At 33.9% G+C, this 72,089-nt stretch overlaps 2 protein-coding genes across 2 annotated transcripts; one reads left to right on the plus strand and one right to left on the minus strand.

The window, feature by feature from the left end:
- Positions 1–12,513: 12,513 nt before the first annotated feature.
- LOC110642544 (importin subunit alpha-1b) lies at positions 12,514–15,732 on the plus strand. The gene is made up of 2 exons (XM_021794636.2): positions 12,514–14,449; positions 15,288–15,732. The coding sequence occupies exon 1, from the start codon at positions 12,675–12,677 to the stop codon at positions 14,415–14,417; it is 1,743 nt and encodes a 580-aa protein (XP_021650328.2). The 5' UTR covers positions 12,514–12,674; the 3' UTR covers positions 14,418–14,449; positions 15,288–15,732.
- Positions 15,733–36,002: 20,270 nt separating this feature from the next.
- On the minus strand, positions 36,003–38,278 carry LOC110642545 (glucan endo-1,3-beta-glucosidase 12). Its single transcript, XM_021794637.2, has 3 exons — positions 38,096–38,278; positions 36,701–38,017; positions 36,003–36,275 (listed from the first exon to the last, which is right to left on the minus strand). The coding sequence occupies exons 1-3, from the start codon at positions 38,151–38,153 to the stop codon at positions 36,241–36,243; spliced, it is 1,410 nt and encodes a 469-aa protein (XP_021650329.2). The 5' UTR covers positions 38,154–38,278; the 3' UTR covers positions 36,003–36,240.
- Positions 38,279–72,089: the final 33,811 nt, after the last annotated feature.

The following is a 72,089-nucleotide window of genomic DNA, read 5'->3' on the forward strand; positions in this document are numbered from 1 at the left end:
TTAATTATTTTGGGCACAAAATAATTTTTTTAAAAAAACTGCCAATGAATTATGCTGGACACTTTTTTTTTGTTAAATTAATTATTTTATGCATTCTATTCTATTGTATACCCACAATTACTTTATATAATTTATATATGTTGATAATTTGAAAGAACTCTTAATAAATTTTAAATCCTTTATAGATAGTAGATTTAGGCAAAAATTTGTTAGATACTCCTTTTTTTTAATAATGAATATACTCAATCCACTTAATTTCTATAAAAATTATAACTCATAAAAAAAAACCTCCAAAATGGATTACAATATTTTGTGACTTGTTTAAATTTTTTACAATTTATTGTAAGTAAATTGAAAGTTGAATAATGAGATGAAAAAATAAAAAATATTTTTTGTGTAAATATCAAAATGTTACTTTTCATATTCACAATTATTTTTTAAATAAATTTAATGGTGACATCTAATCTTTTCATCAAATATATATATATATATATATATATATATATATATATATATATATATATATATATATATTGTAGATAGTTACTCTTTCGAATTTTTTTTACTGTCATCTTTCCCATCATTATTGAGATGTTGATACGAGATTTTTTTTTTTTCAAAATAATATTGATATAGATGGCTTGAACAGCTTATTAGGTTTAGTATGAAAATTAACGTGGAGTTTGTTTAAGAGCATGAGTCATGTATTTAATTAATTTAGAGTGAATATGTAATTAGATTGCTTTGTTATACTTTAAGTAAAATTTTTATTTTTAGCGTTTTTTGTCTTTAATTTCAAAAATTTTTATTTGAATCATGTCGATATATAATTGCTTGAGCAACATTTTTTATTCACTGAAAAGAAAAAAAAAAAGAAGTGATATTTTGATTATTTTATTTACTAAAATAATAATAAAAAGAATAAAAATGAACTTTATTAGTAGCAGCACTTCTATTCTTCTAGCTATGTCTTTTCATTTTGAGTTTAATTATTTTGAATTAATTTTCAATTAAAAAATATTTTTTAGAATTAGTTTATTTTAAATTAATATTTGAAAGGTACAATTAAAAAAATAAATAAATTAGAAGTTGAAATAAAATAATTAATTAGAGAGAGAAAAAGAGTAATTAATTATAAAAAATAATAATAATTTTATTATTATCTTAATAAGTAACATATTATTTAAAAATTTAATAATACTTTTTTACTAATAAAAAAGAGATTATGAGGCTATCACTTTTTCAAATTATTATAGTTAATATTCTTTAAATTTTAATTTATAACATAAAATTACATAATAATAAAAAAAAAATCTCTTTTTACTTACAACAACATATTTAAATTATAAAAAAGAAAAAGTCATAAATACCCCCCTCTTCCTGTTTCCTCTCACCATATACCTTTCTCACCGACTTAATCAATTATCAATTCCCTTCTTTCTCACCTTTGTCCCCGTCTCAAGTCCTCACAGGAACCATGTCAGCTCTTTCAAACCTCAGAGTCCACATACCTCAACCTCCTCAATGGAGGCCGAAGTTGAAGAATGGACCACTTGGGCGCGTGTCATGCCAGTATTTGAAGGAAATGCAGGAAATTTCATCACAAGTTCTCTGTTTTCGGATACTGAAATAATTGAGTTATGCAATTATTGATGAACTGTAATTGAGAGTTTGTTTTCTATACTCATGCACATAAATATTATATTTTAATGATGAAAAAAAATTTTAACAGATTAGGAGCTTGCTTGAAAATCAATGAAGTCAGGGCCATTAGGAAGATTTTATCTGATATTTTTTAATATTTCTATATGAAAAATAACTGCTCTCAGACTTAGAATTTGGGTTCGTGGCAGTGGTAATTGTGGTCCTTATTTTGAGATTTGCTTATGATATGGTTCATACACTTTCACTTTCCATCTCATCTGAGATTTTGTTTGGATGAAAGGAGATATGGAAAGAAAATAATATAAATTTTTTTTTCTTACGCTTGAAAAATTATTGCATCTCCCCCAAATTCTTGGCTTCAATAGAGATTTGCTCATAGAGAGATAAAAAAGAAAGAAACAAATGGAGATAGGAGAGAGATAAAGAGACCATTAGGCAGAGATAAGAGTGCGTGAAAGAGAGAGTGGAAGTGATAAAGAAAGTGTTTATTATTGAGAGAGATTTAGAGAGAGAGAAAATGTGTGTGAGAAGTAGGGGTGTCCATATGGTCAGTTTGATTCTGAATTAAATCGAATTAATAAAATTAAAAATTAAAAATTTTAAAAATTAAACCAAATCAATTAGTAAGAGAAAATCAAACCTAATCAAATTGATAAATATCAGTTTGATTTTAAATCAATCAAATCAAATTTTATAAAATTTTATATTTTTAAAATTAAATCTCAATAATAAAAACATAAAAAAACTTAGAAATTAAAACTAAAATATATATCTTGTCACGACCCAACCTATGGGCCGGACCGGCACTAGGACCTGGGCCAGCCTAAAGCCCCCGAGGCCCGTAGTAAGCCTAACTGTTCATTAACCCAACTCTAAGGCCCATTGGGCCCAAATTCAAGAAAACAAACGGACAGAGTCCGGCCATAAAATGGACTTTCCAACGGGGAGTTTTCGACTCACCCGACCTATAAACACAATAAACCATCCATTGGGGAGCTCAGCTCACCCTCCACATACTCATCAACATAATAATAAATGGGAGCTCAGCTCCCTCATCCAATCCATCAAAACAGACTTAAAATATTAAGTTTACAGGTCCAACATGAATATAATATTACAGACCAAATTCAAATAATTACTGCTAACACATGCGGAAATTCTAGGAGTAAATAAAATTACACAAATATCGATAAACAACTGCAAGTATAAAAGCGAGTTAACCTGAATAAATATCCTCCCGTGGCTGTAAAATTTTTGAACAGAGTGAGCGTCGACTCGAGAGTAAAATATCAATCTTAACTATAATCTCTATAACTATCTGAACTAATGCACCCTGTAGAGTGAAATGCAACATAAACAACATTTTCACATCATAACATCAAAAAGGTAATTTGGAGCACTCACACACCCTGTAGTATCAATCATAACATATGGGAGCTGATCCCCTATACAGCTCTCTTAAATCCAACCCGTGCCGAATTACTCAAGCTCGGACTTCCACTTAATAACCAAATCGAGGGTCCCGAATTACTCAAGCCGTGACTACCCTCAAGGAACGGGTCCGTGAATTACTCAAGCCGTGACTACCCCGGCCCTATCCATAGTCCACACCACATCACACGCACGCCAACGCACGCACACTGCTCCAAATTACTACAACAACATCCATGGCATATTAACAGTTATGAATGCAACATAAATCGTGCCTAGAGTTTAACTAAATAAATATATGCATATAAGTGATGCATGGGCATGCTGAACATATAATAATATCGAAATTACAATTAAAATTAATATTTTACTCACGACTTTGACGACAAATTATCGTGGCGGTGGGCGGAGGAAGAAGGTCATTCCGGCTCACTGACAATCATATTACATTTATTTAATACAATCGACTCAATACAAACAAAGAAAAGACCAATTACGCCCTAAGTCGTGCGAAAATCCGCAGAGTCTCCCTATACCTAGGACCTACCCAACCCGCAAAGGGTTCAAAACACACTTCTATACTCACAATCCATATATCAACAGTTCAATCATATCACACAGCCCCTCCCGGGCCCATCAAATCGATCATCCATCACAATAAGCAAAATTTCAATTTAGTCCTTATTATTGATCATTTTTGCAAAACCGCCCAAACAAGCTCTAAAAATTATAAAACTTTGCCCGCGGTCCTTAGCAATATTACTAAGCTATTGCAAAAGAATCGTAATTTTCTAAGCTACCACGAATATTTTATGGATTTTTAATCCTATTTAAGCACTAGAAAATTACGTAAAAAGAAAGGTTCGGTTTACCTTTGCCGATTCCGACTTGAACGCGCCGATGCCCGACAATGGTGGGGTAGCCAAAACCTCGATCCAATTCGAGACTTTTCCTAGTGGTCTGTTCGGCCGGAAATTCACGCATCCGACAACCGTCGAATTTCCGCGAATTGAGGATACCTACACGAAGCCCAATAATAATATATAAAAATCGGGGTGTTACATTCTTCCTCTTACGTAAAATTCGTCCTCGAATTTTACACAAGGCGTAATAAAGCACATGATTATACATTGAACATATGAGGTTACTTGCTACTCATGTCCCGTTCTGACTCCCAGGTGCACTCTTCCACCGATCGACTCTCCACAAAACCTTAACCATAGGGACTGCTTTTGATCTCAGCTGTCTCACTTGGTAGTCCACTATGGCTACAGGCTGCTCCTCAAATGTCAAGTTCTCTTTTAGCTCTATCACATCCGGCTGTAGTACATGAGAAGGATCGGGAATGTATTTCCTGAGCATGGAGATGTGAAACACGGGATGAACGTGAGAGAGGTTGGGTGGTAGCTCCAACCGGTAGGCAACTGCTCCAACTCTATCAGTAACCTCAAAAGGTCCAATATACCGAGGTGCCAACTTGCCCTTCTTTCCAAATCTCATGACTCCCTTCATTGGAGAAACCTTCAGGAATACATAGTCGCCCACTGCAAACTCCACATCCCTCCGTCTGGGGTCTGCATAACTTTTCTGCCATCTTGAAATTGTTTAGCTGCTCGATTAAAGGAACTATCTCTGAAGTGTACTGCACTAAGTTTACATCATGCACCTTCGCTTCCCCCATTTCTGTCCAACACATAGGAGACCTACACTTTCTTCCATATAGTGCCTCATAGGGCGCCATTCCTATGCTGGAGTGATAACTGTTGTTGTAGGCAAACTCCACCAAAGCTAGCTGATCATCCCATTGACCTCCAAAATCCAAAACACTCATGCGAAGCATGTCTTCCAGTGTTTGGATTGTCCTTTCGGACTGTCCGTCTGTCTGTCTGAGGGTGGAAAGCCGTACTAAAGTTCAACTGTGTGCCAAGTGCCTCCTGCAACTTTCTCCAAAACCGAGAAGTGAACTGGGGCCCTCTGTCAGATATTATGGAAGACGGAACTCCATGCAATCTTAGTATTTCTCGAATGTAGAGCGGACATACTGCCACGTAGTATGTAGTCTTCTGAGTAAGAAGTGAGCTGATTTGGTCAAGCGGTCTACAATTACCCATATCGAATCATATCCTCGCGTGGTACGAGGCAACCTACCACAAAATCCATAGTGATCATTTCCCACTTCCATTCTGGGATAGGGAGCTCTTGCAACTTCCCTGACGGTCTCTAGTGTTCAAACTTCACCTTCTGACAAGTCAAGCACTTGGACACAAAGTCTGCTATGTCTCTCTTCATGCCATTCCACCAATAGCTATCTTTCACATCATGGTACATCTTGGTGGAACCTGGGTGGACACTGTACAGTGTGTAGTGTGCCTCTCGCATGATTTCATTCCTGAGGTTGTCCACATCGGGCACACATATCCTAGAACCTTGCACTAGGGCGCCATCATTGGCAAATCCGAACTCACCACCTTCACCTTGCTGTACTCTTTCTATAATCTTCATCAATTGTTGGTCTCTGTGCTGGGAAACTCTAACTCTGTCCCTCAAGTTTAAATCCCTCTGTTGGAAGATGTACTTCAAACTCTTATGGTCGGTGTATATCTCGCACACTTCACCATACAGGTAGTGTCTCCAGATTTTTAGTGCAAAGACTACAGCCGCCATTTCCAAATCATGGGTGGGATAGTTCTGCTCATGCCTCTTCAGCTGCCTTGAAGCATAAGCCACTACTTTTCCATTCCGCATCAAAACACACCCTAGGCCAACTCTAGAGGCATCACAGTACACGGTGTATCCTTCACCGCTCATAGGTAGTGTTAACACAGGGGCAGTGGTTAGACACTCCTTATCCTCATCATTATAACTGACTCTATCGAGCTCTCTTCCTGTCCTTTGCATCTTATCCACTTCCCTTTTCCTATTTTTGGTATTGTTGGTATCATTTCAACCTGCTGTACTTATTCCTTAATTTTAGTCCTATCTCATCCTTACACCTTTTCCTTCAAAGATGTCTATCCCATCATCAACTTTAACTTTCTTTTTATTTCTTAGTCTTATCTTGAATACTAGTTTCATTACTTCAAGAATTCTAACCCTATGATTTACTCCTACCAGCACATTCTTCACCTTATGTAACACTTATAATTACCCATAGAAAAAAATTTTTTTTGTATCCCGTTTTTTGCAACTTAACTATCGTAACATTATCATTCCCTATCCGCCTTAGTAGGAAATTGCTTATCCTGGATGAATTTTAGCCCTATAAACTATATGTTCCTTCTTAACTAACACGACTGTAGGAAATATGTGTCATGCCTTAATTCCAAACAAGATACTTCACGTGTTCATTCTCCTTAATATAATCATATATACTGCCCATAGCTTTCTAAACTTCAACCTCAAATTACCCATCAGCAACAATTTCATCTATTGAATCTCAACCATAAATAGTACTTCCTCCAGCTCATAGTTTAAAACAGTTGCAAGCCTTAGTAGCTAACTCAATTTAACTCATGTCATTACTCTGTTCGTCCTTTCATACTTAATACTAGGTATGCACTTACTGTCATTCTCATATCAGGAAATTATGTATGAATTTGTGCCTACTAAACTCTCAATAACTAGGTCTCATTGACTCAGTTTTTGTTCCTTATATAACCTTCTAGAACCAAAAGCACAAGCTAAACTTGAAAAGAAAGAAAATATCCTCTTATATTCAACTACACTCGATTGTCATATTATAACGTTTCACCTAAGTTTCTTGGTCTTTCTCTCCAAATTTCATCATCTCCTAGCACAATTATGCTCTACCTATAAGGTATCATCTGCATGAACCCTTTACCGTACCATTTTCCTTCTTGACATAATATTTTATAATTTATTAACTTTACTTATACTCGACCTATGATTCATATCTATCATCGTTTTTATTGTGCCCTTAACTTTTGTTGATTCCTGAAAGATTTCTCTCACTAATAAATTCTTCCAACACTAATTCCACCCTTATCTATGGTCATTAATTTGATCCTTGAACTTTCTAGTGATTTATAACCACCCAAACTTGTCTTTTTTTTTTTTTCTACCCCTACTGTTGTCCTGTCGTTATTGCTTCACTACAAAGTGATTCTGTTGATCACATTAACAATGTTTGCCTGACATTCATAACGAACCTCTAACTACCTTTTCACTATCTCAAAAGTCTAAACTAAGCATATGTATCATTATCTATCATTCTTTTCCTCTCATCATACCTATTTGATCCCTTAGACTGACTTTTATTCAACTTACTGCTTACTAACTTCTCTTTCTCTACCTATTTAGGTAGTCCGCAATACCATCGCACACCTTCTAACATTTACTCATTATTATTGTATTCCATACCTCCATCACTTTTCTCACTAATGTGATCCCATTTTGGGTTTTCCATCCTTGTCATTCTCCTTGCCAAGAATAACACTTAGCCTATCCTATATCTTAACTTTGTTCCTTTTATTATGCGCTCTTTAGGTTGTCCTTTCATTTATTTCCTTTGTCTTACCCAAAATAGAACTTGACTATTCTATCCCTGGTTCCATTCTTCTTCCTAACATAATAGTGCATTTGCTAACTATATCTTTCGAGTCTCTATCGCGTTATCATATGTCCTGTATACTCGATTTGGTCCTTTGACCACTCTAGCTAGTACTTCCACTAGCATTTAGATTATATTGCATCTGCAATCAATTGCCCAAACTTTCATTCTGCACTTTCTTTATCCATTGGCCTTCTGTGATTGATCTTCGCTAATTTATTACTCTTAACACTATTATAATTAGATTATACTATTGTTTTGAATAATTTGAAATTAGAAAGGAACTCAGCAAATTACAGTCATACTTTTATTGTATGATCTCTATTCTTATCCTTTAACTTACATAATACCCTTACTACCTCGAGAACTGACTCTGCAGTAATTTTATTTATTTGTTATTATTATTATTATTATTATTATTATTATTTTCCATGTTTACTCAATTAGCCAAAACTTAAGATTCCGGGCATCCAAACCCGTCATCCAATTCAAAGGATTTACATCCATCGTGATCTGATTATATATTATTCCTATAATGAAACTTGTATCCTCTGCAGGATACCCGAGCCAACTACTCTCTACCACACTCTACAGTCCTATCTGGGGCACTATTTTATTGGTCACCATTATTAATAATAACTTTCGATCCCTTCTGAAAAGATAGGACTATACCCTAACTTGCTGCAACAAAGGTACTACATTTACCACCTTGCCCAAAACCCTGTCAAATTAATGTCTCCTTTATCATATCATAGCTCTGTAAATCATCAATTCATAGTTTCGACCTTTTCTAAGTAGTAGGGTTGTACTTTATTCCATACTGATACACACAAGGTATTCTATTCTCACTAAGTTCTAAGCAAAACGTCTATCGTTCTGCAAAAACCATCCAAAATTCCATACCGAAGACTAGATGGTCTCACTCTATAGGTATCAACTTTACTTTGCAACTAGTCCGAAACCTGCAGTCTGATGGCAACTCTTACTGTAACTCTAGCTCATGCTAGGGTAACTGAGTCACTGACTCTAGTTACCACCCAACTGTGACCTTTCGATATTCTAGCTCTAGACTCTTAACCAGGAGTTCCCAACTCCTTTGCAGATATAGAACTCTGTTCTGGTATTACTGTACCAAAATAGAGACTGCCTGCAACATCCTCATTATGGAGCACCACGGGGATGCACGCAGCTCTACACAATAATCTCATGTCGGTACTGTAATCTGCAGCTTACAGAGCAGACATCGAGAACATTGTATAGTTACTACGATACGTCCTGACAGACTAGGTCTCCTAATTTCTTATCTCTCCTGAATCTTCTATTATCACAAACTTATTCTGACTGGGTCATCTACTGATGACTGCTAGTAGTGGTATCCTCATCCTTATCTAGGGCAACTGTACTTTTAAGACTCACTTTTATGTACTCGTGTCTTACACGAAATGGGCACACCATTGACAAAAATATAACATTTCTTGGAGTACGTATCCTCATGATAGATCTCACATGTCTACTAACTCTATTTCACATTTCATGTACTCCACGAAAATCAAGACACTAAGCGAGGTAATCTTATATTTCCAGGTATAACGTAGAATCTAGAAACAAAGAATTACAGAAAAGACGAAATGTAATCCTATACTCGCATGTGACTCTAGTAGACTCTTCCCAACACTTAGATAATTTTTCCCTATGAATGCGGAACTGTGCTCGATACCACATTTGTCACGACCCAACCTATGGGCGGACCACTAGGACACAGGCCGACCTAAAGCCCCGAGTCCCTTAGTAAGCCTAACTGTTCATTAACCCAACTCTAAGGCCCATTGGGCCCAAATTCAAGAAAACAAGCGGATGAGTCAGGCCATAAAATGGACTTTCCAACGGAGTTTTCGACTCACCCGACCTGTAAACACAATAAACCATCCATTGGGGAGCTCAGCTCACCCTCCACATACTCATCAACATAATAATAAATGGGAGCTCAGCTCCCTCATCCAATCCATCAAAACAGACTTAAAATATTAAGTTTACAGGTCCAACATGAATATAATATTACAGATCAAATTCAAATAATTACTGCTAACACATGCGGAAATTCTAGGAGTAAATAAAATTACACAAATATCGATAAACAACCTGCGAAGTATAAAAGCAGGTTAACCCAGAATAAATATCCTCATGTGGCCTGTAAAAATTTTTGAACAGGAGTGAGCGTTCGACTCAGAGAGTAAAATATCAATCTTAACTATAATCTCTATAACTATCTGAACTAATGCACCCTGTAGAGTGAAATGCAACATAAACAACATTTTCACATCATAACATCAAGAAGGTAATTTGGAGCACTCACACACCCTGTAGTATCAATCATAACATATGGGAGCTGATCCCCTATACAGCTCTCTTAAATCCAACCTGGTGCCAGCGAATTACTCAAGCTCGGACTTCCACTTAATAACCAAATCGAGGGTCCCAGCGAATTACTCAAGCCGTGACTACCCCTCGAAGGAACGGGTCCCAGCGAATTACTCAAGCCGTGACTACCCCGTCCTATCCATAGTCCACACCACATCACACGCACGCCAACGCACGCACACTGCTCCAAATTACTACAACAACATCCATGGCATATTAACAGTTATGAATGCAACATAAATCGTGCCTAGAGTTTAACTAAATAAATATATGCATATAAGTGATGCATGGGCATGCTGAACATATAATAATATCGAAATTACAATTAAAATTAATATTTTACTCACAGACTTGACGACAAATTACTGTGGCAGCTGGGCGGAGGAAGAAGGCTGTCCCGGCTCACCTGACAATCATATTACATTTATTTAATACAATCTGACTCAATACAAACAAAGAAAAAGACCAATTACGTCCTAAGTCGTGCCGAAAATCCGGCAGAGTCTCCCCTATACCTAGGACCTACCCAACCTGCAAAAGGGTTTAAAACACACTTCTATACTCACAATCCATATATCAACAGTTCAATCATATCACACACCCTCCCGCCCATCAAATCGATCATCCATCACAATACGCAAAATTTCAATTTAGTCCTTATTATTGATCATTTTTGCAAAAGCCCAAACAAGCTCTAAAAATTATAAAACTTTGCCCGCATGTCCTTAGGAATATTACTAAGCTATTGCTAAATGTCTCGTAATTTTCTAATCTACCACGAATATTTTATGGATTTTTAATCCTATTTAAGCACTAGAAAATTACGTAAAAGAAAGGTTCGGGTTTACCTTTGCGATTCCGACTTGAACGCTCGGGATGCCCGACAATGGTGGGGTAGCCAAAACCTCGATCCAATTCGGAGACTTTTCCGGTAGTGATGCATGCGTAGGAAATTCACAGATCCGGACAACTGTCGAATTTCCGCGAATTGAGGATACCTACACGAAGCCCAATAATAATATATAAAAAATCAGGGGTGTTACATATCTATATTAGTAATTTCGGTTTCTTTCAGTTTTTTTAATGAAAAATAATCAAATCGAACCTATTAACTGAAATTATCAAAATTTATAAATTGAATCGAGCTGATTAAATTTTAAAATCAAACTTATTAAACTGAATTAACTCCATTGAATTCGACTTTTTGGTTTAAACAAAAATCTGCTCTCCCCTGGCGAGAAGAGAGGATGTGTGTGAGAAGAGAGATAAGTACAATGAAAGAATATGTGTGTAGAGGATATGTTATTTAATAGGTAATCAAGTCATTTTATCATACTGTAACCGGTAAATAATCCATAGTAAGTTAAAAGGGTTGTTTAATAATTAAATTAAAACTAAGGAAATTTTATGTTATAAATTAAATTTTAATTATTGTATTGTTACATTTTTTTTATATTTAGGTACCCTATATGAAATTTATTTGAAATAAAGTTTAATTTGCCTCTTATATTTATTAGGAATGTCTAATTTAACTCATTTTTATTTTTTAATTTAATTTAGTTTAAAAATTTTATTTTATATCTAAATTCACCCAAAATTAAAAAATTGTATAACTTACTCACTACTTTGGTGCGTCAATTATTTTTTTTTATTTTTTAAATATTTTTAAGTTAATTACTTTTTTAATTATTTTTATTTTTTATTAACTAATTATAATTGGTTAATTTTTTTATATTTTACTTTTTAGTATTAATTAATAATATGGAAATAAAAATTTAATATTTTTAATTTTATTTAGTTATAATTTTTCAATTTTAAATTAAAAACATGAAAGTATAAACATAAATTTTTTAATTTAAATAATTAAAATTAATTATAATATTTTTAATTTTAATTAATTATATGAAAATATAAAATATATTTTTATTAATTTTCAATTTAATTAAGTATAATTATTATAATTTTTATTTTTAATTAATTATATAAAAATATAAATAATATTTTTTATATTTTCAATTTAATTAATAATATTAAATAATTAAAAAAATATTTTTAATATTTTTATTTAATTAATTATACAATACAAAAATAACATTAACATAAAAAAATAAAAATAATTAAATATTAAAAAATAATGCATAACTCAAAATTAAAATTTATAAATTAAATTAAATAAAAATTAAAAATAAATTAAACTAAATCTTTCCAACAAATATAAAAGGCAAATTAACTTTACTTTTAAAGTCGTAATTCTAGAATTTTATCGATTTGATTTTTTTTAATTAATAATTTAAGTAATTACAATTAAAAAGAAAAAAGAACTTTTAAAAAAATCCTCAAAAAAATGACGTGGCGTAAATCCAGATTCCTGTTAGAGTGGATGAATGTTGACTAAACTGAGTCGACCCAATGAACAAGTTCCCTAAGCGCGCTCGCTCTCTCTCTCTCTCTCTCTCTCTCTCTCTCTCTACATTTTAGCTTCTCCTCCACTGCCCTCCCTCCATCTTTCCCTCCCTCCCTCCCTTTTCTGCCTTTTCCTCTTTCATGTCTTCAGCACTTGCTTCAACCCAACCTTGGCTCTAGTTCCTAAATGCATCCTTCCACGCCCACCATCACTGCCCAACCATCGCGACCACCGCCCCCTCCGTCACCGGACAAACCACCGCAAACGTTCCTTGACCTAATCACAAGCGTTCTCTCCCTCCTCCTTGTCTCCTCCCTCACCGTCAGATCCTTCATCGGACGGTGGCAAGTCATCCGTACTAAACTCACCTCTCTTCAATCCTCACTTTCTTTACTCTCTGATTCCCCTCACTGGTCTCAAAACCCTCTTCTTCATACTCTCCTCCCTTCCCTCTTATCGACCCTACAACGCCTCCAATCTCTTTCTCACCAGTGCACTCTCTCCTCCTTCCCTGGCGGTAAGCTCCTGTTTCAGAGCGACCTCGACATCGCTTCCTCTTCCCTTTCCAATCACCTCCATGACCTCGATTTACTTCTCAAGTCTGGAGTCCTCCATCAATCAAATGCTATCGTTCTCTCGCACCCTGGCCCCAGTTCGGACAAAGAGGAATTAGCCTTTTTTGTGCGGGATCTTTTTACCAGATTGCAAATCGGAGGCGTGGAGTTTAAAAAGAAAGCGTTAGATTCGCTTATTCAGATTCTAAACGACGATGAGAAATCTGCCAGTTTAGTCGCTGAAGAGGGAAGTGTTGGGTGTTTGATTAGTTTACTCGATTCTCACAATGAACGTTCGATTCAAGAGCAAGCAGTCTTGGCCGTGTCGATTCTGGCTTCTGGAAGCGATGAAGCTAGAAAAACTGTATTTGAAGAAGGAGGATTGGGGCCTTTGTTGAGAATCCTGGATACTGGGTCTATGCTTTTAAAAGAAAAGGCTGCGATTGCGATTGAGGTAATCACCGCGGAACCAGAGAATGGGTGGGCGATTTCGGCTTACGGAGGCGTTTCACTGTTGATTGAAGCGTGTCGATCTGGATCGGAGGCGACACAGACATATGCTGTGGGTGCTATTAGGAACGTCGCGGTGGTGGAGGATATCAAGATGGCACTAGCAGAGGAAGGTGCTGTGCCAGTTCTAGTTCATTTGCTTGTTTCGGGTGCCAGTGCTGCTCAAGAAAAGGCAGCTCATTGTATGGCAATACTGGCTTCTTCCGGCGAGTATTTTCGCATGCTGATAATCCAAGAAAAGGGTTTGCAGAGACTAATGGACGTGGTACAAAGTATGCCAAGTTCAGATACAATAGAACACGTTATGCGAGCAATCAGCTCTCTCTCAGTCTCGGATTCCACGGCTCTGATTCTATCATCGTCGACCTTATTCATTACCCGCCTTAGCGAATTCACCAAACAGGGCAGCCTAATCTTGCAACAAATCTCGGTATCATTGCTTGCTAGTCTCTCAATTAGCGATGGGAACAAGCGAGCAATTTCTGGCTGTGTAGCTTCACTGGTGAAGCTAATGGAGGTGCCAAAGCCTGCGGGTATACAAGAGGCAGCAACAGCTGCGCTAGTGTCGTTATTGACGGTCCGGTCGAATAGGAAAGAATTGGTGAGGGATGAAAAAAGTGTGATGAAATTAGTCCAGATGCTGGATCCAAAACGTGAACTGGTTTCCAAGAGGTTTCCGGTGATGGTGGTCGTCGCCGTATTGACTGGAGGAAGTGGCGAGTGTAGGAAGAGACTTTTGGATGCCGGAGCTTATCAGCATTTGCAAAGGCTGGAGGAGATGGAGGTAGCCGGAGCTAAGAAGGCTGTGCAGAGACTTGCCAGGAATAAGCTCAAGAATATATTCTCCAGGACTTGGAGGGAATAACCAGAAAAGAAACTAACCCCGCCAACAAAAAGGTACGGTCTTTCAATGGTAACATTGGAAATTTGATTATTTTTACAGGATGCATCTGCCAATGATGACTTGCCAAATAGCTTTGATGATGGGTTTCTGCTAACTGCGCTTAGGATGAAACAAATTGATAAGTACACACATAAGAGTAGATAATTTTGGGCACAATGAATCAGAAATTACACACTAAGACTGTGTTTGGTAGAATGTGACTGTTTGATAGAAAGTTAAAAAATCTTACATTTTGAACCTTTAAAGATGACAATCATTAATCTATAGTTTAACATTTAACCTTTGGTAAAAATATTAAAGAGTTGACCAAATAACCTCTTAAGGACAGGTAACTTGCCAAGTAGCTTTGATGATGAGAATGTTTTTTTTATTGCACCAATTCCATTTTTTTTTTTGGTGCATAGGATTTTCTTTGGTACATTGGTGGCTAGTGAAGATGATTAGTCATGTATGTTTAAGTTATTAAGCTAATAGTTCTGCATTAGAATGGTTACTATTTTTTATTAGGAGATCAAGGCTTCAAACTATTTCAGACATACCAAATGGAATACTTCCATCAGATGAACTACTTAATTTATCTCTAATTAAAAATTGGATTTGTGGTAAATAAAATTAAAATAATTATATAAACATGAAAATCTCAAGTTTCGTAATTCTTTCAGGTGCCTCAATTGTCAAGGTTAGACTTGAGACTTTTTCACGGGGGATGGAAGTGTAAACATTAGACTTTTTAGCGTGTATATTTGGTCGACTCGCCACATACATATTATAATTTTGTAGTATATTTTAGTGTTATTCATTTTTTCCTAAGGTATTGTTATTATAATGCAGGAGTCTTTGTATTTTCTAACTGTCCAAGAATGAGGAAAACACTACTTTTGTGGACAAAGCAAGCAACCAACAAACACACATCTCGTATACTCCAACCCCACTTTTTTTTTTTTTCCTTCACTTTTTATAATGTTTATTAACTCATAATATCATAATCTTATTTAATTCTAAAATATTTATATATTAAGTGGCAAAAGCATGGAGGCAGGTTTTAGGGAGTATCCTCGATTGCTTTTGGTTCTGATATGGTAATTCTTATTGATTGATTCACCCTTGAAGCTTGTAAGGGAGGTTATTATGATTGTCATGCTTTTCCCTGTAATTTTATTTTTACAAAAATTGATCAAGTTTGTTTGATATGTACATCCCAAAAAGTCTGTAATAGCTATATGGATTTTTTATACAAATTAAGCGTGCAATGGAGTGTTGATGTTTGGATTCTGTATTTTGTTTGGTGTGCATGGTGATGACTGATGAGGGATTATGGACTCTAATTATGATGATCATGGCTATGGTGGATGTTGATTGATGTGTGGACCTGGTTAGTAAATGTTTAGGGGGTACGATAATAGATTACATCCAACCCATAGCACATCCCCACCTGTGACCAAGAAGCTTTTATATTAGGAGCTAGCTAGATAGATTTTGCTTTCCTTTTTTTGGGTCTCTCTCTTTCAAAGCAGGTAATGGATATCAATGGTAATTATGGGAGTTCTCACTGTGGCAGTAAGCTGTCTTCATCAGATTTGGTGATGGTGGGTGGGGTCTTGTTGCCTCTTGCTCCTTCCACTCATTCACATAATGCTCTTTTCATCACTTGAAATAAACAAAATTATGATCAAATAGCTTATCAAACTTAGACAGCTATATTAACTTGACTGGTCATGGCATGAATATGGATGGTGATTAGGTGTTAAGCCAGTGTGCATGCCGTTGATCAGATTGATCTGTTTCTTTCAGTCAGTAGATTTAGGCAGTGGGACCTCTAGATCTTTGGGAATCTAGAAAAGGAATCCATTTGCAAGGAAAAAGATAAAAAATCTGAGGGAAGAGGAAGGCTCGGCGTAGATGTAGGGAAGAGAGGGGACTGGACTGGAGTAGAAAGAGCCAAAGGAGAGGCAAAGTTCACATGGGAATGCCATGCAATATCCACTTTAGGCAGAGTGTCTTATTATAATAAAAAAAAAAATGAAGAAGAGTGAGAGTGGTCCATTTCTTGTTCACAAGACAAGTTCACATGCTTCTATTTGGTTGTCTGTTTGTTTGGCTGCTAGTACCGTAGCCACATTGCATCACAGGCAGCTACTAGTTCTTGGTAAAGGAAAAGTGTCTCTCTCATTAAAGCCTTATACAATCTGTAAAGCTTCTTCCTCTAGCGTATCATTGGCTTTCACAGTTTTCCTTTCAACTTTTCTTCTTATTTCCCGCCAAATTTCAACGGTTGACATCATGGTTCGCTGCTACTGGCTGTTCTATTTTTTCACACTTCCCGCGCTGCTATTGGCTGTTCTATTGTTTCACAATTCACACTGCAAGCCAAAAACTACAAAAACCACTAGTTTTTTACCAAAGGTATAATAAAAAAAAAATTATATTAAAAAAGAGTGAAGTTGAATTTAATTACTAAAATGTGATGAATTATGTTGAGATTGAAGATGTAGGGGTATGATATTAATTATAATAGTGTTTGTAGAATTTAAACGCTGTTATAAATAATATCTAACATTTAAATAAAATAAAATAATTAAAATTTTAAAAGCAAAAATTGGACGCTGTGTTTGGCTTTTATATTAAAATTTTTAAATATTTTATTTAATTAAAATTTAATTTAATTTTAAATAAAAAAATATTTTTTTATAATAAAAATATTATAATATATAATATTAATTATTATAATATTATTTATTAAAATAACATTTATATTTTATTTAAAATTTAAAATAAAATAATTAAAAAATTTAAGGTAAAAGTTAAGCGTTAGCGTTCAACCTCCACTTTAAAATTTTTACTTATTTTTTTTATTAAAATAATTTAATTTGTAATAAAAAATATATTATAATATATAATATTAATTATTATAATATTATTTATTAAAATAATATTTATATTTTATTTAAACATTAGAGGCTATTCATGATACCTTAAATGCTATTATAATTAAAATATTATTCTTAAATCTTTTAATTTAGTAATTAAATTTAAACTCATCACTTTTTAGTATAATTTTTTTTTATTATATCCTTTTGGTAAAAAACTCAAAAAACAACCAACTCACGACGCCCAACTCCCCAGCTTTCTAGAGAGAATATCTCTCTTTCATCTCTTGTCTCTAAGGCTCTAGGCCTTCTCTTTCTGCCGATAATTCAATAGTTCACAATTCTGTAACATATAATAATATATTACGACAACATTAAATAAATGTAAACTATTACTTCATTTTTATTATTTAATTTTTAAATTCTGAACGTTTCCTGTTATATATATATATATATATGAGCTAGTCTAACTTGTTACTTTCATTATAAAATCTTGTCTCGTGCCCTTTTTCTTCTTCTTCTCTCTATGTATGTGCCTTGAACTAGTGCACGTTATAACACTATCTAGAGGAAGTGTAAGCCCATCAGAAACGTGTCGGTAGAGATCGAAACTTTCTTGTACAACTGCGTACAAAGAACTTCACCCCAACTTGTTTGTCTTTGCTGCACTGGTCTGGTCGCCAAGAAGAAATCTTGTGCAATAGCTCTATCAAGCAGTTTTTGCCAAAAGGATATCTTATCAAGCAACAATGAAGCTTTCATTTCACAAATTGGCCGGCTTCAATGTTGGCCATATCTCCTGTCTCTGTTAGTGAATCTTCTTTGGAGCTTCCGCTGTAAACGAACAATCTAAGCGCTTTTCAAGATAAGAGAGCAAAAATCCTGACAATGGCATTATGATCCCAGGGGCTTCATTTGGAGTCATCTTTCATTGAATGGGGAACTTCTTTAGAGAAATATTTAAGGGTCACCGTACTTGGAAAATTCGAAGAACAAGCATAAGGGATTTAAAGGGCAACGCTCCAATTCCTGGCCTTGCCAGTCCTTCTGCCGATGGATTGTGCACAAGAAGCTACAAAATATTATTTCTATTATTCATTCAGTTTGACACTCGAACTCAAAATTTCATAACCACAAATCCAGCATTATTAAGTTCATTGGTAAAGCTACATAAACTTTGCTTGAAGAAATAAGATTAAGAAGTTCTTTAACTTATCATCCACAGGAGCTCCATCATGTGTTTAGCTTTAAGAATCTCAACTTCAAGATTGGACCTTGATGTATTATTGGGATAAACGTTAGCAAGGCCAATGCTGGATTGGTCTTTCACAGCCCCAATTTCTTTCCTCAACTTGCTTGGCATATTCAATATCTGAATTCTTCCGAATCTGTTTTTGCTCCTTTGTGAGTTGAATCTTAATAATTTTTTTTTTTTTTCTCTTATTTTCTTGGACGAACATTTTGGGGTGGGGAGTTCTAAAAATAAAATTAGTGATGTAAAGAAGTTAATTTGGAATGGATGAAGAAGCTCAAAAAGGCAAGGCCTTGATAAAACAATTTTCTGACTAATTAAATTTAATCTATGTTAATTAATTTAAACTAATTAATTTAAACTAACACTTCACTAAAGAAATCTTTAATAATAATTATTGTGTAGCAAAAAGTTATAAAGTAAATATGAATATATGTATTTCTATTCTCATTATATTTAAAATTAAATATATATCATATTAAAAAGTTGAAATATAAATTATATAGCTTGCTCCTTTTTCCTTTCCATAAAGTTGTTTCTGTTGTAACATTGAGAGGTTCAATTCTCTCAAATGTATAAGGAAGTCAATATGAGTATCGCTTGGATTGCTAATTGGGCTTGTGATTTTCCCATGGCTAGATATATAATTCAATAATTGGGCTTGTGAATCACAAGTTGTGATTTCCCAGTTGGTCCGATGGTTAGTTCCTTTGGATTGCTAAAACTTGCTCATTATACTTCAATTACAGGTAGGCTGTAATTAAAAAATAATTATTACTGTATAAATAGAAATAAATTGAATTCAACCGAATCAAAGTGAATTTATTTTAGTTTAATTTTAATTTTTTATCAACGATCAAATCAAAATCAAACTGAAATCAAATAAAAAAAATCAATTTTATACATGTAATTTTTTATGTTTTTAAATATATTATATAGTTTCAATATATATATATATAACTTAATTTCTTAATTTTTCATTAATTAATTAAAATGTATATATATAAACTAGTATTAATTTTTATTATTTTTAATTATAAATACATTAAATCATTTTATAGTCATTGATTATATAATTAAATCACCTTTTAATCATGTAGCATACCTTTTAGTTAAAAATTAAATAATTGAGATATAATATACTTATTAAGATATATACTGTGAAGTAACTTAATTTGTTGATATGTTGTTTTATAGAATTAAATTATGGCCCACTCAAAATGCCAACGATGCGATTCAAATAAAGTATTTTATGAGATATGCGATGATAGTGAAGAGCATAGATAAAAATAATATTTAAGAGTAAATGTTAATAATTGAATTCATTAAATTTAGGATTACATTAGTTGTTTCATTTTGAATTTGAAAAAAATAATTATAATATGCCAAATTTTTTATAAATAACGTTTACTATATTAAAGTTAAATTTATTTTCGATACTTATTATTGTGAATCTAAACTTAAAATATTAAAAATTACATATTGTTTAACAATATTTTAACTTTAAAAAATTAAATAAAAATATAATAAATAATTTTTCTAAAACTATGTAATTTTGCGCTTTTAGCTTAATTTACATTAATCTTAACTCATATTATGCTCATTGATTTGCTGTTATGTTATAATTTAGATTAAAATATTATGACTTATTATGGATATTTGGTATTATCTTATATTTTTTTATGTGAGAATTATTAGTTTAATTTTAATATTTCTATTGAGTAAATTATTAATATTTTATTTTGATTTTGGTATTGTTATTTTAATATTAGATTTTTTTATTTATATTTTGAAGTTAAAATATAGGGATAAAATTTCAAAAAAAAAACCTATACTTTTTAAATTTTAGCAATTCTACTCCATACAATAAAAGTTACCAATTACACTAGCAAAAAAAAACCCTATACTTTTTAAATTTTACAAATTTTATCCTACTGTTAACAAAACCATTATTTCACTAACAAAGAGCAACGTCAGATATCATGTCAGCTGCCACGTCATGTCAATTATAGAGTATAATCGATAAAAGTTGAAAGTATATGGTTTAATTGATAATTTAATTAATATAAGGTATTATTGCAAAAAAAAATAAAAGTATAGAGTTTTTTTGGCAAATTCTTTTAAAATTATTAAATTTTAAAAAATAAATTATTAATTATAAATATATTTACGTAGATGATTTTTACGGGTACTTTATACATTGTCATTATTAAGACAATCTAAATACTAAAAAATAAATTCTCTTTAAATATTTACTATAATAGTTATATATGATTGATTAAAATATATATAACAACAATAACAGTTAAATCTCTAAATTAGTTAAGGTTAATTTTATGAATAATTTTTCGCCATTCAATTATATTCAAAACCATATTAATATTTAAAAGTTATAAACTTTTTGTTTTTACTTCCTTTTATATCATTTAGATATATCCTTTTTATTTTTATTTCTTTCACCACTATTTTATCACATTTAATGTTGAATCATTTTCAGGTTAAGCAAATTAATCCAAATCAAATTTTTAATCAACTCTCAATTTTAAAAGTAATTTGAAATTTTGTATAAATTAAAATGGATTGGAAAAATGCCAAAAAAACATATATTTATAAATGTTTTATAATTATACCCCATACTAAAAACATTGCAAATTAAAACATATACTTTTTAACTATTACCAATTGTACTCTATCGTAGCGTGTCGTAACATTTGATGTGGCATTTCCATGACATCTGAAGTGGCTCTCCATTTGTGAGATAACGATTTTATTAAAGGTATGGTAGAATTAGTAAAAGTTAAAAAATTAAGGATTTAATTGGTAATATTTATAGTTTGTGGTAGAATTACAAAAATTTGAAAAGTATAAGTTTTTTTTTTTTGCAGTTATCCCTAAAATATATAATTGTTTTTGTTCTTTTAAAAGGAATACAATAATGCTATAATTTTAAGTGTAAGAATCGAGAATCGAACCAAATCAGAGTTAGAACTGGAATTGAAATCACAACCAAACCTAGAACCAAACCATAATTAAAAACACTTAGAACTAAAACAAAACCGAAATTTGATTCTCTTTTGGTTCCAAAAAAATAAAGAATTGAAGTTCAGTTCTTACAAAAAACTAATCAGAACTGGAACCGCACACCCGTAATTATATGGTGCAGCTAATACATGCTTAACCTTATATGAACGAGTTTAATAGTCATTAAATTAAATATTTATGTTGTGATTTGTGCAAAAGTAGTTAAAGTATATATAATGAAAAAAATTAACCTCGATAAGAATATTTAATCTAATGGCTATTAAAGTCATCCTTATATTAGTTCAAACTCTTTATAGTTGCACTCTCTATTATATTTGCTTCAGAATAAATTATTTTAAAAAAATCAAATATAAACATATTTGATTTCTATTTCTTTTAAAATAAAATTTTTTCTAATTAAAAAAATTAAATTATTTCATTTCAAATATGAGAATTAAGAAAAAAAAAGTTGAATTGAATTTTTATAAAATTTTAATTATTAAACAGTGATAATGTTTGTATGTATTAAAATAATTAAATTAATTTTTTTCTTTCAATCTAATTTATATGTAAGAAAAATGTGTTAATAATTAACACTTGTAATTAATCACATATAAAATAATAAATTTTGAAAATTTAAATATATTTTATATATCAATCAAATATGATAACTTATATTTGTAAAATAGAATAATTTTTTTAAATCAAATTTTTACTAGAAAAAAAACTCAAAAAATGTTCCTAAAAAAATCGAAAGTAAATAAAGAGCACTATAATTACCAACAAATTACAAGTATTTTGATTATTTTAATTTATACTGACTATATATATTCACATATTTTTAAAATCTTAGGAGATGATTTTTATTTAAATTTAAACCTTAAAAATGCTTAAATATATAATAAATATAATAAAATTTTAATTATACATTATTAGCCTGATAAAAGTCTTTTTTTATAGTAGATTATTGATACAAAACGAAAATTTCAATTAAAAATTATTAATTAAAAAATAAATCATTAATAAATTAATAAAATAACGATGCAGACTTAAATTCCACATCAATTAAAAACCAAGGGGGGCACTAGCTTTCCTATAAAAGGGAAGCCCCACAAAGCTTGCGTCAATATGGCACAAACCAGCATGTAGAGCCCTAACATTAGGATTGATCATTCGATTTAAATCGTATTGAGCCGAATTAAATCATTACAATTGAATTAATCGAATTATCATATGTTAAAAATTAAATCAAATCTAAATGAATGAAAAATTAAATCGAATCATCAAAACTAAATTAACTGAATTCTATATTTAGAAATTAAATCGAACCAAAATGAATGAAAAATTGAATCGAACTGCTCTATTTTAGTTTGGTTTATTTGAATTGATTAGTTTTTTATTTTTGATGATTTTTTAATTTAGACTTGATTTTGAAGTTATTTAATCTGATTTTGACCTTGGTTTGAACCTAATAACAATTAATCAATGAAATTAAACTATATATATATATATAATTACATATAATTTATAAATTCTCTATAAAAATAAATTAATTTAAAAATAAATAAAGTAATTTAGTTCAGTTCAATCGATTTTTTCTCTCTAAAACTGAATCGAACTAAATAATTAAAATGCTTAAAATGTAAAATCAAACCAAATTGAATTATTTTAAATATTAAACTCAATTACCAAATTAAGGTGATTCGATTCAATTTAATCAGTTCAAACAGAATAGTGCTCACTCTTACCTAACATGCCTACTAATTATAATTTTTTTTATTAATTTTATAATTAATTTGAATTAAGTTTAAAATTATATTTTAATTAAAAATAATAATATTATCAAGCTTAAACTTGACTTATTTATAATAAGTTAAATTTAAACTACATTTATTTATATTATAAATGAGCTATTTAGTAAATTTAAATGAGTTAAACTTGACTTGCGATTAAAAAAAAAATGTAATAAATTGAGCCTAAACTAATCAAAATTCGCCTTCACTTGATTCGTGTACGCTTCTATCGGTGGACTTTCATAGGTTGTTAGGCTCTCCGTAGAACCTCTTATTATGGGTACTCCATGATACGATTGGCGTTTCTTATATTTATTATGAAATTTTAATTTTAGCACTCCCATTTATTTTTATACGTCACATTTAAATTTTATGTAATAATTAAAAAATTAATTATATAATCTCATTTTTATAAAAATATATTAATAATTTTATTTATTACTCTAATTTATTAATTTTAAAAAATTATGTAAATATTTATTATATTTAATAAAAATAAAAAAATAGTACTTTTTAATATTTTAAATACAATAAATAATTTTAAATAAAAGAAAAATTTTAATGCAGTATGAGTAAATAAAATTCACATATAAAAAGGAAAAATGGTGCAACTATTTAACCCATTTAATGAATTAAAAATCTATGTAGCATGCAAACAATGGCATTGGTATGTGACTCTACAGTAACACAGCTAAGAGAGTCTATTCTGCAAAATTAAAACTAACGTGCGACTCATCTTTTTCACGCATAACGATAGCACCGACATTTTGAGTGGTAAACCACATCCTCAGCCGATCTTTTTTTTTTTTTCCTTTTAAATGAAAAAATAAGAATGTCCTGATATGACCATTATAATTCTCGAGACCTCGAAGTCATAAGTTAATATTTTTTATTTAACTTAATTTAAAAAAAAGAGATTTATTATTAAATTTAAGGTGATCTCCTGTAAGATAAATCACTAAATAATTTATTATTGATTTTTATTTATACTCTTAAATAGAGATAATATTTAATTATCATACTCAATATTAATTTGAGGAGTCGAAATCAGAGTGAGACAGGTTGACCACCGCACTACCATACTTGGTGGTAGGGGTGGCCACGATTCAGGAACCGCCGGTTACGGTTCAGGAACCGCCGGTTACGGTTCTTGAACCGTCGATTTAGGTTCAATGAAATCATGAACTTAAACCAAATCACCAGGAGACGGTTTGAAAGACGGTTCCTGAACCGCCAGTTCTGATTTGATCTCTGGTTTGAAAGGCGGTTCGAAAAACAACGGTTCAAAACAGTTTGGAGGACAGTTTGGAAGCAGTTTAGAGATGGTTTAAAAATAGCTTAGACAAAAAAAATTAGAGAAAAATTTTATTGATTCAAAATTTAAGTTATATTTGTAAAAATATTTTAACTTTTTTTAGAAATCTTTTAGATCAAAATAAAATAAGAAAAAAAACAAAGAAAATAATTTGTCTTTAAGAAAAATTTAATAAATAAAGACTTGAACCTGATTAAAAAACTAGAGATGAAATTAATTTTTTTTAAAGAAATTAGCAAAAAGTGTATGAACTTAATTTTGCCTAAATATCCCTTTAGAATTTAAAGGAATAAAGATTTTTAGTTCTATTACTTACCTTTTTTAAAAAATTATATAATAACTGATAATTAAAAAGTATAAAAGAGAAAAAAAATTAAAATAGAGGGTATTGGAAATTTTATTGAAGATTTAAAGTAATAAAAAAGTAATTGAAATAATATTGAAAATTTCAGTAAGTATATAAAATAATAAAGTAGGAAAATTGAGAGAGTATTGGAAATTAAAATGAGTGTAGAAAATAATTATTTAGAGAATTTGAGAAAAATTGAAAAAATATTAAAAAGTGAAGAAAATGCAAAGAATAATTGTGTAGAGAATCAATGATATATATAAATGAATTAGGAGTGAAGTAACATATTTATTGAATTTTTTTATATTTAAATCGCCGGTTTAATCCGGTTCGAAATCGTCGATTCAATCCGGTTCGGAACCGTTGGTTCACAGTTCTTAAAAAATATGAACCTGAACCAAACCGCATAAGGACGGTTTCAGTCTGGTTCAAAATCGATTCCGATTTTGACCGGTTTTAGTCTGTTTTTGACCGAACCGATTTCTGTTCGGTTCCGGTTCAAAACCGGATCGTGGCCACCCCTACTTGATGGTATCCTCACCCTATACTTGTTGTCCCTCTCTAATTTTTAGTTTATTCTCTAAAATTTTTTCACTTATTTAAGCTTTCTCATAAAAAGATAAATTATACACCTCAATTTAGAAGTAAAAAATTTAAATTTATAATATAAAGCTCCTATTTTTTAATTTAAGTAATATAAAACTCGTTGTAATAATCAATTTATAAATTATTTATGCTAACTAATCATTTATTAAATTAAAAAATTATATTTTCATAAATTCATAGTTTCGATAAACAAATTTTAGATTATCAAAGTTTCTATTTATATAATTTGGATCATCAAAATTATGGATAAAGAGTGAACAATTAAATATTTTCTTAATAAGTGTCAAATTAATAGAACAAAAATATAATTTTTTTTTATCTAACAAGTGCCACATAAAAAAAAAAAAAACTTAGAATCTAACTAATGAAGGTCATAGAGGGTTTTATACTACTTAAATTAAAAATCAGTAAAATTTTATATTATATATTAAAATTTAGGTATCTTAAAATTACATACTCCTAAGTTGAAATATTATCTATGTAATTTATCTCTCATAAAAATATTGTCTTAATTTCATCTGTCACTCCTAATTTTTAATAGTTATTTTATCATTGTCCCTCAACTTCAATTGTTATCATAAAAATACTCAAACTTAAATTTAATACTACTCAAAGTCACTCTAACTACATTTTGTTAAATACCTTTATTCAAAGTTGATATGAACATATTTAGGTATATTAGATACAATAAAAAATACTTCTCTCTCCGTCACTTAAAAACAACCTTTCGATAAATGAAGTCGCTTATTTATTTTTTTTTTCTCTCATTATAATGTGTTTTTCAAGTGGCAAAAAGACTATTTTTTTTTTCCTTTTTCAACGGATAACTTAGAGATAAATATGTCTAATTCACTTAGACATGTTCAAATTAACTTACAGTCAAAATATTCAACGAAATATTGTGAGAAAAATTTTAAGTGATATTAAATTAAAATTTAATTTTTTTTATATATAAATTAAAATCAAAAGATGATAATAAAATAAACTTAGAGAGGATAAGTCAAATAAAACCCAAAATGGTCCCACTGTCTGCGCGTAGTTGAGACTAGCAATTACTACTGCAGGCCTGTTTTTTAGAGAGGAAACAAGAAAAACTCATAAATGAGTGCATTTGGTATGAAATAATTTGAGTAGGTAATTGATTAAATAGTGAAGAGTAAGTGGAGCTGCTGCAGCTGCACATGGGATCTACCTGTAAAGAGAAGTGGAAATTTAATTATATACTATTTTGGGTGGCAAAAGGCCATTTGTCTTACACTTTCTAATTTACCAGAGAAATAAAACGAAGACCATTTTCGTTTAGCCTGTGGAATACAATCAGATATACTGTATAACTTTCCCCTCTTGCTTCTTTTTTAGCTTTCATAATTGTTCTCAAATTTGATTTAATCCGTTCTAAATTTCATTATATATATATATATATATTTATTTTGCCTCTCGATTAATGTGAAACAAAGATAGAGAGATATTCTCTCCATCCCAAATTATTGTAATTCGTATTATATTGTAATATTTTTTTATAAAAAATTTATTTTTATATATTTAAATATTATAATTAAAAAAATAAAAATATATTATTATTTTTAATTTATAATTTATTTTTTAATAAATAAATAAATTTATATTACATAATAATAAATTAAAATAAAAAATAAAAGAAAAAGTAATTATAAGGAAATTCGCCTCACCTCACAACCCAATAAGGAAGTGCTTACCCTAACCCTGAATTATTGTGGGGCGCTCCATTGTCATTCTTAACTTCTTGCATTGATTCCTTTCTCTATTGATATGGATGTGGCAATAGAAAACCATTTATGGAAATTCTTTCATTTGATGAATCAAAATTGTAAAAAGACATATTCGAGTTTGAGAAATAATAACTTTGATGGTTCAGATTAGGTTCAGATTTTACATATTAGATATCTATTATTTAAATATATTTATATAAATAATTAATTAAATATAAAATATATTTTTATAATAATATCTATAAATTTTAATGTATTATTATTTTAAATAAATAGAATTTAAATATTTTATAGATTTATTAATTTTTGAAATATGAATTATTAATAAAAAGATTTTTTATATAAATTATTAATTAAAACATAGAAAATTAAATCGGTTATGATAATTTTTTTAGTAGTAATAATTGAGTCTAAGATAAATTTAGATAGTTAAAGATAAATTTTAATTGAATTTAAAATAAATTTAAGTTCGAACAGAGTTATTTTCACAAATACTCTACTTATTGCCATACATAGGAATAACATTTCAATTAAGCCAAGCAATATATACAACTTTGATCGACAACATATTAGACTCGTTATACATATTCAAGGTAGAGTAAGAAGAAATTGATTATTATAAAAAAAAAAAAGAAAAATGTTCTAATTCAAATTTTTTATTTACTTTTTTTAATTCAATCGGTTGAATTCGTTTTTTTTTTTTAATTATATTTAATCTGTTTACTTTGATCATTAGGGTGAAAAGACATAAATAGCCACATCGAAGATTTATCCCTATATAAATATGGTTGCTATTTTTAGAAATAGGGAATACCATTTTATAACTTCCTAACTCTCATATTAAAAACCAATCTATCACTCCAAAGTCCTAACTTTCCAAGCCTAAAATTCCTAAGTATTTTTCCCTTGTTTTGCGCCCACACTCCACAATCCACGAAAACAAAGGACAATGCCCATCCCCTCTCTCATATTTCTTTAACTCTTAGGCCAGCCTCTATTTTTGTAAGTTGGAATTTGCTTTCCTTTTCCTCGCTCCTCCTCAGCTAAACGATGCCTTCACCAGCCACCTAAAAAGTGACAGACCCATTGGGTCAAAATGGCGCATTAGGCCCTTGAAATTTTAAATTTTTTAAGGAGTATAGTGATAATTTAAAAGAAAATTCCACTACTACTCTTATAAAATTTTTTAGCGCACTAGATTACTTGGAGTATTTTAGAACCGATAGCCTTAATAGTGTTTTTATGTATTTCTTTTGTTTATAATTGCTTGGGGGCATAAGGCTTGGGATAAAATGAGCTTCTTCATTGATGGTTGGTATGAGCAGGAACTTGGCACGCAGTCCCATCTCTCTCTCATTTAGAGAGAGAAATCTTCTTTGGGTGGGTTTCCTCTGAGATTCGGAGTCTCTTCTTTCTGCTGGGTTCATCAGCTATCCCCTGCCCCTTCCGGGCGGAGGTTGGCTTTCCTCTCCCTGCCAGTTGTGGGTCTCCCTCCCCATTTTCTAGTGGGGTTGTATATAGCATTTTGGTGTAATTTTGTTTCATGCAGGTTTACTTTTGTATTGAGAGGGTCCTTTAGATACCTGATTTGGTTTTTAAGTTATGAGTGTAATAGATTTGCTTTGCTATTGTATTGAGAAGGTCCTTGTGGCTGTGATTCTTTTACTGGGCAATAGATCTGTTTTAGGATTAAGCTTTTAGTGGCTATGGAAGTCAGACATCGATGCTTCCCTTGGCTTGATGGTGTGAGGATGTACTGCTGTGAAGAGGAAGACATCTTGCTGGGTTCAGTTTGGCCTGACATGCGTGAGTGGGTTGCCAAGATTTTTGTCTCCTCCCTTCATCGACTATATGATGCTTTAATGGTGATGCTTTCCCTTGACCTGGGGTTTCTTAGACCATCGATACCTTGATGCTCCAGTGGTGAGTGATACCTCCTTTAATCCTCAGTTTGCACGTTAAGCCATTTTTGGTGTCAATTATCTGGAGATCCTCTATTTCTCTGCCATGGTTGGCTGTGGCTGGTGTTGGCATAGTTGACTACTTGCTGTAATTTCCATATTAGTTTCACAATTATGGGAGTCTGATTTGATTTCATAATTATAGGAGTTTAATTAGGTGACCACTATTGTATAGGAATGTAATTAGTAGTTTTGTTTATAAGTGTATATTTAATTTCCGAGAATAGTGTTACTTCCTTTTCTTCTATGATGTAATAGTATCTATATATTGACTCCAATCCTAGAGAAGAAAATACAACATGAATTATTTTCAGAATTCTATTTTTTACATGGTATCAGAGCAATTCAATCCTAAAAACTGCTCAACACAAATTGAATCCCATATTTGAAACCACCATCGCAATTTCCTTTGTTTACTAATTGAAATGGCAGAAATCACTCCCACTGTATCTGTTACACAGAATAGCTTAGTTCCACCTATTCATTCACCAGGATAATGCTGCGTTTCCAACTAGTATCATATTGGATGATACCAATTATCCATTATGGTCTCAACTTATGGAGATGCGTATTGGTGCTCGCAACAAGGCTGGATATCTCACTGGAGAAATCAAAAAACCCCCACCTAAAGATCCCAACTTTGGAATGTGCATTACTGAAAATCATAGAGTCAAAAGTTGGCTCATCGATTCAATGAGTCCATCACCAATGCAGCGATTTATTCGACTTTCCACAGCTAATGAAATATGGGAGGTTGTATCAAGAACCTTCTATGATGGCTCAAATGAAACTCGTCTCTTTGAATTGAATCGAAAATCTTTTTCTACCACACAAAATGGTAGACCCTTGTCAACGTACTATAATAAACTTATTGCTATTTTCCAGGAAATTGATCACAGGACTACATCTCAGGAAAAAACTGTTGAAAGGGTGGTGTAATTGCATTCTGCAATGAGTAGGCTTCTAGTTCATATTTTCCTAAGTGGACTTGATCCTGAATTTGATCAGGTTCGTGGAGAAATCTTGCGAAAAGATCCAAAACTTGACCTGGAGAACACATATGCGTATGTAAGGCGAGAGTATCAAAAAAGGCAGACAATGGGAAGCTCTCGATCAATTTCTGAAAGCTCAGTTATGTTAGCAGACAGAACTCAACAAGGAATATCTAGTTCATCAAAAAATCCTGGAAAATCTAACAATCTTAAATGTAGTCATTGTGGTCAACCAGGTCACTCAAAGCAGCACTGTTATGAACTCATAGGCTATCCCGAATGGTGGGACTTATCAAAAAAACTAAGAAAAAAATTGCTGGAAAGGCTATGGTGACATCCGTGGAGGATACCCAGCTGAATGTGGAAGATAAATTACAGCCGCAACCCATAGCAAATGTTGCTTATCCAGGTATTGTTGAAACAACAAATGTGTTCTCTACGATTTCTAAAGTAGTACTTGGATTATTGATACAGGTGCATCCGATCGTATGACTAAAGACTCTAGCCAAATACAATCTATTCGTCTATGTCACCAATCAGTTATCTCTACAGCTAATGGTAGCACTTACCCTATTACTTGAGAAGGATCTATCAAATTGTCTAGTACTCTCACACTAGATATAGTTCTTATTGTTCCATCTCTTGAATATAATCTTTTATTTGTTAGTCAAATCACCTCCGCTCTTACTTGTACTGTAACTTTTTGGCCCCTTTTTTTTTTCTGTTTTTCAGGACATTCTGGCTCAGAAGATTCTTGGTTATGGTGTTAAATGGGGCAAACTTTATTACTTGGAACTTATAAAGAATGGAGGACAGAAATTTAGTCATACGTATCAAACTAGTAGTGAAGAAAATGCTCGAGCAATTATATGGTTATGGCACCGAAGATTGGGACATCTTTCTTTTGGTTATCTCAAAAAATTAAGACCACATCTTTTTACAGATTTAAGTGTTCGAATTTTCATTGTGATATTTGTGAAATGGCTAAAAGCCATCGTGTTCCTTATTTACCAAGTTCAAATAAAAGTTCAAAACCTTTTGAGGTTATACACTCTGATGTTTGGGGTCCTGCAAAAATTCCTTCTATATCTAAAGCTCGTTATTTTGTTACATTCATTGATGAATGCAGAATGACGTGGGTATCTCTACTTCACAAAAAGAATGATGTTTGTAAAGCATTTCAGGAATTTCATAGCATGGTAGGCACTCCATATCAAAAGCAGATTCGTGTTTGGCAAATTGACAATGGGATGGAATTTGTAGATGCATCGCTTGGACGATTTCTATGTGAATGTGGGATTCGACACCAGACTTCTTGTACATATACTCCACAGCAAAATGGCTTAGCAGAGAGAAAGAATAGACAGATAATGGAGGTGGTTCATGCCTCACTTTTTGGCATGAATATGCCACGGTTCTATTGGGGAAAAGCTGTGAAATCTGCTACATACTTGATCAATCGGATACCTTCACGAGTGATAGATTTTCAAACTCCTCAACAAAAAATGCAATCATTGTGTTCTGTTACTCATCTTCCAAACCTCGAACCTAGGGTCTTTGCTTGTACAGTATATGTTCACATGCCCAAAACTTTAAGAAATAAACTTGATCCATGTGCAACAAGGTGTGTCTTTGTTGGCTATTCTGAATTTCAGAAAGGATATAAGTGCTATGATCCTCAAACTTTGAGATTACATGTGACCTTGGATGCCTCTTTTCATGAATCTGAACCATACTATTCAGGGGGAGTTGCTACACATCCTCTTCAGGAGGAGAGTTCTAGTGAAGAGAATGTGTTACAAGAAGGTAATAGAGGAGGAGAGCTGAAATTTTTCCAGCTAGAAGAAATGAATGAACAGTTTGGTATTCCTGAAATTGAGAATGAAGTGTCAGTTCCAGCGTCAGTTCCTTTAGAAGTTGGACCTGAATCACAAATAGTTCCTTTGGAAGACAGGTCTGAATCATCGATGCTCGCAGAGTTGCCTGTAATAACACCAACAACTAAAGAATCAACTCAGAATGTCCAGAATGCCTTTCGTCAAGTAATCTCAAGTTATTTTTCTGATGAGTCTCATGAAACTAATGCTTCTCTTGAAAATATGAATCCAAGATACTCACAAAGACTAAATAAAGGTGTTCCAAAGAAACAATATGAACCCGATCCTAAAGCCAAGGTTAAATATCTAATTAATAACTATGTCTCTTCCCATTGATTGTCTAAATCATATGCACTTACTATTAACCAATTATCCAAGGTATCTATTCCTAGAAATATGCAGGATGCATTAGCAGATCCAAGATAGACAAAGGCAATGAATGACGAAATGGAGGCCTTGCAAAAGAACTCTACTTGGGATCTTGTTCCATTACCCAAGGGAAAGAAGACGATTGGATGTAGATGGGTGTTCATGGTGAAACTTAAAGCTGATGGAAGCATTAACAGATATAAAGCATGGTTAGTTGCAAAGGGATATACACAAAAGTACGGTGTGGACTACTAGGAGACCTTTGCGCCAGTAGCGAAGCTCAACACAATTTGCATTCTCATTTCTATAGCAGCAAATCAAGATTGGCCTCTGCAACAATTTGATGTTAAAAATGCATTTTTGTATGGAGATTTAGAGGAGGAGGTCTACATGGAGATGCCACCAGGAGTTAAACATAATTCTCTTTGCAAAAATGCAGTACGCAAATTGAAGAAATCATTGTACGGGCTTAAGTAGTCACCTAGAGCTTGGTTCAAGAGGTTCTCATCTGCAATGAAAACTTTTGGTTATAAGCAGAGTAATTCAGGTCATACTTTGTTTATAAAACACAAAGAAAGGAAGGTAACAGCTTTAATTGTGTATGTTGATGATATGGTTTTAACAGAAGATGATTCTAGTGAAATGAAGATGTTACAGGAATATTTGGCTACTGAATTTGAAATGATGGATCTTGGGCAACTTAAATATTTCTTGGGAATTGAAATTGCAAGATCAAAACAAGGAATTTTTCTTTCACAGTGAAAATATGTGCTCGATCTTTTGATTGAAACTGGAATGCTTGCTTGCAAACCAGTGGAAACGCCCATGGAAATGAATCATAAACTTGGGATTTTTCCAAATCAAGTTCCTATAGACATAAGGCGCTATCAACCGTTGGTTGGGAGATTAATTTATTTATCACATACGAGACCGGATATAGCCTATGCAGTGAGCGTTGTAAGTCAATTCATGCATGCACCAAGTGAAGAGCACATGAATGCAGTATATCGAATTTTAAGATACTTGAAGGGCGCCCCAGGCAAAGGTCTATTATTCTTAAAAAATAATGTCTCCAACATTGAAGGCTACACAAACGTTGATTGGGTAGGTTATCAAACAACCAGAAGATCCACATCTGGTTACTTTACTTTCGTAGTAGGCAACCTTGTAACTTGGAAAAGTAAAAAGCAGAAGGTTGTGGCACGATCAAGTGCAGAAGAGGAATACCGAGGCATGGCTCATGGTCTATGCGAATTATTATGGATCAGAAGTGTTCTTAAAGATTTGGGAATTGAATACACAGCACCTATGAATCTTTACAGTGACAATAAGGCTGCCATTGAGATTGCTCAAAATCCTATTCAACATGATCGCACTAAACATATTGAAGTTGATCGTCACTTTGTCAAGGAAAAATTGGATCAGAAGATTATACACTTTCCTTTTGTCAAGTCAGAAAATCAGATAGCTGATATACTCACAAAAATTGTTCCAGGAAAAGTATTTCAGGATATGATTGACAAGTTGGGCATGATAGATATCTATGCTCCAACTTGAGGGGGAGTGTTGGCATAGTTGACTACTTGCTGTAATTTCCATATTAGTTTCACAATTATAGGAGTCTGATTTGATTTCGTAATTATAGGAGTTTAATTAGGTGACAAATATTGTATAGGAATGTAATTAGTAGTTTTGTTGTATAGGTGTATATTTAGTTTTCGAGAATAGTGTTACTTCCTTTTCTTTTATGATGTAATAGTATCTATATATTGACTCCAATCCTAGAGAAGAAAATACAACCTGAATTATTTTCAGAATTCTATTTTTTACAGCTGGATTCTCAAGTAACCGACTGTGGAAACTGGGTTGTAGCATTGTGGAGACTGCACTGCCTTTAGTCGGGTCAAGGTTTCTGGATCTTCAATCCGTTACAACTTAGAATTTATTATGTATTGGACTCACTTTAGTAGATTTATTTTTAGGTTTTCTATATTGGACTTTGCTGTAATTAGGCCCTAAGCCTTTTAAGTCAATGAAATCAGTATCTACCTTATACAAAAAAAAAAAAAAAAAAAGAAGCTGGCAAGTAGTCTACCTCTCAAGTTATCTGGAGACTTGTCTAAGTCCATGATTGTATTTATAGTATTTGACATAATATATACCAGCAGTATAATAATAACGTTCAGTGATTGGACAACTCACTGCAGGAAAATTCTTGTAAATTTTTTGCTTTGACAGAGTTCTTGTTAAAATTTGTGTCATGTCAGAGGTTGATGTGTTACATCAAGAGCATGTAATCACTTGCATTCTTATTCTAGAGCCATAAATATAGAAAGAAGAATTTTAGAAAGTCATGTATTATTAATAGATGTTATTTGTTAATAGATGGTAGGAGATATGTATTATTAATAGGAAGTCATATATTATTCATTTATTCTTTACTTGCCCTCGAGTGATGGCAATTTGGTTCAACTCTCCTTTAAATCGACGTCTGATAGTCTACTGAATTTCAATATTAAAGACTGTTGGTTTAGAGCTATGTGGAGCGCTCCTAAAGCATCCCCAAGGTTCTGGTTTGATTATGTTAATGGGGCTTTTAATGTGGCAACTATGGAAAGGTCGGAATGCTTAAATTTTCAATCACTAAACGATCTCTCCTCATAAGATTTTTGCTGCAGCTATTCGACAACATGAAGCTTTTAAGTTGGCTTCAACAACAAATGAACAGAATATTCTTCCTTCAGTCCAAGAGCCACAATCTTGGTGTCTTTATTTGAAATTAAACTTCAATGCTGCAGTGGATCAATCGAGGAACAGGGGTGCAATTGCAGTGTTTGTAGGGATTATGCAGATAGGGTGGTAGATTGGTGCTGTTGCTTGCACCTTTCAGTCTTAGACCCTCTTCTGCTAGAAAGTTTGGCCTGCAGAGAGGCCTCACTGTTTGCTAAAAGCAGAGGTTGGGGGAGAGTTGTGGTAGGTTACTCTTCCATCACCATTAACGCTTTTCAGCAGCAGCAAATTCCTATACTTATTCAAGGACCAGTCAGGATTGGACACTCTTTTATGAAAAAATGGGTACTAACAATTTTTTTCCCCCTCGCAGAGCTATATGAAATTCGTAATTTATTTTTATTTTTATCACCATTATTATTATATTATTAGTAGTAGTGTTGAACTTCCACAAAAATTGACATGTGACTTTAAAAATGAGAACCAAAGGCATCCTAGGATCCTATTTCCAAACAAAGATTCTCATAAAGCAAGTTAATAATTCAAATCATTAGGCAATTGGCATGATCATGAACACTGTAAAAACATCTTTATCATCTCACACTCTCTCTTAATCACCCAACAGTAAAGATTCTTAATTACCCACCCCCTCATGAGTCAGTAGTGTATTCATTAGATTTATTGAGAAGATACCTTGAAATGGGAAACTGAAACAGAAACATAAACTTTAATAATTACAGAATATTACCTAGTTTAATTAACTCTCTAACAACTCAACCTACTCTGCACTTTAAATACAATCACAACCCCCAAAAAAATTTACTAAAGCACCAAAAACTACATTCAACCATTCCCATTTTCCACTAATCTCCTCAGTTAAATGCCAAATCCCATTCTTCTTTCTTCAATATCCTGTGGGAAACTCGCACTGCCCGTACTCTGCAAAGATTAAAAAAAATTACATTATAAAGAAAAAAAAAATAAAACTATAAAAGTATAAAAAAAAGTCGCAAATTGCTGCCTTCCACGATTTTCCAGCACCCGGATGACCAATTTTACTCGCTCCACATCGTCTTCCAATTACTGCATGCCACGTCATCACTAATAAAGATTCTCAATCACATCATGACCAGTCACGTGGTGCCTTTTTTTTTTTTTTCTACGTTAATTCTAAACTGGCGTGCAGGGCGCACCATTCAGTATTGTCGCATACTGAGTGGACCCCCTTGGCGCATGTTATCATTCAGTATTGACGCATACTGAGTGGACCCCCGTGGCGCATGTTATCAATCTAGTATACAAGTTCTCTAACATAAGCTAAAATAAAAATGGGAACAATAAAGAGTATTAGCTAAAATACGCACTTGGTGCTTGTGTGACGACGAACGCTGCTCCTCCGAAATAACAGGTACCAATCTCCCGCCCTTTCTTCTGATAATAACTGTTAAAGGCGAAAGACGCGTGGGCCTGGACTGTGTTAGGATCGTAACACGTGGCGCCTGGCTGGATCGGACGGCAATCAGCTCCTCCTTCACCACAAGCATAATCTAGTGCCGCCTGCAGCTTCTCTTTACCGGCCTCAGCATTCGCCACGCACCACGTGTTTCCCGTAGTGCTCTTGGATACGCCGCCGCTGACCGGAGTCGTCACCTGTTGACCACCGGATACCGGTGACCGGCGGTCCCTATAATTCTTGAGGCCCTCCACAGTAAAAGGGATATCATAAACCTTTTGCTCGTTGGGGTAAAAGAGGCCGTAATTTCTCTCGGATGTGGGCCCGTTCTTTTCGTCCTCGTTGAAGAGAGCAAAAAGATAAACGGTGAGATCTGCCTTGGGTCTCAGAGGGGTCCCACCACCTGTGAGGATCCTACGGACAAGATTGCCGTTGTAAGCAGCGGCGTTTTCTACGCTAGCACCTATCTCATTCCCATCTCCCTTTGAGGGCCATCCAGTCTCGGTCACAACCATCCTGATGTCGTCGTATTTCAAAGCGGACAACGCTGCAAAAACGGCGTCGATTTGAGCATCAAAGAGGCTGAAGTACCGCAACCCATTACCTGCATCCACTACACCCGGGTTCTCTCTGAACAAAGCGTAGTCAAGAGAAATGACATCCGAGTTCGACTCGTAGGCAAAAAACGGGTACGCATTGACCATGAGAAATGAACCGGTTTCCCGGAGGAAATCCAACATGGGCTTGAAAACGGGTTCAATTAATTCGGATCGGAATGCTCCGGCTGAGGACGGGTAAGAGGATTGTAGAGCACTGAGTGCTATTGGTGAAGAGACTTTAATAGCGGAGTGAAGATTAAGCTTCACTAGAGCTTGGTGGATATTTTTCATGGCAGGTAAGAGGAACTTGGTAGTTTTGTGTGGATCCACGAAGACTTCATTACCCACGGCAATGGCTTCGACTTGAGTGGAAGGGTAATACGCGGCGACATTTCTTTGGACCCATGAGAAGGCAAAGGACTGAGTTTTGGCAGCGGAGTAGAGGAGCTCGTTAGGTAGGTCGACTGTGACCTTAATCCCAGATCCTGATAACGCTCTGAGGACAGAAGAGTCAGTGTCGAAAACCTTGACCCTTTCCAGACCCTGAGACTTGAGGAGCTGCACCACTTTCACCGCAGAAGGTAGATTATCGGCGATTCTTCCATAGTTTACTCCGATTGAGCCCGCATCTGCAAAATGTAATGCACATTAGTCCAAGGCAAGAGAAGAAACAAAGAGAATGTCTTGTTAAGGCTCTGCTTTCTTACCTGCAAAAGTGAAAATGCAAAGAAATGAGAGAATGTAGAAGCTGAAACTACGCTCCATGCTCTGGTTCCCGGAGAAACAGAGCAAGAGAGAAGGAGAGAGAAAGTGGTGTGTTTGGGCAGTGGTTTCTGAGTTGGTGCAGTAAGGGGTGAGTGGAGCAGCAGCAGTACGTAAGAGGGATAGTGTGTGTCTGTATAAAATGAGGGGAGAGAGAGAGAGAGAGTTGAGCAGATCGAGGTGGTGGGGTGGGATCCATGTGTCTGACAATGACAAGAACGATAGCCAGAGAGCCGCTGCGCTAACTAAAGCTCCATTCAGATTATAATTGAGAAAAATAATTATTTTTAATAAAATATTATTTTCAATATTATTAAAAAATAATTTAAAAAGTTATTTTGCGAATTTTAAATTTTTATAATTAAAAAATATTAAATTTAATTTAAATAATATATTTAAAAAATTATTTTCTTAAAAATAAATTAACTCCTAAATGGCTTATGGCTTCTAGTGAGTAATAATTACGTGGCTCCCATTTTTTCACGTGACACCAGACCAACTCGACCGTTTCTATTGTACAGCCGGGGCTTTTGCTTTCTATAATACGTACTCCTGCACTTCATCATTTCCGATGCACTATTGACTTTGCCGTTTACACGTGCCGTCATTGAGGACGGAAGGACTGGGGAATATAATGTTCAGTGATGGTGGTGGAGATGTGTAGCAGCGAATAAATAATTAAATTTGTGAACGTTGGATTTGGAGAGAGGAAATAGCTGGACGGTGTGGCTAAGTGGAACAATGATCGATAATGCAGAATTGGAAGATGATTGCGGTTTATTCATTAATTTTAAAAATATTAAAAATTCTTTTATTTTACTTTCAAAAAAAAAAAAACCAATTCCTCCATTTTAATTTTATTTAGCTATCTAAAATATCCTCAAACTTAATAAATTCACCACTCACCTTTTCTACCCTTTTATCTCTTTTCTTACCTAGAATTGAGTATAATTGATTTTAATTGGAAATTCAAATAATTTAGTTTTTTTATTTGATTTTTGAATTTTTAGTTTGGTTGATTTAATTAAAAAAAATTGATTTGAATATTTCTAAATTGAGCATTCCTAAATTATACTATTTTACTCTGTATATATACTCAAGTCTTAGTCCTTAAATGCTTAACACTGTTTGGAAATCTTTTAGGAGGGAAGGAAAATAAATAGTGAAAAATAAAGAATATTTTTCTTTTGTTATTTTCTTTCCTCTTGTTTGGATAGAAAGAGAGGAAAATAAAGAGAGGAAAGAAAAGTATGATAAATTTACAATTTTATCCAATGTATTTAAAAAAAAAAACTTTAGAAAAGGATAATTTTGTAATTTCAATTTATAATTCCACACTTTTGTTATTTTCTCTCCAAATTGGAGAGAAAATAACAAGGGGAAAATAAGAGTTATTTTCTCTCCTCCCTTTATTTTCCCTTCATTTCCAAACAAGGGAAAGGGTCAATCTCAATTTATTTTCCCTTGTTTATTTTCTTTCCTCTCCCTTTTCCTTCTATCAAAACAGGGCCTAACTTTCTTCTGTGGTTCTATCTTTTTATCACTTGTCTTCCTTCTCTCTCTTAAAATCACTTCCGCAATCACTTTCTTCTCACTCTCATAGTCACAACACCATTGTCAATGATGGGGTAGGAGCAACAACAACGATGGGGTAGGAGCAACAACAAGAGGGACATCGTTTCCCTTCTTTCCCGAATATCACCTAAAGATTCAAAACCCAAATGGACAACTCTAGCAGTAACGACTGCCTTCAAATACTTTATGAGAAAAGTACTTGTATATTTATCAAAAAGAGCACTTGAATCTCTTACGATATAGGAGCCTTGATCTCCTCATGTGCTATAAAATACATAAGACATCAGATTCGCCAATCTAAGCCTAAACACTAAGTTGATATCATAACCAAGTCGAAAAAGTTGCCTACTCAACGACACTCGACTGAAATTAGTCAAACTGTCTAATAGAACGTCAGAAAAATCACTGGCATAATCACGAGAGGCAGTAGTAGCATTGTGACCTATTAGTTGAAAAAACCTTGGCGTTAAATAACATGAAAACCACCAAGCCAAGTAAGGAACAAAATAATGCTTAGATTTGATTGAAAAAAATAGTAATTATAACTTAAAGGGACGTGATCCTAAAGCCAAGTTAAGGGCAATTTGTACTCCCTTTGACTAGTTTCGATGGGACTACTTTCATGAGAGGAGTCGAAAGATTCATCACCCTTAAAGAAAAACCAGTCAGATAAGTCATTCATAACCCTAAATCAACCAACTGACCTCTCTTATCATTAGTTCATGAATGTCAGAATGATCATTACTCTAGAGACGATCTAATTGAGACAGTCCACTTACGCAATCTTTACAGATGTCGAGCTAGCATTGGATACTATAAAATGGAAGAATCTCCAACATGAGAAAACTTTAGAAAAGTGTAATTTATAGCCTTACTTTCATGATTCTCAATGAAACATACCTTTAGAGAGATACCATTTAATATAAAGTAGTCGTATCTCCTATGTATTCATAAAATTTACTCAACCCTACCTTTGTCAGTTACATTTCACAATCTTGCTACCCCATTTATTCCTTAATCATCAATATTCTTTTTGATAATTTTAATAAATTAAATTATTTTTAAGTATTTTTTAACTAAATACTTAAATTACTTAAAAGTTATTTTTAAATAATTTTATTAAATATTTAATTGTTTATTTTTAATTTAACTCATAAATTAAAAAATATATTTCAAGTTAAAACTTAAAAATAAATAGCCAAATCAAACAATTTCAAATAAGTTTTTTTTTTATTTGAAAGTAATATGGTGATTTTACTTTTCAGTATTTTTAGTGGTTATTTTAAAGAGGAAAGAGAGAAATTTTATGGGGGAGAAGAAATGAAGAGATTTGAGTGTTGAATTATCTAATTAAGATTTGAAAATTGTTAGGAATTTGAATGAGCATGGAGGAATTGATTAGACTTTTTCTTAGGTTGTGACTCGATCGAGCATAGACAAAAGTGAAAAGTGGATTCTAGGGTGAGCCACGATCCAATTTGAGTTTAGAATTAAATTAAAATCGGCCTAATTAAATTTGAGACTATAATTAGCCGATGATTTTAATGCTCAAACCTAATTAGAATTGTTTAGAGATATTGATTCTAATGTCAATCTCTTCCTCTTTAAACTTTGAATTTGATAAAATTGGAATCAATAGTCTAATATAATTTGAACCATAATTTTTTTTCAAAAAATTATAAAATTATTTCTATTGATGAGTTACCTTAAATTCGATCAAATTAAAATTAAAATCGAATTAAAATTATGAAAAATCAAACCCTCTATTTGATTTAAGTTCAATTGAACCACAAAGAGATGAATTGATCATGATAAAAAATCCTTTTTATAATTTACACTTATTTTTATTACTTTTCTCAATCTTTTATTTCCTTTGATGTCCTGTTCTCTCTCTCTCTCTCTCTCTCTCTCTCTCTCTCTCTCTCTCTATATATATATATATATATACATATATAAACTGAGAGTCTGATAATCTATCAATCTTGTTCGGTTGTTCCTGCAGAGTTCTCCCAAGGCTTAAAATCAAGCACAACACTCATGATGACTAATTGACTATTGCTAAGGGATGTTTGGGTTATTAATTATAGTTAGTGGTTTGTCATTAATGATTTACAGTTAATTATTATAATTAATTATAAATACTTAATGATTCGATAGTTAAATTATATCATTTTATAAATTAATAAATAAGAACATAAACAATTTTTTAATATAAAATACCCGCACGAGGATATAATTTTTTATTACTAAAATTTTTATAATAATAAATAAAATTTAATTTTACATATATATTAAATAAAATTATTATTTATAATTTATTATAAAAATAAATTTAATTATTTTTATTTCTCACATATGTAAATTATATGCATATATAATCTGGCCTAAAAAATATAATTTCATTATTTTATAAATTAATAGGCTAAAGTGAATAATTAGAGTAATTTGTTTAACAGAAAAAATATCTTAATTCTCATATTCATTATAATTATAGTATGATTTTTCTAGTAAATTTTTTCCTTTAGAAATAATCCACAGTAATTTGGATAAATGCAATAATTTAAAAGGTAAAAATAATTTAAAAAAATAAAATTTTAAAGTTAAATATTGAAAAAATATAAAGGTAGAAATTGGTAGGATTGAATCAACTAAAATAAGAGGAAAAAGAAGAAAGAACGCCTAATAAAAATTTTACAACATTATTATCATCGTTGGAATGATAATATAAAATTTAGTTTTCAGATATATAAATGACAGTAATATAAATTCTTATTTTATTATCAAATTCTATTTTATAAATTCATTTTTAAATTATTTATTTATGAAAAATAAAAATCTTTTACATTTAATTTATAACTTAATTATATTTTTTTTGAATTATTTGGAAACATTTAAATAATATTAATTTTTTTAAAATGTTGAATAAGTTTAATTATATGAAAAAAGTAAAAGAAAAGAAATAACAAAATAAAAAATGAAAAAAGAAATAAAGATAAAGATAAATGCTCAATTTATAATTGAATTAAATTTGATTTTAATTATGTTTTTTTTTATAAAATATTAAATAAATTTAGTTACATAAAAAAAAAAAAAAGGTAAAAGTTACTTCAATAAGAAAACCCAACTGCACTAAATTACTAAATTAATGCTCTCCGGGTTTGTCGTGTAGCAGATAACGTCCAAAAGCAAGAAACAATAAATTGAAATTAAGGCTCTGATACCACTGTTGCCGGCCCACACTATTCTGATAAAACTAACAAAACTCATGAAGGCCATCAATCAGGCCAATCCCAAGGCCATGATCGAAGTGGCGTCCTTTTGCTCTACTAACTTTATCAGAATAAGGGGACCATAGCAAGAGATCAACACTTACACATTTTCTGATACCTAGATCCTCTAATAAAGTAAGTGCAGAGCATACTTACGTAAGAGAAGAATTTAGGAATGACATAGACTCTTGGATTTTTAGGAGATGGAATAGTTTTAGAAAGCTATGGATAAAGAAACACACTAAAAATTTTTATTGATAATCTGATGATCTTACAACATTACAAGCCCTCTCTTATATAGGAGAAGAGAGTAGGAAAAGCCAAACATAAGATAGTAGATAGTGGGATCTTATGGTCCTTTACAACTTTCTCGTGACTAAAGCAGACGGTTTTCTCATGCCAAAAACGAACAGACACCATTATTATAGAATGGACAGACATCATTATTACAGACACCATTATTTTGAAGTACAAATATTGACTAAAGTTAATACAAACAAACTGGTGATGGTCACAAGAAAGCATCTGAGGTTGAAACAGTCACATGGAATTTTGGCTAGGACTCAAATTGTAATTATCATAATATGAGTCATCAGACCCAATGACTCCATACAGATGCTTGTACCAGGGACTTTGTCCCTTTTAAGGATTCAGAGGGGCAGCACTTTGAATGGTTTCTTCTTGTTCCACGTCCATAGGGTCTTAAAAATCTTGACAGAGAGGATGAGTGTAGTCAGGACTAGAGAATTTAAGGCCAAGTGTCAAAGTAGGATCTGGCTCAGGGAGGAACCATACTTCAATGATCTTAATTTGTGGAGCTTCTTGAGGTTTAGGTCCAAGAGAGGTACAGTTAATCATTTTTCCTTTGGGCTGGTAATTGTTTATTACACAAAGGTGGGTGTTTAACTCAGTCCTTATGCCTGCCATTTGCCGGTGGTTGGTAATTGTGCCTTCATAAGTTTTCCATTCATATTGAGAGTTTTGAGACCAAAGCATTTCGTTAGAATTCCTGAAAAATGGTCAATAGGGAATAAATAGAGAGTGGACTTTGGTGCCTATTCAGGAGGCATTTCCCATACTTCATTTATTTCAATAATCTTATACAGATTACGTCTCCAAAAGGAGATAGGGCAAAACCATTCCAGGAAGTGCCATAACAAGAACTTTTGATTATCACCATTATTGAGAAAGTCGTAAAGATTAATGATAAGTACTTCAAATGTTGTGGCATATAGGACTATCACACACCATAAGAACCGAATTTCCTCCATTATGAGGTCTGTGCCAAGATTTAGTGCAAAACAGGTGAGAAATAGTGCTTCAGGGTAAAACATGGAGGTGGTTTCCCTAATGCCTCTGAGGACATTGATTAGATTTTGGAAATGAAACAAATTATTTTTTGCATAGTCCTGAATTTGGTTCAGAGTCATGAATGGGTTACAGCCAAGAGGAAAACTATCAAGTGGAGGAATCATATGAGTCGGGGATTAGATGACTTTGAAGAGCTAGCCATATAGATTAATGGGAAAAAGTTGATGGTGGAAATAAGGTGAATGGTTTGTGGTCTGGTTAGGAGATCAGGTATGAGGTTATGTTTCTCTTTGATGTGCTAGACTGTGTATTTATACTTGGAGAACCGGTCTTTTAGTCTCAGAAGTTGTGGTTTAGGAAGACTCTTCTTTTTGAAGTTAAGCACTCAAAGAAAGAATAAATTGTCCATTATGATCATGAAACAGTGACCTATGAGGTGAAACTCAAATTTTTTGATGCCATTTTTAATGGCTAAGATCTCCTTGTAAACTGTATGGTAATGTTTTTCAAATTTTTTAAATTATCCACTAGCATGTCCACAAATGTGTTTTTGTTCATCAATTTCTTTAATCAAGATAGTACCCTAGTATTCATCACTGACATCAGTTTGGAGTATTCTTTTGCCTGTACTAGGAATCTTTAAAGGGGGTGGATGCTGAGTTATCTGCTTAAGTTCTTGGACAGCTGTGGTTTGCTCATCTCCCTAAGGAAGGGCCTGTTTCTTTAACATCTTTGCAAGCTGACCGATGTGTTTAGAGACATGAGGAATAAAGTCTCTCAAATAATTAATGATGCCAAGAAACTGCTGAATTTTCTTTATTGTCATATTTTTATCAGGAAATTTGAGCAATTCTTGAGCAATATGTAGACCAGGCTGATATTTTCCATTTTTAAATTTCATACCCAAAAACTTAATATTAGATTGGGCCATGCAGCTCTTTTTCTCTGAAAGCATTATACCATAATGATGGACTAAGGACTAAAATTGGGCCAGAAGCTCTTTATGGGGTTAAACATCCTTTGAAAACAGTAGAATGTCATCGACATAGATGAGTGCACTATGCAGAATAGGCTCAAATATCCGAACTATGGCCTTTTGGAACAGTGAGAGTGCTACTTTGAGCCCAAAAGGCATAACAGCCCATTGGTATTAAGCATTGGGAATACAAAACGCTGTCTTGGGCCTATCTGTAGGATCAATTCCAAGCTGTCAAAATCCTTCTTTTAAGTCAAACTTTGAAAAAATGTGGGCTTCATGAAGGTGGATGAACAAAGAGCTCATTTTGGGAAGTGGGAACTTATCATCTTGAAGGAAGTGATTTAAAGGCTTGTAATATATTACAAGCTGTTTTTTTCCTCTAAGCATTTCTGATTTTTTTTCCACATAAAAAGCCTGGCATGCCCATGTAGAACTAGTGGGTTGAATAAGACCTTATTAGAGTAATTATTGACACTCTACTTGAGCCAATGCGAGGTCTGATGGAGTCATGCCTGGATGAGATGCCTTTATAAGGTTGATATCCTCATTTAGCTTAAAAGGAAGCCTTATGAAGAAATCCTTGTTTTTCCATAAAGGCCGAGGATGAGTGAACTCTGTATTAGAATCTGCACAAGGCTAGAGGAGAAGGTCCCAATAATGTTCAAAATCAAGAGGGCTTCTGATAAAGAGAACAATTTTGAAATTGTAGTGAAAGGCTTGAAGTTTCGTTTGAATTTTAATTTTGAGGGAAGGATTTGCAATTTTTGCGCTTTTTGATAAACATCAAACCCTACCAATAAGTCTTTTTCTGAAAGATTGGTGCCAATGACTTTTGTCCATATAATACAGTCAGGGAAAAATTGTATGCCTATGGGTTTTTTAGTGATTAGCTCTGTCTTGAATACCTTGCCATCTGCAGCAAGAAAATATTCTTAATGTGAAACCCATGCTGTGTCAGGAAGGATGGCCAAGCTTATCATGCTTTTATGTGCTCCAGTATCAATGAATCCAATAACAGGAATAGGTATGTTGTACTTGGATAACAAGACGGGAATGTGCACCAAAGGGATAGGAATTGAAGGTTCAGCAAAATAGCAAGGCTGTAAAGTACTGATGGCAACATAATCAGAATCACCATCAGAACTTGTTGCTTCTGACAAATCTTCACCGTCTGTTGAAATGGCTTCGAGAGCAAAGATAGTTTCTCCATCTACTGCTTCCTGTTAAGAGAATAAGGATTTAACATCAACCTCTTCTAGATCCAGATGGGTACTTTGGTGAATTTGTTGGATTAGCTTGGCTGTCTTTTTAGGATTTTGAGGATAATTTTTTGCATAATGTCCCTTTTTCCCACAAATATAACATCTATCAAAATTTTTATTTTTGCTATGGGCCGATCTCTGTCTGAAAAATTTGAATGACTTGCTTTTCTTTTTTTCCCTATATTTTTCAGATCTGAATTTGAAATGCTTTTGGTGATGAGATTTCTTTTTCTCTTGATAAGTGCAATTCTTCTCTCTACACTTAATTGAGATGTGGGACTTCTAACATGCTTGTCGAAGAGACTTACTATTGTCCAGCATCTCATGGAAAAACCTTTGCTTATCACACATCTTATCTAGGGCTGCCAATGTTATCTGGTGAATTTCTCCTAGAGTGATTTGTGCAACTTCTCGATGGGTGGCCAAAATTGATCTCTGTAATTCAGGTTGGAGCTACTCTAGTAAAGAGGCTATGTAGGTATGTCACAAGTTGACATCATTATATCCATTCAACAAATAATATCGTTGCGACATTCGTTAGTAGGCCTTTCAATATCTCTTTGCCTTAATGAACAACATCTCATTTCAAAAAATTCTTGTTTTATTTGTTTATTGTACAAAGAAGCATCACCAATAAATTCTTGATAAAAGACATTGATGGCACCCAGGATTGTCAGTTGATAGAATTGGAGCAACCTATATTCCTCAAGAGTGGAAAACCATTCCTGTAGAGAGCCAATTGCTCTGGAAGAAAATTCTTTCAGGACTTCCGATAAGTTTGCTTCAAGCTTAAGCATATGAACATCAAGCCATGCTCTAAATTATGTAAGACAATCCCTCCATCTTGAAGGAGGGATATCGTCAAGAGTGAACCATGGTCCTATGGCAGGTTTAGTATGAGCAGTGCCTGTTATTTCCATAAATTCTGTTTTTAGTGGATGCTCAACCTGAGGTTTAGTGATTCCTTCATTGGAACCTATGGAAGTTGCCATGGGTAAGTTGGTAATGTCTACTAGATTTGTTTCAGAAGCAGAGGATGAAGATGAAGTTGGGTAGGCCATTTGCTGAGGAGGAAGTTTAGGATACATGTGCTGCTCGTAATTTTTGGATTTAGGTTTTAGTTTGTCATCAAGCTTACCTTCTTCCATAGATTCAGAAGAGGAGAGACTGCATGTAGGATGCATAGTTGAGGAAGAAGGGTGAGTTTTGAAAAGTGGAGAAAAAAGTGACTATTGATAAAATGGTTTTTTAAGGAATAGGGAGTGAAACGAGGACATAGGGTATGAAGGACTAGCAGGAGGGGCAATAAAAGGATTTTGGTTTAAATTAGTGAAAGAAGGTTGTAGAAAAGGCGTTTGTTTCTTGGATGTGAGATTAGCTTCAATTTGGGCAATTTGAGCTTTTAATATTTTAATCTCTGATTCCTTTTGATCAATTCATCGCCAAATCTTTTTTGTTGAAGAAGAGTCCTGAGATCTTTATCAAGTTGAGTGATCCGAGCCTGAAGTTCAGCATGCAAGGTATTGATCTGTAAGGTCAGCGAATCAACTTTAGTTTCCATTAATTGAGTTTGGCTTACTACCAGATTAATCTTTGAATCAAATTTCTCCAGGAAACTATTATGGGCCTTTGCATTTTGAGTCTACCAATTAAGGACTTCTTCAGCAGGAGTGAGAGATGTAGGTTTTCCTTCTGCATCGATAGCAGAATGTTTGACAAAAGGTCTGAAAACAATTCCTATGATAGGATCAATCCCATGCTGTAAAGGTGGATAGTTTTCCTCATATGATTCTTCTGAGAACATCATGCATGGAGCTACAAGGGGTAACACCAGAGGAGGTGGTGGAGGTGTATTTAACTTTCCTTCTTTGGCTCTTTTTTTCCTTAGTATTTCCAGAGCCATCTCATAGATAGGCAAAGGATTTCTTTATTGAATTTCCTTTCTGATCCCAATCTCGGGGCCAGAATCAGAAGATGAGTCTCTTCTAGGCTTATAGTTGTTGCATCGAGAATGAGAGCGGTGCTGTAACTTTTTCCACTATTTTAGAGCAAAATGATGGTCATTGTCTCCTTCCCAGTCTTCATTTTCATAGTCACAGTCGGGATCACACATACTCGATCCAGGAATATCCCAAAGAAAATGACCATCTATCTTTCTGGGATAGATGTAATGTCCTTCTGTTTTAATAGAATGGAAAGGGATATTTTCTTGTTCTTCATCAACAAGGGTGATCATTAGTGACTGAAAGATAGGAGGAGTGCTTGTAGAACTCCGAGGAGGCTGAAATGTAGATCAAATAGTACCATCTCTCTATTGATGAAAGGATGAATCTTTAAACTGGATAGGTCTAGAGTTAGTATGAAGTCTTTCATAATTTGTCAGCCACGCCTGAGGAATAAGTTGCTCGAGTTTTTCCCTTGGTATCTATCTAGGAATCTGGACAATTGTTAGTGTTGTTTCAGTATCAGCCAGAATGAGAAGGGCTTCATTTGAAACACCTGGTTGAGATAAATCAACAGCATGATTTTAAAGCCTATAAATAATCTGGTGATGTAGAGTGGCTATCATAGAGGAAGTCACTTATTCTGCTCCAGTGATTTGAACTTGAACTTTTAAGGTGGTGCAAAGATTTGGATCCCTTAATGACATGTTGTAATTAGGGAAAAAGGTTAAGACTACACTTCCAGCATGAAGTGTAGTTAGACATATTTCAATTACAGCATGTTCATACTGAAGGAATCGGATGTCTAATAAGGACACTTGTGCAATTACTAAAAGACCACCTCTGCCATGGAGACTAAGCATCAATCAAACTATGCCAAAATGAAAATGAGAATATCCTTGAGCCCTCCAGGTAGGAACTAGAGAAGCCGGAATCTTAAGAGTCACATACTGCTCAGCTGCATTGATCCATTTTAGAGGCTTGGACATACTCCTTTGGAAGAGATCTACGTGATAAGGGGCCCGGCCAACAGTGGTATCAAAGCCAGCGTTTAGCGTGAGTCCACAACCTTAGTCCTCAACCCCTCCTCCTGCTTCTATAACTATTACTCAACCTTTATGTAACACCCCTTGTTAGTAGTATGCCCTAGAGCATATCATTTAGTATGTATCTTGTATATATTTTATTAATAAAAGGCATTTTCACTTTTCTGTTTACATAATATATTTATGTGTAATAGAAAAGGTCCATTGATATTTTGTTAGAAATATTATTTTTAAGTTGTTAAGAATATGAGTGATAGTATTTCTAGCACAAAGTATCATAAATAGGTTCACAATTGAGAATACTTCACAATAAGGACATGACTTATCCAGAAAGATTGTATTCATGTTTGTTCCCAAGTTATTTATATGAGATGTAAATAAGATAAAATCGTGAGTCTCATGCCATATAACAAACATGATAGGCACTTATACATTATAAGTAGGCCGAACCAGTGACATTTATGACAAGCACATGGAGTTTACTCTTGTCAATGTATTGTCATAAATCATATTATTGCATATAATCTTTAGACCTGAGATAGCACAATTATCTTGTATATAGGTGGTTTGAGTTTGATACTGCTTTCATACTTGTACTGTGTATGGGTATATGGGCATGTGTTGGCTCCTACTAGTTATATATGGAGGTAGGTGTTGATCAAGATGGAATCTGTTCCTCTAAGTAAATAGGGATAAAATCCTATGTTCATTTAATTGTTCTTGATGTTTCAAGTTCCTAACTAGGACAGATAGATTTATTCAGAAAAGAGTTTCTGATGAGAAAAATCTTTTTAATCAAGAACTGGAATTAAAAGAGAACATAATATTAATAACAAATGGGATTTGACATAAACTATGACTCCAGCTCAAATTGGGATTTTGTAACAGAGAGATTCTAGTGCATGGTAACATATGATTATAGGTTCATTTAAGGTAAACCTTATTACTAATTGGGTGGCTATGGCATGTTATGCTAGGTGTTAACCATGGTCTATGAGGTGCATAAAATGATTTAGAGAAATCATTTATGGTAAGAAAGAGTTTTAATGATATTAAGAGTTGATATCATGTCTCATTGCCAATTAGTGATGAGCCTAGTAAGTCACACACATACACAAGTAATCACCAAATTAAATATGATTTAATTAATTAATTAAAGAGTTTAAATGATTAATTAAATAGGTTTGGTTTGTAATTAGATTGCAAAGTCCTTAGCATGACTTGAAACCAAATCTAGGTTATTGGATGTATAGTATAAGTTAAATTTATATTTAAAGTGTTTAAATATGAATTTAATTAATAAGAAATTAATTAATAGAGATTAATTAATTAATTTATATTTGATATAAATTGATTAGAAGAAGAGAAATAATTATTTTGGATTGAGAACTCAAAATTAAGATACAAGGGTATTTTGGTCATTTCACATGGTGACATGTGGCACTATGAGATGGTAACACATGGCATTACACATAAGCTTGCCATATGTCTTTTAATTATGTAAGATGATCAAAGTCAAGATTAAATATAGGATTTACACTTGGCACAATGTGATTGGGTCAATTAAACCTAGAGCTAATCAAATGGTGACATGTGGTAAGGGTTTTAAGTGGTGACCTAGCTATAAGTATAAGGATGAAAGAACAAAAACACAATCTGCTCATTCTCAAAAAGTGCCGCCACTCTTGGCTCCTCTCCCTTCTCTTCTTCTTCATCTCTCATAAATTCAAAGAGATTAGCAAACAATCTCTTGAATTAAAAATACTAGAAATTGTTTCTGGTGTCCTGTTTACATCTGTAATCTCTCAAAAGGTAAAACTTGATTTTTTAATTCATAGAAAAAGCTTTAGAAGCTGTTCAAGGGCTGCCATAGGTGAACTTGGTGTGGACAAGCTAGAGGGACAACATCTGGTGTCCTAAAGACACATTCCAAAGGTGTCAAACACACTGCAGTGCATCAAGAGGTTAGTGCACTTATTCTTAATTTAATCTAGGGTTCTAATAATTAATATGATTAATTCTAAAATTTTAAATGGAAAATGTAGATCCAAAAATATATTAAAAGAGTTTTAATATGCTATTTATCATTGAAATCAAATAAATAAAAATGAATCTTGTATGATGCATGTGACCTTAGATGAAAAATTTTGAATTTCAATGATCTAAACTTGTGTTTTCATGCTTCCGCTCCTTTCACCCCTTACCCGATCTACTGTGTAGTCGAGCAAGGAATGCCACATTCTGTGCTGGAACATCTTATCTCAACTTACTTTATTTATTATCCATTTTAATTTTATCATATTTAAATTGGATTATTTTTAAGCAGAGAAACTACCAGAGTTTTCCCTGTTTTATGGATATTGACCTATTAAAGTATTCACCTATTTAAAAATTCAACATAATATTTTCTATAATTTCAATTCATCATCTCATATTCATCTATATCCACTTTCATCACAATCCATATCATCTCACACTCATTCATTGTAAGGCCCTCACTTTAGCTAGTCCGTACATTTTACTGTTTCGATAATCAATGTCAGTTTGGATAGCCAGAATGTCTGGAATTATATTTAGATTAGAGTGAGGAGTCATAATTAAACCAAATAATGGTAAGAAAAATGTAGAAAAAAAATTTAGAAATAAAACACAAGAAGGTTAAATGAGCTAGTGCTCTGGCGATGGGTGACCTAATGGGAAGCAACTGTGAAGATAATTGTCAACTCTATACCCATGAGGGAACCCTGTAAAATAATTTTTGGGACTCCAGTGGAGAGTTATTGAGTCTTCAATGACAAGAGAATGCCAAGAAAATGCTAAGGAAAATTAAAACAATCGGTACAAACAATTTTAGCTCGTTAAGCTAAACGAATGGCATTTTGGTCATTTCACCTTCAGAGATGATTTTTGACCAACTTGTCCATTTAAGTAAGTGGGATTTATGACATAAAATTTGAATTAATATTGATGAAAAATTAATTTAAAATGAGTAGAAAAGAAAGAAAAAGAAAAAGAAAGTAAAAACCTAATTATGACATCATGCATATGCAAGCATGATGCAATAAAAATGTGTTAACCAATCAAAACTTAACAAGCACATTTAAACATTATTAAAAAGAAGAAAAGAAGTCAAAAATTGGAAAGGCCATCAGCCATCCTCTTCATCTTCTTGGCCAAACCATAGAAAGAGAAAGAGAGAGAGAGAGTTTCGCCATTTCTCTTCCATTAAAGCTTCATCTCCCATTTGATTACACCATAAAACCCCTTACTCCTTTCATTAAAAATTATTCTTGCACCTTGGGCAAGCTTAAGGAAGCAAAAATTTGAGGAAAATTTGAAGATTTGGCAAGCTCAAGTTGGGTCTCAAGAGAGGTTAGTGCCAAATCCCTTACCTCTCTTTATATTCTTGATTAGGACCTTGAATTAAGTTAGAATTTGAAGAAATTGCAAGGAAATATGCATGTTAGGGAACTCTCTAATTTTCAGCAGCCATGAACACAATTGGGTTTGATGGCTTTTAATGAAATTAAATTAGATGCCCTTTTGATGTATATAGGTGAATTGAAATCCTAAATTGCATGTGTGTGCAAGATTAGAGAAGACACATAAAGGAACAACTTTCATGAAGAAAATTTAGCTACATTCCCACTGTAGATTGATCCAATGGAACAGTAAACATGGACCATGAAATCTGGAAATTTAAAATAAAAATCAATGGGCTATGAATTGAGTTTGGCAACTAATGCCAATAATTATTCAAAATTGTATATGAAAAAGTCAACATTTGTGTATGAATAATAAAGTAGATAGTAACTAAACCTCAAATGCAAGAAATTAAATAATTAACTTTATAAAATGCCCTAGTATGCCTAGAATGATTGGTTTGGATAGGTTGGCATGCCAATAGGGTTCCGATAGCAGTACTGCATATGACTTTATGCCATTCCGTGATTTGTGAAATTTTAGGTCATTTTATGATATTATGGCATATGGCCATTTTGCGATGCTTGATACGCTGGGCTTTATACCTGATTGTTTATATGGCTTGTTAGCAGTTCTGTTGCATACCTAGCAGATACTATATAATCGATGATGTGACAGCACGAGGTACTTGGTATCCAGTGTCAGTTTACCCATTTATCCAGTCCAGTCGACTAGTATAGATTACTTGGGCAACTAAAATAAGACTAAATAAATTATAGCCAAATAATGAACACATAATGTACTAAAAGTTATACTATTATAAATAATTATCATAAATTCATTCTGCATGAAATAATAATATAATGTCTGCATATTTATTTATTTAGTTTATTTTTAGTTTATATTGGCACCACTAAGCTGTATTGCTTAGAGCGTCGCTTTTGCAGCGCGTAGGTATTGGTGAGACCGATAGAGAGTCCAGCAAACCTCAGACTGGGTGAGCATCCGGATCTACATAGTGTATAGTGCCACTACTTCTATAGTGTTCTTGGTAGGGCTGCTAGGGTTCATGAGCTAGTTGTATTTTGTATTTTGTATTTTGAAATTCTGTACTTAGACTTTCATTTTGCCATATAAATTGTAAACTCTTGTAATTAATTGTAAATTATGTAATTAATGAGATTTCAATATTTTATTTATAAAATTGAGTATGAATTTTATTTATATATGAAATTATGAGATTGAAACAAAATATTGTGATATGTTGAGATTGTGATTGATTGTCATTGGAGTTGTGGATAATGAATATATCGGAAGTATTTTTAACAGGTTCTGAAGAACTGTTTTTTCAATTTATAGTCAGTACTCTGCTGGATTTTCTATAAAATTTACGAAAATTCGAATTAATCGAAATTTTAATAAATGACATAAATGTTATGAATTTCACTCAAAAGCCTTTTAATCAATAAATTAAAAACTGTAAATTGAAATAAAATAAGATATGGTGCTCCGACACACTGTGTGGCATGCCTTGCTCGGCTACACTATAGACGGATATGGGGTGTCATATTTAATGGTATCAGAGCACGGTTTAGGTGTTTATGGGTCTAGATAGAGTCTATACCATGCATTGCATTTGTAAGAGTTGAGGTGACACTAATGCGGATATGTTTGTCTTTGATTGTTTTGGTTAGGATAAGGATCCTGCTTCGCAAAGAGTAGTTGAGGAAGAGATGGAGAGTCATGCTCTGCCCATGGCTGAAGCTGGAGGTAGGGGAGAACCTACTCCATCAGCACCAGAGGCACCTGCACAGCCTCAGTTTGCTCTATTATAGTAAATGACTAAAGTTTACCGACAGATGATGGGGGCTATTCCACCATAACAACCATAGCCACAACGTCCGCTACCACCACAGAAGTCCCATTTGGATAAGATAAGAAAATATGGGGCTGTGGATTTCTTGGGAAAGAAAGAAGATGATCCTCCAACAGCCGAGAACTAGCTAGATAGAACAAAACGAGTACTGAGACAACTCCACTGCACCCCAGAATAAAACCTAGAGGGTGTTGTGTCCCTACTTTAGGATGATGCCTACCAATGGTGGGACACAGTATCCAGAGAGGTGCAGCCATATCAGATAACATGGAAATTCTTCCTTATAGAGTTCAGGAAGAAGTATGTGAGTAATGTGTACCTGGAGGAGAAGAGAAGGGAATTTATCAGTCTGAGACAGAGGCAGCTGTCAGTGGCAGAGTATGAAAGAGAATTTGTCAAACTGAGTTGGTATGAAAAGGAGATAGTCCCTACAGAGCCTGAGAGGTGTAGAAGGTTTGAAGAAGGGTTGAATGATAACATTAAGATTATGATAACAACTTTGGGGATTTCAGATTTTACAAAATTAGTTGAAGCTGCACTAAAAGTAGAAAGAATCAGAATTAATGAGCAGAGCAGAAGGGAGAGATAACAAAAGAGAGGTCCGGGTCAGACCAGTGCATCCTCTACTCCTGGTAAGAAGTTCAGAGGTCCTCCTGCTCAGAGTACTAGTCAGCCACAAGGTCAGGGCTAGTCCCAAAGGCCTAGATCTTAGTTCACACCGAGAGGCCAGTCCACACCATCAGTGGGCAGCTCTCCAGAGACGATGTTTAGGGGACCAGCCCCAGCAATCTCTTTAGCCTGACCACACTGCCAAAGGTGGCACAAGAGGGAATATTGGCGAGTGACTAGGGATTGCTTTTCGTGTGGGTCTACAGAGTATTAGATCAGAGATTGTCCAAGGAGGATCTCTGACTACTCGGCATCGTGAGATAGGCTGCCCCTCTGACTCAAAGGGGTAGAAGGCCAGGTAAATCTGAGGTAGCTGGTACATCACAAAGGCTGACAATAAAGTCAGCTGAAAGGCCAGAGGCCAGGGCAGTAGCAAGGGCATATGCCATGAGAGCTCAGGAGGAGCAGGACGCTCCATATGTCATCAGGGGTATGTTCTCTCTCTATGACATACCTGTGCATGTATTGGTGGATCTAGGATCCATACATTCATACATCTACATTGAGTTACTCGTGGAAAGGGGAATTCAAGTAGAGGAAAGTGACCAAGACATTTTAGTCGCTAACCCACTAGGCCATAGTGTGATAGTAAATAGAGTGTGCAAAGGTTGCTCATTGAGGATTCAGGGGTATGAATTCTCAACAGACCTGATTGAATTGCCTTTCTATAAATTTAACGTGATATTGGGAATGGACCGGTTGTCACGTCATTAGGTAATAGTGGATTATAGATTAAAAAGGATTACATTGAAAACTTATGAGAATAATGAAATAACAGTTGTGGAGGAAAGGACAGATTTTCTGTCTAATGTCATCTCAACTACTGCTGCAAGGAGACTGATCATGAAGAGTTGTGAAGCCTACCTGGCGCATGTGGCTGATACCAGAAAGGCTAGATCTAGTCTCCATAACATTCCCACTGTGAGTGACTTCTCTGATGTGTTTCCTGAAGAATTGCCTAGTTTGCCGCTAGAAAGGAAAGTAGAATTTGCCATTGAAGTCTTGCCTGGTACAACACCAATCTCTATTGCTCTTTATAGGATGGCACCCACTAAATTGAAAGAGCTGAAAATCCAGTTGCAGGAGTTACTGGATAAGGGGTTCATACGCCCCACTGTGTCATCGTGGGAAGCTCCAGTACTGTTTGTGAAAAAGAAGGATAGAACTTTGAGGTTATGCATTAATTACCGGCAGCTAAACAAAGTAACTGTGAAGAACAAGTACCCATTGCCAAGAATTGATGATCTATTTGATCAATTGAAGAGAGCAGGTGTATTTTCCAAGATTGATCTCAAATCAGGGTATCATTAGCTGAGGGTAAAGGATGCAGATGTGCCTAAGACCACATTCAGGACCCAGTACGGGCACTATAAATTTCTGGTGATGCCGTTTGGTTTAACAAATACACCAGCAGCTTTTATGGACCTTATAAACCGTATCTTTCATCCATACTTAGATCAGTTTGTAGTGGTTTTCATTGGTGATATACTGGTGTATTCTAAGAACAGAGAAGAACATGATGAGCATTTGAGGATTGTCTTACAAACTCTGAAAGAGAAGAAGTTGTATGCTAAATTATTCAAGTATGATTTCTGGTTGAGTGAGATCTCCTTTCTTGGACACATAATACCAGCTGATGGGATTAGAGTAGATCCTAAGAAAATTGAAGCAGTGATGGAATGGAAGCCTCCTAGAAATGCAACTGAGGTCAGAAGCTTCTTGGGGCTAGCTGGTTACTACCGAAGGTTTGTGAAAGGGTTTTCTCTGATAGTTGCTCTACTGACCAAGTTGCTGTATAAAAATGTCAGATTTGACTGCAATGACAAGTGTCAAGCCAGTTTTGAGAGGTTGAAGGCTATGTTGATAGAGGCACCAGTGTTGACACAACCAATATCTGGGAAGGATTTTGTGGTCTACAGTGATACTTCATATAATGGGCTAGGGTATGTATTGATGCAATAGGAGAAAGTGGTCGACTATGCTTCAAGGCAGTTAAGGCTACATGAACAAAACTACCATACTCATGATCTGGAGCTAGCAGTGATTATATTTACACTGAAGATATGGAGGCATTACTTGTATAGGGAAAAGTGCTATATTTACATAGACCACAAAAGTCTAAAATATTTACCAATCTAGAAGGAGCTCAACTTTAGACAGAGGCGATGGATTGAGTTCCTAAAGGACTATGACCATGTGATTGACTACCATCCTGGGAAGACAAATGTAGTTGCTGATGCTCTAAGTAGGAAGTCCATTGTGGCATTGAGATCGTTGAATGCTTGTCTGTCCTTAGCTCATGATGGAGCTATTTTGGCTGAGTTGCAAGTAAGGCCAAACCTGCTACAACAGATACAAAATAGGTAGAAGGTAGATGACAAGCTAATGGCAATTATGGGCAAAATCCCAGCGAGAAAAGAAACTGATTATGAGGTGAAAGCAGATGGGTGTTTGTATTACAAAGGAAGAGTGTGTGTACCAGATGATGGGGAATTGAAGACTAGTATTCTGAAAGAGGCATATACCAGTGTTTATGCTATGTACCCAGGAAGCACAAAAATGTACCATGATCTGAAGCCCCACTACTGGTGGCCTAGTATGAAGAAGGACATAGTTGACTAAGTGACTAGATGCTTAACATGTCAGCAAGTCAAGGCAGAACAATAAGTTCCATTAGGTTTATTACAGCTCGTAAGCATACCTGAATGAAAATGGGATCGAGTCACCATGGATTTTGTTTGTGGTCTACCTCTCACCCAGAAGAAGCATGATGCAGTTTGGGTAATAGTAGATAGATTGATGAAATCAGCACATTTTCTGTCAGTTAGAATTGACTACTCACTAAAAAAGCTAGCAGGGTTGTATATTAGTGAGATAGTTAGACTGCATGGAATCCCACTTTCTGTCATATCTGATAGAGACCCGAGGTTCACATCTAGATTTTGGAAGAAGTTGCAAGAATCCTTAGGCACACAACTCTATTTTAGCATGGCTTTTCATCCTCAAATGGATGGACAGTCAAAACGAGTAATCCAGGTAAATTTAGAAATTTATTGAATAATTACAAATACTAAACTGAAATGATAGTAATAATATGAAATATGTGATAGGTCCTTGAGGATATGCTGAAGAGTTGTGTTATTGAGTTTGAGAGAAGTTGGGACAGATACCTCCTACTGGCAGAATTTGCATACAATAATAGCTACTAAGCTAGCATTCAGATGGTTTTGTATGAGGCATTATAAGGGAGGAGATGTAGAACACTATTATGTTGGACTGAACTGGGCGAAGATGAACTTGTGAGATCAGACTTGGTGAAACAGACTGAGGAGAAAGTAAAGTTAATCAAGCCAATTTGAAGGTTGCCTCAGATAGACAGAAGTCTTATGTTGACTTAAGGAGAAAAGAAATAGAATATGAAGTTGGCTATAAGGTGTTTCTCAAAGTCTCACCATGGAAGAAGGTATTAAGGTTTGGGAGAAAGGGTAAGTTAAGCCCTAGGTTTATTAGCCCATATGAAATTATTGAACATGTGAGTCTAGTGGCCTATAGGCTAGCTTTACCACCAGAGCTGGACAAAATCCACAATGTATTTTATGTATCCATGCTGAGAAGGTACAGATCAGATCCTTCGCATGTCATCTCCATAGAAGAAATTAAAATCCAACCAGATTTGACATATGAAGAGGAACCCATAAGGATCCTGGCTCGAGAAGTAAAGGGATTGAAGAACAAGCAGATTCCACTGATGAAAGTACTTTGGAGGCACCACAACACTGAGGAGGCAACCTGGGAAAATGAAAAGACGATGAGGCAATAATTTCCTCAACTGTTTGCATCAGGTAAATTTTAAGGATGAAATTTTAATTAGAAGGGAAGAGTTGTAACGCCCTCACTTTAGCTAGTCTATACATTCTACTATTCCGGTGACCAATATCAGTTTGGATAGCCAGAATGTCTGGATTAGATTTAGACTAGAGTGAGGAGTCACAAATAAATCAAATAATGATAAAAAAAAATTTAGGAAAAATTTTATAAAAAAAATACAACAAGGTTAAATGAGTCGGTGCTCCGGTAATGGGTGACCTAACGGGAAGCGATTGTGAAGACAGTTGTCGACTCTATAACCATGGGGGAACCCTATAAAATAATTTTTGGAACTCTAGTGGAGAGTTATTGAGCCTTCAATGATAAGAGAATTCCAAGAAAATGATAAAGAAAATTAAAATAATCGGTACAGACAATTTTAGTTCGTTAAGCTAAACGAAGGGCATTTTGGTCATTTCACCTTCAGAGATGATTTTTGACCAACTTGTCCATTTAAGTAAGTAAGATTTATGACATAAAATATGAATTAATATTGATCAAAAATTAGTTGAAAATAAGTAGAAAAGAAAGAAAAAGAAAATAAAAGTAAAAACCTAATTATGACATCATGCATATGCAAGCATGATGCAATAAAAATGTGTTAGCCAATCAAAACTTAACAAGCACATTTAAACATTATTAAAAAGAAGAAAAGAAGTCAAAAATTGGAAAAGCCATCAGACATCCTCTTCATCTTCTTGGCCGAACCATAGAAAGAGAAAGAGAAAGAGAGAGAGAGAGAGTTCCACCATTTCTCTTCCATTAAAACTTCATCTCCCATTTAATTACACTACAAAACCCCTTACTCCTTTCATTAAAAATTATCCTTGCACCTTGGGCAAGCTTAAGGAAGCAAAAATTTGAGGAAAATTTGAAGATTGGCAAGCTCAAGTTGGGTCTCAGGAGAGGTTAGTGCCAAATCCCTTATCTCTCTCTTTATATTCTTGATTAGGACCTTGAATTAAGTTAGAATTTGAAGAAATTGCAAGGAAATATGCATGTTAGGGCACTCTCTAATTTTCGGCAGCCATGAACACAATTGGGTTTGATGGCTTTTAATGAAATTAAATTGGTGTAGAGTTGCCCTTTTGACGTATATAGGTGAATTGAAATCTTAAATTGCATGTGTGTGCAAGATTGGAGAAATTAGGAATTAGGGTTTAGGGCTAATTAGGGTTTTGTTGAATTGATAGTAAATTGATATTCTAATGGTCAATTAGTGACCATTTGATGAAGTTTGACCTTAAATTGGAAGCAATTGTGGCATTGAAATTGAAAGTGGTATGCTGCCTTGTTATTAGGATTTTAGACCCTTTGTGTCTAGTGTGATTATGTGCTTATAACATGAGCTATGTTGCTCCAATTGGTGTAATACCAATTAGAGATGAAATTTAAGACCTTAAGCCACATTTTTTATGAAGGAACCTTGCCCAGAAAACTAACTTAAGTTGACCTAAAAATTGACAAAATCTGGGTAATCAATTTTGGACCTGGTTAAAATGATGAAATGAACAGTGTTTATTCATATGGCCATAACTTTGTGTAGGAAGGTCTAAATGACCTGATTTTTAAACCCATGGAAAGCTAATACAATTTAAAAAAACTTTAATGAAGGATAGAAACCCAAATTCTGACCATAACCAATTCAAATTTCTAGCCAAATTTAGGACACCAAAACTGCCAGAACCAATTTTGCCCAGAAAATCTGGGTAAGGACCAATCTAGCCAGTTATGGTAAAAATGTCATAACTTGAGTTACAAAACTCCAAATAGAATGATTCCAAAAAGGAAATTAAAGAAGACACATAAAAGAACAACTTTCATGAAGAAAGTTTAGCTAAATTCTCACTATAGATTGGTCCATGAAATCTAGAAATTTAAAATAAAAATCAATGGGTTATGAATTGAGTTTGGCAACTAATGCCAATAAGTATAAAGTTCAAAATTATATATGAAAAAGTCAATATTTGTGTATGAATAATAAAGTGAATAGTAACTACCAAACCTCAAATGCAAGAAATTAAATAATTAACTTTATAAAATGCCCTAGTATGCCTAGAATGATTGGTTTGGATAGGTTAGCATGCCAATAGGGTTCCGATAGTAGTACTGTATATGACTTTATGTCATTTCGTGATTTGTGATATTTTATGTCATTTTATGATATTATGGCATATGGCCATTTTGCTATGCTTGATACACTCGGCTTTATACCTGATTGTTTATATGGCTTATTAGCCGTTCTGTTACATACCTGGCAGATACTATGTGACTGATGGTGCGGCGGCCCGAGGTACTTGGTATTCAGTGCCAGTTTACCCATTTATCCAGTCCAATCAACTAGTATAGGTTACTTGGGCGACTAAAATAAGACTAAATAAATTATAACTAAATAATGAACACATAATGCACTAAAAGTTATACTACTATGAATAATTATCATAAATTCATTCTGCATGAAATAATAATATAATGTCTGCATATTTATTTATTTAGTTTATTTTTATTTTATATTGACACTACTAAGCTGTATTACTTAGCGCGTTACTTTTGCAACGCGTAGGTACTGGTGAGACCGTTAGAGAGCCTAGCAGAACTCAGACTAGGTGAGCATCCGGATCTGCATAGTGTACAGTGTCACCACTTCTACAGTGTTCTTGGTGGGGCTGTTAGGGTTCATGAGCTATTGTATTTTGTATTTTGAAATTCTGTACTTAGACTTTCATTTTGCCATATAAATTGTAAACTCCTGTAATTAATTGTAAATTATGTAATTAATGAGATTTCAATATTTTATTTATAAAATTGAGTATGAATTTTATTTATATATGAAATTATGAGATTGAAACAAAATATTGTGATATGTTGAGATTGTGATTGATTGTCATTGGAGTTGTGGATAATGAATACATTGGAAGTGTTTTTAACAGGTTTCGAAGAACTATTTTTCTAATTTATAGTCAGCACTCTGTCGGATTTTCTGTAAAATTTACGGAAATTCGAATTAATCGAAATTTCAATAAATGACATAAATATTATGAATTTTACTCAAAAGCCTTTTAATCAACAAATTAAGAACTGTAAATTGAAATAAGATAAGATATAGTGCTCCGGCACACTGTGTGGCATGCCTTACTCGGCTACACTGTAGATGGGTAGGGGGTGTTATATTCATATATCATTAAGCATCCATTTGAGTTATTTACAAAGGTACATACTTATTTACAACCAAAAGTTAATTTACAACTTAATACTTATTTGCAAATACAAAATCATGCAAGCGAGGGCCCTTGCATTATATCAAAATAGTGAGTGGAGGTGACGATGAATCTACTGCAGATCAACCCCAACAATCCCTATCCAATCTCTACTGGGCCTTATCGTCTGGACCTGTGCGAGGAGAAACCATCGCACTAGGTATTTCTGCTTAGTGGTGCAATAATAGAATGAAAATATACTATACAAGTAAAAGTAAATATTTCCTGCTTGTAGTAATGTAAGAATAATGCATTTCTAATTAATTATGATTCATTTCACATTTTTGTACATCTTTGAAAGTAATTGTTTCATTTGGATCTTTTCTATTCATTTATTTAATATTCAACTTTTTTAACTCTTTCAATGCCCAAGCAACCTATAACAGAACTGACTGGACTGGATACGCGGGTTTTACTAGCACTGGATACTCGGTACCTCGGGCCATCATACTGCGATCACATAATGTCTACCCAGTATGTAATATCATGGCATAAGAGCCAAATAATCACAGAAGTAGAATAATCATAACTAGCACTGGACATTTGATGTCTTGAGCCGTCATACCATCGGACATATGAATGTCTATCAGGTATGCAATAAAATCGGACTAAAAAGCCATAGGTAGTACTGCTAAACTCATCCCTTCTTGACATGCCAATCTATCCAACCCATAAGTAAATGTCTAGGTATACATGGGCAATTTAACACATTTAGTCATTCAATGTTTTCATTATCTCATCATATGTAGCATTTCAATCATAGTAGGAATATAAGTCCCAATCACATATTCACAAGATATATATATTCATCAAACCATTTGTGTTACATACAAAGTATAATTCAAGTCATTTTGTGACTGTTCCATGAATTCCAGAATTAGTACTTTAACTTTCCTCATAGATTTAGCCAAGATATAGAATCAGTTTGGTTATACTTTCTTCATGAAAGTTGTAGGTTTATGTCTTATGTTTAATTTGGCTTTGGAATCACTCAATTTTCATTTTTGTAACTCAAGTTATGGCTATTTTACCAAAACTAGTCCAGTGACCAATTCTGATTTCAAGTTTGTCCAGAACAGGGCAGGTTTCTAGAACTAGTTTGTTAAGCCATTTTGGATAGGTTACACTCATAATTTGACTCCATCTTCTTCATATGAATTGTTCTCATATGTCTCAGGGTTACACAGGTTTAAGAATCACTCAATTTTCAGTTTTGTAGAGTGAGTTATGGCTGATTGATCAATCCTTATTCAAGGATGTAGTACCCTACAGATTTTAGGGTTCTAGATTTTCAGATCAATTTTGTACTTAATATTCAGATGTCTTACACCCATAATTTGAGCAAGGTCTCTGAAACAAAGTTGTAGATCTATGTCTTAGGTTTCTAGATCATTTTGAATCACCTTATTTGGAGTTATATATTGAAATTTATGCCCTAAATATCATACGGAGGTCATATGGCAATTTGCTAGAATCTTAGGAAATTCCAGTTTCAGTGTTTGGCAGTTCTCCTAGCAATTCGACCAATTTGCCTTTAGATTTTGGCCTGGACCAAAATATAAAAGTTGTAGCTATGTGTCTTAGCTTTAATTTGGTATAAATATCACGGCAATTGGTGTTGTGTAGCTCAACTTATGGCCAATTAACCACACTGGACTCAAGCTGTCCAGAATCAAGTTTACTACATAAAACTACTTTCTATCAACTAATTTGACATCTCCTTAACATACTCCAACAAACAACACATCCAAGAGTTATAATATACATCCAATTGCATCAATTAGGGCATAAATAAGAAAATCACTAATTATATCAAATCCTAGCTGAATTTCTTAGAATTTCAAAATCAAGAGGAAATCATAGCACTAACCTTGTTCCTTGGCTTCAAACAACCTTCATTCACCCTTCAATTCAATCAAACTTCAATTCCCATTGGTAAATCCTTCTTGGCACAATTCCTTTTCTTCCAAACTCTCAATTTCTTTTGATTTTCTTAAGTGTTCTTTTCTTTTCAAGGTTGAATTTGGTGGTTTCTATTGATTTCCTAAAGAAATCATGTGAAAAACCTAGGGTTTCAAGCTTAATTTTGGGTGTTAATTGAGAAAAATGCAAGAGGAAGAGAGAGAGCAAGGATGGACGGGAATGAGGATGAGGAAATCTGAAAATTTCAGCTCAATAATTTATTTATATATTAATTTAATGCCTACTGGCAATTTTGTAATTATAGAGAATGGCATTTTTATAATTATTTTGAAGTTTATAATCATTAAATTTTGCCTTTTCAATAATCATATTTAATTTTCACAATCTCAATTAATTAAATTAATCTAGCTTCATTAAATTAATAGCTCTCATTTTTTGTTAATATTAAACCTTTAAATTTAATTGACCAAGTTTTGCTCTTACCAGGTTTATGTCCATCCTTTCCATAATACCTGATAAGTCTTTATCTTCCTTTGATTTGTGCTTATTTCTTTTCATTTTCTTAACTTATTAATTCATAGAAATCCCCTTAATTAAGTATTCATTAAGGGTCTCATAGGGTTCTACATGAATTTAGGGTGGCACCAAACTCACTGTCATTTCCTAGTGAGGTCACCTATCATCAGGACTTGTGCTCATTTAACCGATTCCTACTTCACTTCTTTTATATTTCTTTACTCTCAATTGATCTTTATTTAATTTATTTATGACTCCTCACTCTAGTTTATGTGTGGTTTCATTTATTCTAGCTGTCCGAACAGACCTTAGTCACTAGAACAGTAGAGCGTACGAACTGCTTACAGTGAGGATGTTACACTTCACCTTCTGACCTAATAAATCTAACCTTTTCTCTTTCTCTATCTTCTCCTTGTTGATGTATACTCTCTTCTAGAATTGATAATCTAGTAGAGATATCTACTTTTCCAAAAGGAGCTCAAGTAGAAGAATCTCTCCTTCCTCTTCTTAGTCCTTATAATGTTTATCGAAGACATGGTTCACTTACCAGAAGTATTAGATCTGTACTTTCGTCAAGTAGATCTCTTCCAAAAGAGCATGTCCAAGCCTCTAAAATGGATCAATGCAGCCTTCAGTCTATTATAGCTGAGCTGTGACTCTTGAGAATCTAGCTTCTCTAGTTCTTACATGGAGGGCTCAAGGATATTCGCATTTTCATTTTGGCGCAGTCTGATTGACGCTTAGTCTCCATAGCAAACATGGTCTTCCAGTAACTGCACGAGTGTCCTTATTAGACTCCTAATTCCTTCAGTATGAACATGTTGTAATTGGAACATTTCTAACTACACTTTATGCTAAAAGTGTAGTCTTAACCTTTTTTCCTAATTACAACATGTCATTAAGGGATCCAAATCTCTGCACCGATTTAAAAGTTCAAGTTCAAATCACTGGAGCAGAACAAGTAACTTTCTCTACGATAACCACTCTACATCACCACATTATTTATAGGCTTCAAGATCATGTGGTTGATTTATCTCAACCAGGTGTTTCAAATGAAGCTCTTCTCATTCTGGCTGATACTGAAATAACACCAACAATTGTCCAGATTCTTAGACAGATACCAACGGAAGAACTCGAGCAACTTATTCCTCAGGTGTGGTTGATAAATTATGAAAGACTTCATGCTAACTCTAAACCTATCCAGTCTACAGAGTCATCCTTTCATTAACAAACAAATGGTCCTATTCGAACCACATTTTAGCCTTCTTGGAGTTCTACAAGCACTCCTCCTATCTTTTAGTCACTAATGATCACCCCTATTGATGAAGAACAAGAAAAGATCCCTTTTCATTTTATTACAATAGAAAGACATTACATCTATCCCAGAATAATAGATGGTTATTTTCTTGGGATATTCCTGGATCGGATATGTGTGATCCCGACTATGACTGTGAAAATGAAGACTGGGAAGGAGACAATGACCATCCTTTGGCCTCAAAATAGTGGAAAAAGTTACAGCGCCGCTCTCATTCTCAGTGCAGCAACTATAAGACTAGAAGAGACTTGTCTCCTAATTTTGGCCCCTGGATTGAGATCAGAAAGGAAATTCAACAAAGAAATCCTTTGCTTATCTATGAGATGGCTCTGGAAATACTAAGGAAAGAAATAGCCAAAGAAGGAGAGTTAAATACACCTCCTCCAATGTTACCCCTTCTAGCTCCATGTATGATGTTCTCAGAAGAATCATATGAGGAAAACTTTCCACCTTTACGGCATGGGATTGATCCTATCACAGGAATTATTTTTAGACATTTTGTCAAACATCTGCTATCGATGCAGAAGGAAAACCTACATCTCTCACTCCTGCTGAAGGAGTTCTTAATTGGCAGACTCAAATTGCAAAGGCCCAGAATAGTTTCCTGGAGAAATTGATTCAAAGATTGATCTAGTAGTAAGCCAAACTCAATTAATGGAAACTAAAGTTGATTTGCTGACCCTACAGATCAATACCTTGCATGCTGAACTTTAGGCTCGGATCATTCAACTTGATAAAGATCTCAGGACTCTTCTTCAATAGAAAAGATTTGGCTATGAATTTGATCAAAAGGAATCAAAGATTAAAAGCTCAAATTGCCTAGATTGAAACTGATCTCACATCCAAGAAACAGATACCTTTTCTACAACCTTCTTTCACTAATTTAAACCAAAATCGTTTTATTACCCCTCTTGCTAGTCCTTTATACCCTATGTCCTCGTTTTGCTCCCTATTCCCTACTAAACCATTTCATCAACAGTCACTTTTTTCTCCAACTTTCAGAACTCACCCTTCTTCCTCAACTGTGCATCCTACACGTAGTCTCTCCTTTTCTAAATCTGTGGAAGAAGACAAGCTTGATGAAAAACTAAAAACTAAATCCAAAAAGGACAAGCAACACATGTATCCTGAATCCCCTCCTGAGCAAATGGCCTACCCAGCTTCATTGTCATCCTCTGAAGATGATAATTCTTCTTCCACCTCTGATTCTAAAACAAATCTGGTAGACATTACCAACTTACTCATGGAAACTTCCACAGGTTCCATGAAGGAATCACTGAACCTCAAGTTGAGCATCCACCTGAAACAGAATTTATGGAAATAATGGGCACTGTTCATACTAAACCTACTGCAGGACCATGGTTCACTCTTGACGATATCCCTCCTTCAAGATGGAGGGATCATCTTGCAGAATTTAGAGCATAGCTTGATGTTCAGATGCTTAAGCCTGAAGCCAACTTATCGGAAGTCCTGAAAGAATTTTCTTCCAGAGCTATTGGCTCTCTACAGGAATGGTTTTCCACTCTTGGGGAACATAGGTTGCTCCAATTCTATCAGCTGACAATCTTGGGTGCCATCAATGTCCTTTATCAAGAATTTATTGGTGATTCTTCTCTATACAACAGACAAATGAAACAAGAATTTTTTGAAATGAGATGTTGTTCATTAAGGCGAAGAGATATTAAAAGGCAGTACTAATGAATATTGCAACGATATTATTTGTTAAATAGATATAATGATGTCAACTTGCGGCATACCAACATAGCCTCTTTACTAGAGCAGCTCCAACCTGAATTGCGGAGAACAATTTTGGCCACCCATCAAGAAGTTGCACAAATCACTTTAGGAGAAATTTACCAGATGACATTGGCAGCCCTAGATAAGATGTGTGACCAGAAAAGGTTTTTCATGAGATGCTGGACAATAGTAAGTCTTTTCCATGAGTTTGTCAAAAGTCCCATCTCTCAATTAAGTGCAGAGAAAAGAATTGCACTTATCAGGAGAAAAAGAAATCTCATCACCAAAAGCATTTCAAATTCAGATCTGGAAAATATAAGGGAAAAAGGAAAAGCAAGTCAGTCAAAATTTTCAGATAGAGATCGGCCCATAGAAAAAATAAAAAGTGTGATAGATGTTATATTTGTGGGAAAAAGCGGCATTATGCAAAAAATTATCCTCAAAATCCTAAAAAGATAGCCAAGCTAATCCAACAAATTCACCAAAGTATCCATCTAGATCTAGAAGAGGCTAATATTGAATCTTTATTCTCTTAACAGGAAGCAGTAGATGGAGAAACCATCTTTGCTCTCGAAGCCATTTCAACAGACGGTGAAGAATTTTCAGAAGCAACAAGTTCTGATGGTGATTCTGATTATGTAGCCATCAGTACTTTACAGCCTTGCTATTTTGCTGAACCTCCAATTCCCATCCCTTTAGTGCACATTCACGTCTTGTTATCCAAGTACAATAGACCTATTTCTGTTATTGGATTCATTGATACTGGAGCATATAAAAGCGTGATGAACCCGGCTATCCTTCCTGACACAGCATGGGTTTCACATTAAGAATATTTTTGTGCTGTAGATGGCAAGATATTCAAGATAGAGCTGATCATTAAAAAACTCATAGGAATATAGTTTTTCCCTGACTGTATTATATGGACAAAAGTCATTGGTACCGATCTTCCAGACAAAAACTTGCTGGTAGGGTTTGATGTTTATCAAAAAGCACAGAAATTGCAAATCCTTCCCTCAGGATTAAAATTCAAACGAAACTTCAAGCCTTTCACTACAGTTTCAAAAATGTTCTCTTTATCAGAAGCCCCTCCTGATTTTAAACATTATTGAGACCTTCTCCTCTGGTCTTGTACAGATTCCAATGCAGAGTTCACTCATCCACGACCTTTATGGAAAAACAAGGATTCTTCATAAGGCTTCCTTTTAAGCTAAATGAGGATATCAACCTTACAAAGGCGTCTCATCCAGGCATGACTCCATCAGACCTTGCATTGGCTCAAGCAGAGTGTCAATAATTACTCCAATAAGGTCTTATTAAACCCACTAGTTCTACATGGGCATGCTAGGCTTTTTATGTGGAAAAATGATCAGAAATGCTTTGAGGGATACAAGCCTTTAAATCACTTCCTTCAAGATGATAAGTTCCCACTTCCCAAAAAGAGCTCTTTGTTCATCCACTTTTATGAAGCCCACATTTTTTCAAAGTTTGACTTAAAAGCAGGATTCTGGCAGCTTGGAATTGATCCTACAGATAGGCCTAAGACAGTGTTTTGTATTCCCAACGCTCAATACCAATAGACTATTATGCCCTTTGAGCTCAAAGTAGCACCCTCACTATTCCAAAAGGTCATGGTTCAGATATTTGAGCCTATTCTGCATAATGCACTCATCTATGTCAATGACATTCTACTTTCTTCAAAGGATGTTGAGGTCCATAAAGCTTTTGACCCAATTTCAGTCCTTAGTCCATCATTATGGTGTAATGCTTTTAGAGAAAAAGAGCTACATGCCCTAATCTGATATTGAGTTTTTGGGCATGAAATTTGAAAATGGCAAATATCAGTCTGGTCCGCATATTGCTCAAGAATTGCTCAAGTTTCCTAATAAAAATCTGACAATAAAGCAAATTCAGCAGTTTCTTAGCATCATCAATTATTTGAGAGACTTTATTCCTCATGTCTCTAAACACACCAATCAGCTTTCAAAGATGCTAAAGAAACAGGCGCCTACTTGGGGAGATGAGCAAACCACAGCAGTCCAAGAACTTAAGCAGATAGCTCAACATCCACCCCCTTTAAAGATTCCCAATACAGGCAAAAGAATACTCCAAACTGATACCAGTGATTAATACTGAGGTGCTATCTTGATTGAAGAAATTGATAGATAAAAACACATCTATGGACATGCTAATGGACAATTCAAAGAATCTGAAAAGCATTACCACACAGTTTACAAAGAGATTTTAACCATTAAAATGGCATCAAAAAATTTAAGTTTCACCGCATAGATCACTGTTTCCTAATCATAATGAGCAATTTGTCCTTTCCTCGAGTCCTTGACTTCAAAAATAGGAGCCTTCCTAAACCATAACTTCTGAGACTAAAAGACTAGTTCTCCAAGTATAAATACATAATCCAGCACATCAAAGGGAAACATAACCTCATACCTGATCTCCTAACCAAACCCAAACCATTCACCTTATTTCCACCATCAACTCTTTCCCATTAATCTATATGGCCAGCTTTTCAAAGTCATCTAATCCCCCCCACTCATTTGATTCCTCTACTTGATAGTTTTCCTCCATGACCCTAACCCATCCATGACCCTAACCCAAATCGGAGACTATGCAAAAAATAATTTGTTTCATTTCCAAAATCTAATCAATGTCCTCAAAGGCATTAAGGAAACCACCTCCATGTTTTACCTTAAAGCACCATTTCTCACCTATTTTGCACTAAATCCTAGCACAAGCCTCATAATGGAGGAAACCTGGTTCTTATGGTGTATGACAATCCTATATGCCACAGCATTTAAAGTACCTGTCATTAATCTTTACGACTTTCTCAATAATGGTAATAATTAAAAGTTCCTATTATGGCGCTTCCTGGAATGATTTTGCCCTATCTCCTTTTGGAGACGTAATCTACATAAGATTATTGAAATAAATGGAGTATGGGAAATGCCTCCTGCACAGGCAACCAACCACTCTCTGTTTATTCTCCATTGACCATTTTTCAGGAATTCTAACGAAATGCTTTGGTATCAGAACTCTCAATATGAATGGAAAACTTATGAAGGTACAATCACCAACCACCGGTAGATGTCAGGCATAAGGACTGAGTTAAACACTTACCTTTGTGCAATAAACAATTACTAGCCCAAAGAAAGAATGATTAACTATACCTCTCTTGGACCTAAACCTCAAGAAGCTCCACAAATTAGGACCACTGAAGTATGGCTCCTCCTTGAGCCAGATCTTACTTTGACACTTAGCCTTAAATCCTCTAGTCTTGACTACACTCATCCTCTCTAGTAAGATTCCCAAGACCCTATAGACGTGGAACAAGAAGAAACCATTCAAAGTGCTACCCCTCTGAATCCTGAAAAAGGACAAAGTCTTTGGTATAAGCATCTGTATGGAGACATTGGGTTTGATGACTCAGACTATGATAATTACAATTTAAGCCCTAGCCAAAATTCCATGTGACTGTCTCAACCTCAGATGCTTTCTTGTGACCATCACCAGTTTGTTTGTATTAAACTATAGTCAATATTTGCACTTTAAAATAATAGTGTCTGTAATAATGATGTCTGTCTATTCTCTAATATTGGTGTCTATCCGTTTTTGTCATGAGAAAACTGTCTGCTTTAGTCACAAGAAAGTTGTAAAAGACCATAGGGTCCCATTATCTACTGTCTTATATTTGGCTTTTCCTACCCTCTTCTCCTAAATAAGAGAGGGTCTGTAATGTTGTAAGATCATCAGATCATTAATAAAAATTTTCTGTGTGTTTCTCTATCCATGGCTTTCTAAAACTATTCCATCTCCTAAAAATCCAAGAGCCTATGTCATTCCTAAGTTCTTCTCTTGTATGAGTATGCTCTACACTTGCCTCATTAGAGGATCCTGTGCATCAGAAAATGCATAAGTCTTGATCTATTGCTACAGTCCCCTTATTCTGATAAGGTTAG

This window comes from Hevea brasiliensis, chromosome 7 (assembly GCF_030052815.1).
Source record: "Hevea brasiliensis isolate MT/VB/25A 57/8 chromosome 7, ASM3005281v1, whole genome shotgun sequence".
NCBI classification, from domain to species: Eukaryota; Viridiplantae; Streptophyta; class Magnoliopsida; order Malpighiales; family Euphorbiaceae; genus Hevea; species Hevea brasiliensis.

Bases quoted from the DNA above. Each gene is read 5' to 3' on its own strand.
- LOC110642544 (XM_021794636.2), top strand. From the start codon at position 12,675: ATGCATCCTTCCACGCCCACCATCACTGCCCAACCATCGCGACCACCG.
- LOC110642545 (XM_021794637.2), bottom strand. From the start codon at position 38,153: ATGGAGCGTAGTTTCAGCTTCTACATTCTCTCATTTCTTTGCATTTTC. The intron at 38,018-38,095 runs GTAAGAAAGCAG...TACATTTTGCAG, and splicing joins TTGCATTTTCACTTTTGCAG to ATGCGGGCTCAATCGGAGTA. The intron at 36,276-36,700 runs GTGCGTATTTTA...TAATCTTTGCAG, and splicing joins CGTCGTCACACAAGCACCAA to AGTACGGGCAGTGCGAGTTT.